The 72,089-nt window shown below is 36.2% G+C and overlaps 1 protein-coding gene across 1 annotated transcript; it reads right to left on the bottom strand.

Moving 5' to 3' along the window:
• Window positions 1-29,333: 29,333 nt before the first annotated feature.
• Window positions 29,334-62,741, bottom strand: LOC149552744 (Signal recognition particle, SRP9/SRP14 subunit). The gene is made up of 4 exons (XM_089788289.1): window positions 62,585-62,741; window positions 62,433-62,501; window positions 29,787-29,880; window positions 29,334-29,578 (listed from the first exon to the last, which is right to left on the bottom strand). Exons 1-4 carry the CDS (start codon window positions 62,654-62,656, stop codon window positions 29,502-29,504), a joined length of 312 nt encoding a protein of 103 aa, XP_089644415.1. The 5' UTR covers window positions 62,657-62,741; the 3' UTR covers window positions 29,334-29,501.
• Between the last annotated feature and the right edge of the window lie 9,348 nt (window positions 62,742-72,089).

Raw genomic sequence — 72,089 nt, 5'->3', positions numbered from 1 at the left:
TATTATTATTATATTATAGTATAATAATAATTATAATAATATTATTATATTATAGTTAAATAATTATTATAATAATATTATTATTATATTATAGTATAATAATAATTATAATATTATTATTATATTATAATATAATAGTATGATATATTATTTAATATTATTATTATTATTTTATATCAATAATAATAATATTAAATAATATATCATACTATTATATGATTTTAATTATTAGTCGGATATCCGATATGATATCGGATATCTGATAAGGCTCGGCTTAACCTTCCAGGTTTGGTTCCTGGATAGGTAAAAAAAAGTCAGAGCGGATTTTGAAGCGCTTTTAGGCGTCTTCAAACTCTCTTTTTTTCACATCGCCACTTTTTGGCACACCATGATCCTGCACATACCCAGCATTGATAACAGAATACCAACATCATTTTGAGGGCACACCAAGTGTAACCGATTAATGAAGGCTTTTCCAGTATGAGTCCATAGGTATCATATTGAGAATTAATCACTAGACATTGAATACCAAGAGAATTAGGAAGAAATTTATTAAACAAAACCTAAAATATGAAATCCAATTGTTATAAATGAGTTTGAGATACAAATGTGATTTGTGGATTCCCAAAGGCCATTATCCTTTGAGTGAGGTAAGGGCGATGACCAAACATTTTCAGAGAATTCTAACCTCTCTTAATTGAGAAGCAAGATAAGCTAAAAATAAATTTCATAAGGAATATTACAAATATGATCATAATTAGGAGTTTAGTTGAGTTAGTTCCTATCTGGGGACATTACAAGAGTACTTTAGGCCTACTACTTTATGTAACACAATTTATAAGGCAATTTCCAAGGTAATGGCTAATGAATTAAAAGATGTTTTGGAATCAGACATATCCACAAAGCAAAGCAGGTTTTCTCCTAGAAGGTATATTTATGAAGGTTGGGATTTCTCCTAGAAGCTCTATTTATGAAGGTGTCATAATTGCACATGAGATGCTTCACACACTTTTGAGTCTCTACGGAAGAGAAGGTGATGGTTAAGCTAGGCATAATGAGAACTTATGATGAGGTGGATAGAGACTTTCTACTATTGGTTGTAAAGAAGTTTGACTTTGATGGTTCATGGATTGAGTGGGCCAAAAGCTACATTAAGACCTCATGTTTCTTAGTTTTGGTCAATGGCAGTGCATAATTTTTTTTTGAGAGGAGAGGGGTATTTTCTGGGTATGTCATTTTCCCCCCTTCTTATTCATCATCATGGTGGAGGTCTTGGGGAGACTCATAGTTGCAGGAAAGTGTTCAGGCCAATATATTGACTAGAATAAATCTAAGACTTGTTTCTTCAACTCTCGAAGACAAAAACCATAGTTATGGGACTCAGACTCACCTCTGACTTGAAAAGTCAAAATTGGGCTCAAACTTGGACTCAGTGACCCAACTCAACCAGGACTCGAAAAGGACTCAAAAAATCAAAAACCCCATAAAATTCAAAACAAATATGAATTTAAAGATTATTTCATGCATCTTTTAGTCAATTCACATTGAATACACAATAATTGAGATGAATCTAGAAGATACTTAACACATACACAATTTTACACAAATCGCATTAGTATAAAATCGAATTTCTTATGGAAAAAATTGAATAACATAATATAAAGTTAGACATAGTGTCACTATCAAATGTCTACAATATATGAAATTCATGGAATCAAAAGTTCAAAACATATATCAAAATATCAGCTAGAGTGTAGAAGATTAAGCCTCATAGTAGCCTATGCCCTCCTACGAATACACCTGAGATAAGTCATGGAAGACTCTCGAGCCATCCTCTCTCCCTGTGTTTGAGGCTAAACCTCATCCTCATCCTCATACTCATCCTCATCCACACCCACATAATCTTCATCATCAGACTTGAATCCATCACTCCTAGCCTTAGTGTCCTGTACTCGATCTCCTTACATTGTAGCCTCCTTTACTGCCATTGCTATTGCATCTGCCTCCTAGCCCACTTGATCAACCCACTCCATATCTTCATCAGTGAATATGGGATCAACAATCTATGTGTTCTACTCTACATGTGGATCAATAGTCTCGAATAGAATTAGTGATATATCAATGCCCTGGATCTGTCTGTTGAGAAGGAGAAGGTTGTAGTGAACAAAGACAATATCATTCAATTTTTGCACAAAAAATGGAAGTGCAAATAAGTTTGTAGAAGCCTCCTCTAAATTCTTCCTTTAGCTCCTCTTAGTACTTAAGTGCAAGCTACAAAGTTACACAAACAATTAGCAATCAATATGGGAGAACCAACCAGTTTGCTAATTTCTCTCTCAACACCCCAATACTCTTCTCTAACTCTTTTCTCTCTATCACAAGCATTAGAAAAGGATGGAATGACCTTTTTAGGTAAAATAGATGTTATACAAAGCACAAACAATTCTCTTAACCCTTTATTTTATTATTTTTTGAAATTTATGAGTCACAGTGCCAAAGAGAGTCCAAAGCTTAGGACTCCGCAAGTCAGGAGAGTCCTTGGACTCAACAAGTCCATGGTGACTCTGCCAAGACTCTATTGAGTCTGATGCTAGAGGAAATCTACCTTGTTTTGATGGACTCTAGCTTAGACTCAACGAGTCCTACTCTGACTCGCAAAGTCCCAGAACTATGACAAAAACAAAGAGAAATTTGTAGAATTTTAAACATAAAAGTAAGTTCTCTACCAAGTGAGTATTTGGGGATCTTTTTGTTTAAAGGAGAAAATAAGGTTGATATGTGGAAGGATCTTGTAGAGATATGTTTGAAAAGAATGGAGGGATGGAGTGGGTGATGGTTGACCTCAACAGGTTGATATGATTAAGGTTGTAGTTTCAGAAATTCCTATTTTCTCCATGATGCATTTGAAAATCCCAAAGAAGATTTTGAAGGCAATTATTATGAGGATAGGATCCCCCTACTAGCATGGGCAAAATATTGCAAAGGATCAAAGTGGTTAAAATGACCCAAATTCCTATCCTTCGATTGAACTTTATTATACAAAAATGAGAAAATTGTGTGTTCATAAGCAATGGAATTAACTGTTATAACAAATTCATTGTTTCTTGGCAATATCATAACTAACAAATGATAAAGAGAATGTGAAAACTAACTATTGCAAACATGATATAGATGATCATTAACTACCTGATACACTTAAATATTTTCAAATTTAACCAAAGGAGAGGAATAGTACGACAAAAATGTTAGATTAGGTGAAAAACTAATCTCCCAAGAACACTTGCATGCATAAACCTGTCACATGGATGAAGCAAAGAACAGAGGCAAGGAAAAATCAAGGAGGCCAAAAAGCCAGATCCATCTTATGGACATGCAAAAAGCAATATCTCATATAATCCAATAATTGAATGAATAAAATACAAAGAGGTGAATCCTTATAAAGGAATTGCGAAACCCGAAAAGGGTAACCTAAAGCCTAAAAAAGCTAGGGTTGCACAATATAATTAATAAAATATTAATTATATGCACCTACAAGATAGCTTAAGAAAACTAGAGTAATAGGAAACTTAATTAATTAAATCAAAGTGATTTAATTAATAAGTGTGAACAAATAATTACTCTAACACCCCCCCCTTAAGCGAAGCTTGGGAGGAAGCTAACCTAGCACAGCTATGAAAGAGAATTGGGTCCCGGCAACAAGGCCTGATCAGGTACCCAATCACAACAAAATCTCTATAAAGAGGAGAAATAGAGAAAACCACATGGGAAAAAACCCTACTCCAAAAAGAGATAGCAAAGAATGTTCCAGAAGAAGGAACAAAGAGATCAGAAGAGAATCATTGAAGCATGAAGAACCGCAAAACTCTGTCAAAATGCTGATCTGTAGAACCTCCATGGAAATAGAAGGCACGAACCATCAACCAAAGGAACCTCCATGGAAATAGAAAGCACGAACCATCAACCAAAGAAGCATAGAACAGCAATATAACCTCCCCTTAAGGAAGGTGAGGTGACAGGCAGCTGAAAAGATGGGCCAAAAATCTCCTACAACACAGGAGCCAAACACATTGAGAGTGAGCTACAAACACAAATAAAGGCATGTGTCATCGACGCTGCATGAGAAAATAGAGAAAGAGGGCCTATAAGCGGCAAACAACTATCCCCCCCCCCCCCCATGGCACTTTATAAAATAGTGCGAGTACAACGAATCACAATGATGAAAAGGATCCTGAAACGCAAGAGTGGCACTTTATCTCAGTGTGTTGCATAAAGATGCTTACAATGAATATCAACAATGATCATAAAAAACATAAGGCTGAAATAATAGAAGGTAGAGCCCAAAACGAAGCAACTAAAGCAACAAAATTGATCTTCGAACCTGAAACAAACAGAATATCCACCAAAATGCTAAAATGCAAAAGACTGAATAGGATGTGCCTGGAAAAAAATCTGGAACAACAACCAGAATCACTAGAAAGAGCAAAAAAAGAGCTTTCCAGCGATATAAAGAAGTCCAAAATTGGAGATCGGAAGCTCAAGATACGCCTCCCGGAGTGCAAAATAGAACATCTAGCTTTGACTACCAAAATAGGCAATCAAACTGCATCAAAACCCAAAAAATCCTATACCAGAATCTCCGTCATGGAACCAGCTTTCCAACACATTTTTCGGATTGAAAAAATAAGTATGTATGCTCAAGTTACGGAGAAAAAACCTCCAGGGCATCTGGATGCAAGAAAAAATTGTTTTTTTAATAAAAAAACAAAAACCTCCAAAAAAAATGCGCCACCCCCGCTCTGCTGGCAGAGCGGCACACTGGCGGAGGGTGGGCGAAGGTTGCAGGCCATGCTTTTGTAGTGGCGGAGCCACGGTGGAGGGCGGGCGGGCGGTCGGAAGGCGTCGCCAGCGGGTCACCAAGAGCCGCTGCGGTCAGCAAGACCGCCGGCGGTTGCTGCCAACCGCTAGCAGTCTTGGTGACCGTTGGCAGTTTTTTAAAACTGTTGTGATAAACAAAGCTAATTCTTAATATATTTTTTTAAAATTTTTGATTTTTTCACCTCGAAATGCGTGCAGGGGGTCGTACTGGCCTGTTGGGAAAAAAAATTTACGTCCCAAACCAACGTTGTCCAAAATGGACAAATTTCATATGAATTCTAACTGCAAACGACCTTTCGGATCCAATGGAAGCATTCGTTTGAGCCCAAAGTGCCCCAAAAAAAAAAAATTGTCTGTATAGCCTCCCACTGCTCCGAAAAATGCAACTTTTGAAACGCTTCAACAAACCACAAACAGCGAGTAGCAAGCTAGCTCTGATACCATGTTAGAATCTGAAAAGATTAATAACCCAGAAAACTAGTGCAAAGAGTAAATATCTAAACTATGAATGCAAATGATACAAAATCAAAATAGCATCATAGAGTTAGTCTCCAAGAGAGTAATGCAAATGCTGGAAGCAAAATAGCATTAAGAGGATGCAAAAATAAGAGATACAAATACAAGCCAGGTAGCATGCTTATATAGGCTAGGAAGAGGGAGGAGGTGGCAACACCAACCAATGAGGAGCAACCATCTATCAGACTAAAGATAGCAAAGTATCTTCCCAAGCTAGCTAATGGATGCTCACATGTAGGAAGGTGACACCTCACAACCATTCACCTAATAAGACATGTTTTATTAACCTAAGCGAGATTATTAAAAGTGTACGAAAAACCTAGTCTCCCAAGAACACCTGCATGCATAAACCTGTCACATAGATGAAGCAAAGAACAGAGGCAAGGAAAAATCAAGGAGGCCAAAAAGCCAGATCCATCTTATGGACATGCAAAGAGCAATATCTCATATAATCCAATAAGTGAATGAATAAAATACAAAGAGGTGAATCCTTATAAAGGATTCATGAAACCCGAAAAGGGTAACCTAAAGCCTAAAAAAGCTAGGGTTGCACAATATAATTAATAGAATATTAATTATATGCACCTACAAGATAGCTTAAGAAAACTAGAGTAATAGGCAACTTAATTAATTAAATCAAAGTGATTTAATTAATAAGTGCGAACAAATAATTACTCTAACAAATAAAAATAATTAAACATCTAATTTAGGTACACCTGGAAAGGAATAACATACTTGTTATCCATATCACGGTAAGGTTGACTCTTTATGTGTCTTGTGCAAGTCTTGGCATTGATGAAGAGGAAAAGCATTGAGAGAGGTTTAACCTCCCAACCATGGACCTAGTGTATCCCCTCTCAATATCTACTAAGAATGGCCCTACCTAGTGCAGGAAAGAGCACGGGAACACCATCAGGTCTTGCGACTTGAGAATTCTAGTGTTAGCATCAACCACTCAATCGGCTAGACCCTGGATTCCCTCCTAACAATCTATTTGTCCAACTGGTGGTTATTCTGACCTCTAGTGATAACTGCAACATCAATTGCCACTGAACCTTCCATGGCCAAATATTTGCATGGACATTGTATGCCCGATCAACCATGGCCTAACTTGACAAACAAGACATCCATCATCGAACCACCGTGAGTGACTAAGTTATATTCTCTAGACACAACTTTACTTTCTTTCTTGGTTATTCTTACTCGCATAATTCTCAAAATCTACAAGACATTCCCACACAGTCCCATGACTTCATGTTTTACACCTTTCATCTCAGTGCACCTTGGTTGTCTTTGATGATTCATTGAATTACCATTTATATTTAATGTATTCATAGATTATTGGTAGTACAAACAATTTTCCCATTCCTTAAGAGGTTATTGCATGTGAATTTGATGTTATTCTCTGATTCAAAATAGGATTTACAAGTTGAAGGACACATTGTCAAGAGATAAGCATCTCAGTCTCAAAGACAGAGATTTTGGTGCCCTTGTATTTGTGGCTTTCCCGACTAATTATTATTTTAAGAGTTATAATCTAGCCATTAATCAATAGAACGGGCTTTGACTCTCACAAGGTCACTTGAATTTAATGGTAGGGACTGGTTATACAATTATATAACATGTTTATGTGAAATCTTTCAAGAAATTTGGCATGTATAAACTCCAAAAATATTTGCAAGCTCAATTTTTCATGAAACAAGACATGTATAAATTCAAAGTACATGTAGACTTGATATCTTTTATGAGCCAAGCATAATATCGGTAAGAAAATTTCAACCAGTAAAGATGCAACCTGATGACTATGAGAAGTTGAAAATATATTATAGATACTCCAACCATGATTTGTTGTAGTGTTGGGTCACCCAAAAAGAAATGTCAATGAATTTTTCCTAAAAATCTTGATGATTACAATCATTGATAACAAGGTGACTATTGCAAAAGATAATGCAGTAGATACAAGAGTAGACACTAGGAATGCAAACTTAGAATGGTTGTGATCCTTCTATCTTATAGAAAGAGGCTTGGTCATTTGAGCGCATCAACCAAAAAAGACATATACATGCATGGAAAGAAGGCGCAAGGCAATGCACAGGAGTTACAATCTTGGATTCAAAACGCAAGACCAAAAACAATGAATAGAAGAATATAGTTGATGACTTTAAAATAATTCATTGATATTAAGTGGAATTAACTTATTCCATGTATCTCACAATAATGATATCAATCTTGTTTACACATATTTGTATTTGTTGCACACACATACATATACGTGATATTCCCAAATATTAATATTTTTTATGCATTGTATTTTAAACAATGATATCTATCTTATTTATACATATTTGTATATGTTGCACAAACATAAACATACATGTGATATTCCCAAACATATAAATTTTTATGCATATGTTTTATTTTAAATATATGTATACATGCATATATGTCATACTTGAATTTATGCATACATATGTGTGTCTAATATGTACAAATGTATGATTAAACTTTCAGGCTCTCTACACATTTGAATTTTATGTCGGAAGCTTTATCAAGAGGGGAGCCCCCACCTATTGAGGAACCCCCACCTCTTCCGGTTGTAGGCCCTATGTCCCAAGCTACGGTCTTTGAGGTGGATGAAAGCTTTGGTGTTGATTTGTCGATCCTTCTTTTCCTCCCTAAATCCTACTAGAAAGATGCACTTGTTGGTCCCCCAAAAGAAGGTTTAGAGGCTCTTGCAATAGACATTTCTTCCCACCAAGATTATACTGAAATTACTCTCCCTAACAAAGAACGATGGTTGGTCTCAATGTGGCTTTAGTGGGGCACTTTTTCAACTTCTGTCCCTCTATTGACATGGTCCATAAGTGGGTTTCTCTCAACTAGAAACTTAAAGGAGGTGTCTCTTCGTTGGCTATGCCAGGGGGACTATTGTTATTCAAGTTCACAACACTAGAAGATCTCTCTTCTATTCTCTCAGGATCTTGGTTTTATGGCAAGCATTCTTCCTAGCTAAGTGGAAACAAGTTTGATCCTTCTAAATTGACCCAGAAGGTCCTTGTCCAAGTCTATCTCCCTAATCTCCTTCTAGAATTTTAGGATGAATGGGTGTTTAGATGGATAGGTGACTCCTTTGGGAACTTCATCTTTGTTGATCTAGTCACTCTAGTGAAGTTGAGGCTTGTCTATTCTAGATTTTGCATAAATGTTTCCATCAACTCTGCCCTACCCAACATCATTAAACTCAATTTGAAGCTGGGTTGTTGATCTCAAATCATGCAGTATGAAGGGGCCTCCCTTTTTTTCCAAAATTGCAACACTAAGGGGCATACTTGCATTGATTGCAAGCATCTAAATACCAAAAAAGGAAAATTAAAAGACAAGATGGAAGTTGACTCGGAACCCACCCCAAAAGTGGATGATGTAGATGTCCAACCCATGTTTCTCTACCAAAAGCCAAGTCTTCCTTTGCCTCTATAACTACTCCATCATTGGAGAACTTTTTGGAGGAAAGGGAAATCCCCATTGCTTCCATAGAAGGAGATATGCTTACGACTACAACTAGCCTAGAAGTGAGTATCTTGGGAAGACACCTATCAGTTTTGCAACTAGAGAAGAATACTATTTTGAAAGGGGTTGTCAAATGACAAGGAAGAATGTTAGACCTAGAAGAAGAAGAAGACCAAAAGAGAGAAGATGGATGTAGGTAACAACACTAAGGTGGGAAGACCCTTTGAAAGGGCATCGTAACATAAGCAAGTTTCTTGTGAGATTGTTGTAGGGAGGCAACTCACCTTAGACCTTAATACCAAAGGTAAGAAATGATTTTTATATCTTGGAATATTAGGGGTTTGAACAACACCCTCAAGAAGTTTGTTGTTAAAAATTATATCACTAACCATAAAGTTGACATTATGCTTTTGCAAGAAGTTAAAATGGCATTGGACAACTTCTTCGCCCTTATGGTTAAGTTTAGGCCCAATGCCCTATTTTATTACTTGAAGGCTCATGCGGCTTTTGGGTAATTGCCGCTATCTGGAACCCATACTCTATTAGGGGGGATTTTCTTGTCCCCTCTCAACATTTTTTGGTTGTTACTTTCACCACCCTAGTGGTGCAATGGAAAAGTTTCAATTTGTATGTCTTGAACACTAGACAAGGTAGATTGGTGTTGTGGGGAGAACTTTCTACTGGTTTCCATGACTTCCCATCTAACCATATCATGATATCTAGAGATTTCAACTCCCCCTTGTTCACCTCAGAAAAATTATGTGGCTTGACGGACTACTCTAACAACATGGGAGACCTTGCCCTCTTTCTTGCTTCAAATGGGCTTTTTGACATGGAACTCAGTGACTCCCCCTTTACCTGGTCCAACAACCGTAAAGGAAAACACCATATTCAAGTTACGCTGGATAGATTCCTCACTTCCTCAGCTTGGGATCTTGGTCATACCTCCACTCTCTCCTTGTTACCTAGAACAACCTCATATCACAACCCCCTCTTCTTGAACTGGAAACCTGTTAAACCCTCATGCTTCCCCCTTAGATTCAAAATTGCTTGGACAACCCACCATGATTTCAAGGACATCATTAAGGGGTGTTGGTCTTCCTTGGTCCAAGGTTCTTCTATGTTTAGAACTGTTCACAAGTTGGAAATTATAAGAAACAGAGTAAAAGGTTGGAACAGAACCAATTTTGGTAATATCTTCAATAAGAAGAAAGAGTTGGTTGATAAACTTAAAAAACTACAGAAATATATTGAGGAAGGGGACACTTCCATCAATGTGCATTTGGAGGATGAAAGAGCAAAGAAAGACTAGAAAGACACCTCTATTAAGATTGAGATCTTCTAGAAGCAGCAGTCTTGAATCAAATGGCTGAAGGAGGGGGGCCGTAATTCAACTTTCTTTTAAAGATCAGCATGCAAAAACAAGAAGGGGAACACTATCCAAGGCTCGAGGGACCCTCATGGTAACTAGTTTAATGACTCGGCTGGTCTGAAGAGCATTGCTTCTGGCTACTTTCATCATCTCTTTGATAGAAATGATATTAACACAGACCAGTTGTAGTACCAACTCCTAGCTAACCTACCTAGGACTATCTCTATTATGGATAAAAATGTGCTCCTCTCTAAGGTTTTTGATGATGAGGTTAAGAAGGAAATCTTCTCTATGAATGCCTACAAGGCTTCGAGCTCAGATGGTTTCCCCTGACCATTTTTCATATATATTAGGATATCGTAGGGATTGATGTTTGCAGGGCTGCTAGGGACTTTGTCAGATATGGAAATTTTCTTAGAGTGATTAATAATACCTACAATGTGCTTTCCATGGGTGATTTCCATCCTATTAGCCTCTTCAATACCCTCTACAAAACTTTTTCCAAGATTTTGGTTAATCGAATCAAACCCTTCTTTGAAAAAAACCGGTAGCCATAACCAAAAAGGGTTTGTCCCTGGTAGGTAGATTATTGATGCCTCTATTACCTCTCATGAGGTCATCCACTCTATGGACTGGAGAAAATGCCCTAGCATGGCACTCAAACTTGATACCTCCAAAGCATATGAAAAGCTCATCTGGGTGTTTCTCTATAAAGTGTTGGCTACCATTGGCTTCCATCATAAATTCATAAATATCATCAAAGAATGTGTGGAGATGGTTAGATATTCAATCATCGTGAATAGTATACCAAGTCAGAAGTTCAAACCTACCAAAGGTATTTGGTAGGGGGGTGCCCTTTCCACTTACCTTTTCATCTTGGTCGCTAAAATCCTAGGCTGGAACATGACTCATGTTGTCAATATTGGTGTTGTCAAAGGGTTTAAACTTGCATCCACCCTCTCCCATGAGGTCATTCAACAATCTATTGATGACACCTTCTTTGGGGCTTCATCGATTTTAGAGATGAGAGAGTGGAAAACTCTTCTAAGTAACTATGCTACTACCTTAGTCAGTACATTAATTATCAAAAAAGAAAGATTTTTTTCTTTAATACTGATGTCAAACTTCATGATAAAATTACTAGTATGTCGGATTTTAAGGCAGCTACTCTCCCTTCAACGTATCTAGGTCTCCCTCTCATAGTCAAGGAGGTTAAAGGCAAATTTTGGAATTCCATCCTTGAAAGAACCCAAAAGAAGCTTGCAAGTTGGAAAGGGAACTTGCTCAGCAATGCTGGCAAGCTTCAGCTAGTTGTTGTTGCTCTCCAAGGCACCCTAGTCTATTTCCTCTCTATCTTCAAAATATCGGGAGATATGGCTAACAAATTGGAGAAAATATAGAGAGACTTTTTGTAGTCAGGGGGAGAAGAATGAAAGATATTATTGTTGGTTAATTGGGACCAGGTGTGTATGCCTAAGAGTGAGGGGGGTTGGGTTTGCATAAGATCTGTAACTTGAATTGTGCTCTCCTAGCTAAGGTTGCCTGGAATCTACTTAACAAGAAAGCTAGCTAGCACAAAATCATAGAGGCCAAGTACCTGGACTAGGGAAACTTGCAAACTTTTTGAGGATAGTGGCCACCCCCAAGACTCTAAAATTTGGAATGGCATCATGAAATGTCAGAATATCCTAGAGAAGGGTATACATTTGAAAATTGGTAACAGCTAGGACACCATATTTTGGGAGGAGGCTTGGCTCCTAAATACTGCTCTAATGAACAGCAGGTTTTCCTCTATTTGAAATAACCTCCTTCAAATTGGGTTGTTGATTGGTAGCTACATTTCCAATGAGAAGTGGATAGGCTTGGAAGCTTTGGTGGGGGATAACTATGGCATGAAATTGATTGTGGTTGATCTTGGTTCTCTCATGCTTGGCTATAGGATCCCCCTCATAGCTAACCCAAACAAGGTTCTTTGGAGGCTTAATCAAAATGAGGACTTCTCTGCCAAATCGACCTATAATCTTCTTATCAATGGTTGTACCAATTCTATTGTTTAGGTTAAGGTGTGGAGACATCAACATCTACCCAAAGTCAATTTTTTCAAGTGGCTTGCCTTTAAGGGGAAAATTCTCACCCTTGACAATCTGGCCAAAACAAGGTTTAGCATGGCCAATAATTGTTGCTTAAGTTCTAAAGTTGAAGAGAGTATTAACCACCTTTTTATCCAATGTAAATTTTCCAGAGCCATCTTGGACCTTGCCCAAGATAGCCTAAATATTGTTTAGACTTTCAACTCTACTATCCAACAATTCTTCTTGGATTGGAATTCCCCCTTCCAAAATCCCAACCTCCACCTACTTTGGTAGTGAATCCCACTGCACATCTACTGGTGCATTTGAAAAGAAAGAAATGACAAGACTTTCAAGGACATTGCTCTTCAACCAGATATAGTTTTTTCAATGGGCCTCTCTCTCTGTAGAGAACATTTCCTCACTTCCCATAGGAAAACCCCTTGCTTTCCCCAGGGGTGAAGGACATCCAAGTTGTGATGAGATGGGGAATTGACAATAGCTTCTCCAATTTTGATAACTCCAAAGCCAAGGCTAGAATGGAGACTAAGTGGACCCCCCATCTTCATAGTGCCTAAAGCTTGATTTTGATGGTGTTGGCATCGGTGGTTTGCAAGCTGTAGGTGGTGTCTTGAGAAATTATGAGGGGCATTTGATGGTGGCCTTTGCGGTCCCTCTAAGAGATCATACTATCAACTAGATGGAGGGTATGGCCCTCTTTTGGGGCCTAAGTGTTGCCAAAGAGCTAGGGTACACTAGATTGGTTATCGATGGGGACTCCAAATCATTATTGATGTTGTTCAGAATGATATAAAGGAAGGCTGGAAGGTAGTTCCAATCCTTGATAACATTCGTAGCCTCCTACAAAAGTTCCATGTTGTCTTGATCCAGCACATCTATAGGGAAGGCAACTTTGTAGCGGACTTTATTTTTGTAATTGGTCTCCCATTGGACAACCTCACTATTTAGCATCAAGCCATACAACTACCCCAACCAACCCAACTTCTCATTAATCAGGAAATGGGAGTCCATTCAAACAATATCCATGATTGCTAATTGCTTTGGTCCCCTGGTTGCAACTATGGTCATTAGAGAGTTTTCTAGCTTTGTCGCCAACTTTTTGATTTTTCAAATTTGTCCATGTTGGATTCTAAATGGCTCCTTAGGGATGACTATGTCTAGCTGCCAGATCCAACTCATCTACTACTACAGATTGTATAGTCTCTTTGCTAATTGTCATTGGAAAATAATAGATTATTTTCTAGGTCCCACTACTTACCTCAAAATCATGCGTAAAGGTGGGTCTTTGATTATTCGTGACCATGTAGTTGATACTTTGGGTTTCTAGGGAAACTATCCATTCTACTTGGCACTTTGAAGATTGCTTGTACAATATTACCTTCATTTTTAGAAACTTTGGTATTATGATAAGACATATTGGGCACCATCATTTGTGCGACTATGGGCTTTGCATAAAGCTAGTTAATTTTTAAGGGTTACAACGGACTATCATTGATTATATTTAATGTTGATGTCATGTTAGCCATTATTACACTTATTGCCTTTTATTCACTCTTGTAAAGGCAAGGTCTTTATTTTCTCTAATCATATTCTTCGTGGCCATTCCTATATTTGGGTTTTTTTTTGAGTTCTTTGTGTGCTTTCTCAAGGTTTGGTCTCCTGCTTCTCTTGAGGATTTGTGTTCTGTGAACATGGGATGGGATATGCATCATATTGAACCTAATAGAATTGAAGAGGAATTCAGGAGCAACCCATTGTCATGTATATATACAAGGATGGTGGAATTTTTCCTTTTATTGAAAGTATGATGGGTTACAAAGAAATTTTTTCAAACCCATTTGTCAAGTCTTGGAACGACAAAAAGTCACAGTGAGAGGGCTCACTTTTGAAGTTAATGAAGAGGTCCTAGCCTAGGCTATTGGCCTAGATACCACTGGGCGTAAGTGGAAGAAGACCAGCAGGTCTCCAGATGTAGTGGATCTTGACTAATTCTTAAAGAATCTTAGTGAGACACCTATCAAGAAGCATGGTGGCTATAGCTCAAAGCACCTCCCAGACATCTAGCCTAAAATCTGCAAAATCATCATCTTGAGTACTTTACTCTCGAAAGTGTGTATGGGGTTTATTACTACCATCACCTCCCTTTCTTCAACCACATTCACAATAAAGATCTCATTTGCATCTTATTTTTCTTTCTACACTTTCTAGAAAATAATGTGCTAGAATTGCTTGAAGCCTATAGCCTTGGTAAAAAAACATGTTATCCTTCACCAGGGCCTTATTTTCCATCTATTTCAATCTTATCATGCCCTCTGCCCCCTCCCAGCCCTAATTTTCTCCTCATTCCTAACCAACCCAATACCACCCCCTTGACCTCTGGTAAGGCCAAATATTCCAGCCCAATCTCCTTGGCAAAATGTTTGGAAACCCTGAGTGCTAAAAGAAAAAGGGAAGAACTTGAAAACATCACTGGTAGTTTGGGAAGAAAAACCAAAAAGTTTTCCCTCAACATTGTTGAGAGTGATGATGAGAATGTTTACCATACTAGATGCTTGTCTAGAATTCTTAAAGAGAAAGGGAAGCAAGCCATTTGAAACATGATTATTGATGAGTCCTCTGAGGAAACTATTGTTAAAGAAACCCCTGATGTTGACTCTAACTCTTCTAAGGACACTAAAACCTTGAATAAGGACCTATCTTGCATTGTTCCCTCTTCTCCCATCCAGTCTCAGTACCCCACTTTCCCCTAGATTGTCACCCTCAATTCCCCCCAGCCCCTCCCTCTATTGTTGTTTTTGTAGGTGTTGATATTGCTAGTAGTCACTCTAGTGGGGTGCTTGGCTCACTCAAGACCCAAGTGGATCAACTCAACAAAATAGTGGATCAGCTTAAAGATGAGATTGTTGACCTTAAGAGAAGGTTCAAGGACATCGGCAAGTTCTCCCTAAAGATCATGCATGCTACCACTACCACCTTATGTGCTCTACAGGGAAAGATTCCTAGTGTTGACACTACCCAAGAAAAAGAGGCGAAGGAGCTCTTCTAGTTCCTGAAAGAAGAATGGGTTGATATTATGATGTCCAAGAGGCTTGGGGTAGCTAGGTTTCTATGCCAGTCCTCTATTTCTAGTATAACACTTGGAGCTTCATTACTTTTATCTTTATAATGATGTTTTAAAACTCTAGCCTTGTGTGGCTTAATAGTTTACTTTGCTTTACTATGATGAACTCTCATAGTTTTTTTCTTTTTTGTTGTTTAGAGGTTAATGGTGCTACTCTATTGCTTGACTCCTTTCTTAAGTTTGTTTTTTTATAGAGGCAAGTTTTGTGGGGCTCCTTTTGTTTCTACTATTCATCCTTTGTTAATGTGCTTCCCTAGCGCTACTTGTACCATGGGCCAGAACCCTCTTCCTGCTACTTTTATCAAAAACATGCACAAATGTGTGTAAGTACCATGGTACAATTATAGTAGAACATGTCTAACATTACAATAAAGGACTTGAGGTTGACTCGGTTCTCCAAGGTAAAATTTTTTTTTAACTCGCTTTACTACATATGTGAATGTTTATATATCTCATTATGCTTGTTGACCTAGTTAGCTCATGGTGGTCACTTGACATGTGTCTAGTTTGTCCTAGCCTGCATTCCTTGACCATTGCAGTTTAGATCCATACCTATTAACTATAGTACCAAGATGGTGCTCTCATATCCAATTTCTCTATCAATGCTTCCCCCTATCACCACCCTACCTACAAGAAGAATTGGCATAGTGAAAGCATACTTCCACATCGATCAACTATAATTATTCATTATAGCAATTAACCAATTTAATTGCAATAGGAGGCAATTTAACTAACTTTTTCCTTTTCACTTGAATATAATGATCAAAAAGTATTTCCATTCATATGAACCTCAAAAATGAGTAATTGATTTAACTGACTGCTTGAAATATCAACATTTTAAATGAATGTTTTCGAAAACAACAAAATAAGTGATATAGCAATGGTGCAGGTTTTAGGGATTGGCAACTAATGAATGAAGCTCTAGGTGCAAAACTAGTTTGGGCTAATGTATATGTGTCTGGTGTAGTTTTGGGTGAGGATCCTAAAAGAAAATTACTTAGACTCAAATGAGGATTAGACAATTTTCACTATAAGGAATCCCCCAAAAGGATCAGTTGTTTGGAATTTCATTTTGTCATGAATACATGTCAAAAATCACATCACATGGTTAGTTGGTAATGGACATTCAACAAGCTTTTGGAATGGTTACCCGCTCTTTCAAAGAATGAGGATCTACAAGAAATGAGATTGATATGTCTAGAAAGGTAGGGAGCAAGAGTAGCAGTTTGTGTGCAAATAGAACAAGGAGTCTTGGGAAGGGAGTGGGTGTGGAAGGATTTTGATATGGAGGGATTGACCCAACAGCAAGAGGAGAATTTGAAGAATATTTTCATTCAAGGAAAGGTATTTTTAACAAAGGAGGTCTTAAATCCCAATTTTTTTATCTTTTAAAATAATCTTATAGTCATTGTAATGGTTAGTTAAAAATCTTAGATTTCATGATCTTGTGAAATGGAAGTTATGGTTAATTGTTTTGATTCATGTGAAAATGACTTGTTAGTGGTTCATTGCTATTTCAACTAAAAATGAATGCTTATTTTTTAAGATAAATGTTAGTGGCAGTGGCAATAAGTCAATGTGACACTTATGAGTTATTGTTGTTTTTAGCTATTCTGGTTTAAAATGGAGAAATATGTTATTATCGTGGAAATATTCATTTGGATGTAGGAGTAGAAAAAGAGGAGAAGCATTGCTAAACAAGATTTAAGGAATGGGGCACCAAAACAAAAAGGTCCATTAACAGATTGTCAGGTATGAGCTTTAACCACCTTGATAAGGATTTAATGGCTAGGAAACATGGAATGTATCTTGGACAATCATGAGCTACCCAATCAGTTTGTAATGCAAGAAAACATTTAAACAAGTATTGGAAAGGCAGATTTTACCTTCTTTTAATTTTGTTGTGGCATTTAGTTTTCATCATAATATAAACCTATATATTGACACCATGGTATTTTAACACCTATAATTGCACCTACATGTATGGCCATATATACATACGTGTGTGTGTGTGTATAAAATACTATACTAAAAAGAGAAAAAGAGAACCACATGATTTTAAATTACACATGCACATGTATATATACATAGGCATGGGTGTACGTACAAGTATGGGTGACATTACACAACATGATACCAATATATATGTAATTTGCATATATATGTATATCAACTTTGAGTTATATGTCTCTTATAAGTTCCATGATGTTGAGATATCACTATTGCCATATCGACCATAATCCTCTTTGAAATTCATTTCAAGATTCTTGGGTAGTTACAAATGATCAATGGATAATCATGATATACCATTTCCTATCTTGTAACAGAGGGAGCATGTGGTGTATATGTGAGCCTCTGCTACTAAGGAGTCTATCTCACTCTCACACTCCTCAGCTTTTTCATAAGCATAAGGTCTCTGAAATTGGAATAGAGAATTACCATATGGCATTGTTACATCATCATTCTTGTTGTTTATACGGTATTGTTATACCATCTTTCATGTTGCTCATATGACAGTGTTATACCATCATTCCTGTTCATACAACATTGTTATATCATCATTCATGTTGCTTATATGGCATTGGTATACAATCATTCTTGTCGTTTATACAACATTGTTGTACCATCATTCATGTTGCTCATACAGCATTGTTATACCAGCATTCTTGTTTCTCATACAGCACCTCAACTATAGATTGATCAGCGATTGCTCATAGTTCAGAAAGAAAAGCTTGCAACTGAAGCTCTTGGTCATGTGTTGTGATCACCAGCATGAATAGCTATTCTCTTGTCATGCTACCATCTGTCATGTTACATAGTTACATGCATTCTATCTTTTTTCTGACATACCATTGCTAATGAATGATCAATACCAAAGTCTTGCTTCCACAATTCGTGGATTAGAAAAATGGCATATCAGAAGCCCTTGAATAATGACTGAGAGAGCATGGAAGCTATTCTATTTTCCTTTTTCTATTTTGTGTATATCGGGTGATGGATGTCTTACAGAATGTATAGTCCCAATCACCTATCATTCTTTCACTTATACTTTTTGCTTAGTAATTAAAGCCAAATGTGTACTATGTACAACATATACATATATAAAGCTTGTCCTAATATTACTCATGAGATATGACTTATACAATGGTATAGTCTATATACCCTAGAAGAACCAGACTTGAATAAGGAATTTTGATTACTTGTATACATTGAAAACTCCCAACACACACCCTAGACCAGGAAGGTCAAGTACGAATGGATGAGGAGGAAAAGTACCCCTACAAGAGTAATTAAAAGGTCAGAATGAGAAGAAATAAATAATTTAAAAATTGTATATGCTTGGTCAGCTCATGATTGTCCAAATGAATATATGTTCCAGTTGTCAAGTTGAGGGGTGGGTGATCGGGCTTATACACTACCCATCTAAATCCTTGGCCAAGGTAGGTTAGAGGCATGCTTGACACATTTGATCACTAGAGGATATCCACTACCTTGTCTAATGCTTAGCCAACACTCTAACACCGAAATGCTCAGATGGCAGAACCATGGTGCCTCAAGCCTAACCCCGGGGTAGGGAGGGCCTTTCTCATAAGAGATTGTGTGAGGATAAGTTAAGGTTTGTGTTTGTGAGTGTTGCCCCACTTTTCACCCTGTGACCATTTTGCAGAAGTGGAAAATTTTGTGTCTCAGTCAAGCCTAGGTATGTCTGAGTCTAGTTTTAAGTCCCCTTAGGTGAAAAGAGTCTTCATCGGGTTTTTCATCTTTTCCTTCCCCCACATTTCATAGTCGAGTGGTTTTCCTTTATGTTGTGAGTCTTACGGGTAGTTTAGTACCTAACTCGATGGAGATTCTTGCAACATGCAAAAATTATTCACAAAGCTAAGCTTGCTCGCGGTTTATCATATTTGCAATGAAAAGAAGAAGCTTGCAAAAAATTGAGCTTCACCTTCTCCTCGATGGGTTTGCAACCCATGAAGGCGATTTTTTGCGTAGAGCAATAAATGATGCTCACTGATCCATGTAAGAAGATAATGAGATATCTTATGGTAAAATCATGTTTTCACTACAATATACTAACTTGGGAAACATTCAGGATTCATCACAACGCTCAGAATCATCTCAAGCGAAAAACTCAAAACCGCCTTCTCCTTGAGGGATTTTCAACCCATGAAGTCTATTTTTCGCCAAAGGCAATTGTAAAGGAAAGGAACAAGGAAGTGGGCCCCTTTCGAAAATCCTTATAAACTTCTCCTAACCCAAAGGAAGTATTAACTCAAAGGATAAAGTTTGAAAGAAAGCTTGGGTAGAGAAATGAAAATCGTCTTCTCCTCGGTGGATTTTCAACCCATGAGGACGATTTTCTGCATTCAAAAGAAAATCAACTTTGTAAGCGGACTGGACCCACAAATTGTACAACAAACATCTTAAGATGATAATGGAAACAATCTAACCATTGAGGAAAAGGTATACTAAGCAGAATTTGACTAGGTGGATATTTCCTTACGGGGTAGTTCATAATTTTTCGAAACTTAAAGGGAAACAGGAAAGTAAGTGTGAAAGAATGGAAAGTTACCATTAGGCCAATGAAAACAGTGAAAAGACACCGAAATATCCATTAGATCTCTCACATTTACTATTTCAACGGATTTATCCTTTAATTCATTTGTGTGGCATGAATCTTGAACATCAATGGGTGAATAGAGACTCCTATATAGATGGAAACATAACAGTTATTCAAACTACCGCTTTTTCTTGAACTGTTATTCTATTTAATTGCACAACTTTTCAAATAACCTCTAATTGTGAATTCAATATCCGATTCTTCTTCTAGATTTGAAATTTCAATTCAATTCATTACCAGATAGAATGGCAACCAGGTTTGCGGGTTTTGATGGATTAAATGGAATCAAGTCCACATTGCAGAATTTCATAGATACTTCACTTCGTTTTACTGATATGCAAGACTTCCAAAAGAGGCTAAAATTGGAGCCGATTCATCCTGTAACTAAGAAGCTCAGGGGATGTGGATTAGTGGAAGTAGTTGGTTTCCCAGTGGCAGTCCAAGCTCCGGAATTGATTTATGAATGCATAGATCATTATAATCTAAATACCAGACAAATCATGTTACCAGATGATACAGTATTGATCTCCATTAATAGGCAAAATGTGGTGAATTTTCTCCGAGTTCCAGAACGGGAGGAGTTTTTGGATTTGACAGTGAGAGGAGCAGTCTCTAAGTTCTCTGCAAAGAAGATGGTTCCCATAGAGCGCCAAGAGTAAGGTTCCCAAAACTCTATTTGGTACTAATCTCAAACCCAAGATTGTAGATATTCTGGTTCTCCTAAACAGATTGAAAGGTGAGGTAGAAGCTCTAAATTTTGTCGAACAATATTTCTTTCTGGTACAAGTTATTTGTTCAGATACGCAATATATTGACTGGGCCCATGAGGTAAGTGAAAATCTTTCCAATGCTCTCAGCACTACTAAGTTCTACAACACTTTTTATATGTCTTCCTTTCTGATTTACATGCTAGCATCTCTACAGTTATGGTTGGGCCTACCAAGGATAGAAATTTTTCCCAATGATGTGATGTGTTATGAGTTCTATCCATGTTTGCAATTTCAAAATAGTTATGCGAAGTATGTCAAAGTTAATGATGCATTCACTATGAGAATTTGCAAGGAGCTCCATTGATTCCCAGAGAGGAGATTCAGCTCAGAAGTAATGACGGCTATTAGCCAGTTTGAAAGTTATTTTATCCAGTTCTCATCTTTCTCGTGTTTGTGCCTTGCAACTTTTGATGGATTCCCCTTGAAACTACCCAAATATCCAAGTGACATGATCATGCTAATAGAGATCATGAGGCAGGCAATCCAAGTGAACATGTTGAACGGGAGCTTGAAGAAGAAGGGATATGAGTTCCCTATGAAAGTAGCAGCTTTCAGTTGCGAGTCACGATCTGATGTAAAGGATATGCTTAAAGTGTTCGAAATGCAGTACAAATTGGAGATGTATGAGGTCCTGATACCTATGTTTGATCCGAACGGATATGCTAACGAGGTGTTATAGATTGGGAAAGTGATCAAACACATTACCACTGTTGAGGATTATTGGGCGGATTGTAGAGATGAATTTGAAAGTCAAGGTTGTGCTTTCGCCAGGCTCACAGTGGAGCAAATAAAAACATACTATATCAATTTTGATGTTGAAGGATTGGAGGATGATGGGCAACATATGTATAGTAATACATATCTGACTAAGTTAAGAAACACTCCTATCAGTTCAAAGCCTTACGAGGATGCTAAGGAAGACTTGGATATCATGATGGTATGAATCATCAAAAGAATTGGAAAGTGGGTTGAATGGACTACTGCAAGGAGGAGTAGAAGTAAAAGCACGTCAACTCAAGCTTCTCCAGCAGTTGCAGCTCCTTCCTCCTCTCAAGGTGGCACAACAAGTGTAACCTTGGCCATTACTCAAGGACCAACTAAACCATTAAGGGGAGGCGACCAACCTCCAAACAAGAACATTCCCATGGCTAAGACTTGTCATGATGGCTCCCTCCTAGTTATTGGAACCCAAACCGAGGCCAAGAAGAAGAAGACGGAGGAGCCAAAAGATAGTACTGTCACCCCAATTTCCTCTCCTCATGCCACCCCAGTTTCTTCTCCTCATGTCACTACAGTTCCCTCACTTCATCATAGTCTAGTTCCGCAAGTAAGTGCTACACTTTTGCAACCAAGTAGCTCCCTAGTATAGAAAGTAGATTTGGGAGATGGAAAGAGTAACAGTAGTGAATCTACTGAATCAGATGAGGCAACTAAGAAAACTTCAAAGATGGAGAAAGGCCAGAGCTCTTCCAAGCTCATTTCTCACGCCCCAAAGAATCTCTTCTCTTCGATTGCGATGGCAGTCACTCCAGTCAGGAAGAAGTTGTTTACCATAGACTCACTTGGGATGACCTACAAGGTGATAGGCATAGATTCCTGGTTGGAGGACACTTTGGAGAAGAAGAGGAAGAGGAAGGATGAAGGTGCTCCAAACAAGGATGCCTTATCTCTTGCAATTCACTCTAGGTCTTCTTTGAGTAAGGTCAAGAAGCAAAAGACCTTGTCTATCGTTGGACAAGATCCTGAAACTAGGCACCTAACAGTGGAGATTTTGAAGCCCACCAAGGATGGACAAATGGAAGATATGACCACAGATGATTTCACTTTGCACTTGATAGATCTTGGAGAGGTCAGGCACGACACCAAGGTTGGGTTATGGAAATCAACCAATGAAGTAATTGAAGGACAACTAGAAAGCCTCAAGTTGTCAAAGGTTAGGATGAAGGCGAAGATAGAGGAATTGAATAGATTTATTAGACAATTGGTCACTCCACTAGTAAGTATCTCTGAAATGTCAATAACAAGTAATCCTACTGCTATCGAGGTTTAAGCCCTTATCTCTCAGCTTCAGGAAGATAGGCACTTTGGTCAAATTGGTAAGGACTAGACTGGGAAGCTCAAATTGGAGGGAGTCTTCATTATAAAACAAATTGGCAATGTTAGCTTGAGCTTAGAAACAGAGAAGGACAACATCTCAACAAATAGAAATACTTTGGCCAGAGAAAGAGTGAAAAGTGATGATTGTATCTCTCTTCTGAAGATGATTATTCAAATGAAGGAAAAGGAAGTTGTCGAAGCAAAGATCTTGCCAAAGGGAGATGAACCTCTATTCGAATGGCTTCAGAGCATGCAGTTGAAATCAGAAATAATCCTGTTAGCAGAGAAAAGAATTAACAAAATAGAGGCGAAGGTAAAGAAGGATCAAGACAGAAGTTTTGAGCTCATGAGGGGACTGCATACAGATTCACAGACTAGTGGCCAAGGGAAAGGACTCATTGGAATAACTGTCATGCAGGTGAATTTCTCCAAATTCATAGATAGTCTGACAGATATATCCTCCAATAATCAAAACTGAGTTGTGGAACTCCAGATTCTTAACGGATGCATACATGTGGCCACAGAGGAACTATAAGATCGATTGAATGTTGTGAAGGAGTTAGCCAAGGAGCATTCTAAGTGGCTCTTGAGATACACCAACATACACGTGCCCAGGCATGAAGAGCTAAAAATAATCTTTATTTTTTCAGCATATGCTGAAAAAATAATCTTTATCAGCATATGAGCAATGGTATGTTACAGTGTGGTGTGCAGCATCTTTGGGGAATTATTCAGTAAAGGTGGGTTATACAATCCTAGATCTCCAAGGAGTAGTTGGGTTTGAAGCAAAACATCTATTGGCATAATTATTGTCTACATAAAGCAAGGACTTTTGTGTGGCTGGTTGTAAAGGGCGGGATTCTAACAAATGAGTGAAGAAAGCGATGTGTAATGTGTGGGAAGCATAAGGAGATAGTGGATCACTTGTTGGTAGGATATAAGATAGCAAGGTAGCAAGGCAGGTATGGGCGGAACTTCAAAGGAACCTTTGGTTAGTAAGGCCCACTATAAAATTCAAAAAGCATTTTAAGGGTGGAGGAGGCATGGGGAAAAGTCTGCATTATTTAACATCTAGGAGATTATCCCTTCCGTAGTGTTATGGGAGATATAGAAAAAAAAGAGACCATTGGATCTTTCAAAAGAAAATAGAGCCAATTATTAGATTAAAGTGGAGGATTGACCTATCTATAGAAGACGTAATTAGTGCAACAACCTATAAAAGTCATCAAAATTTTTGAATTTTTTTCACAAATGAGGATGGTAATACTCAAAGGATGTGGCTGACCATAAGAATCCAATCAAGCCACGAGGGGTTTTCTAAAAAGAATTGCAATAGGAAGAGAGAGGAAGTGAAGTGGGAGGCATTGGATGTTGGGTGGGGGAAGTTTAATTTTCATTGGGTTGCACAAGGTAACATGGAGCCCTCGAGCGCAGGGGTAATTGCTCATGATGATGAAGGCAATGTGGTGGCTACCTTGGGAAAGAAGCTCAAGGAGGGGACAAATAATGTGATTATTTAATTATCATAAACGCATTCCAAAATAAGGCTATAGAGGCTTAGCATCTGCAAAATTACATATGATTGATATGTAGAGATTTAGAGAAATTTGATAACTTTTAAATTAGTCATATAAAGCAAGAGGGTAATATGAAGGCAGATGTTTTGTCAAAATGGGCACTAGGTTTTGGGAAGGCAAGTGAATTTAAATTTGAATCATATGACTGTTTGGGCCCTCTCACCAATTAATATTATTAATATTCTTTTAACAAAGTGGTGGCGGGTAGGCATAATGAAATATAGGTGTTGATGAAGTGGTTTTGTAAATGATGGGTAGGACAGTTTAATAGGTCCCCTTTTAATAAAAGGGTAGCGGAGGATCTAACATAAATTGTCCTATGTCCAAGTTATTATTGTGATGATGGCAGAAATGAGTAAGGGTGGCAGGTTTTTGGGGGATTGTAAGATTTGTTTTGAGATGGATGGGTGCATGTCAAAAAAGTTGTTTTGGGAATGATGGAAATAGATGGTGTGTAAGGCACAAATGAGTTTAGTCTTTTGAAGAGCTGCAAGTTTTTTATGGATTGGGTTGTTGGTGAGCCAAGTCGAAGTGCTGGTGTGGTTTCTTTTGTTGAAAGACGGAAGCCACCTTTACTTTTAGACCTTTGAAGCAGCAAATAGCTTTATTTGGCCCTGTGGAGGATCATAGGCCTAAATTACTTTTAAGATGTCCATCCAAAAGTGTTATTAAAGCTCTGCAGAGAACTTTGGGGTGTTAACATTGCTGCACAAATAATGGCATGGGATCTGGATATTGGTGAGGAAACCATGGAAGTGAGTTGGGTGATTACTTCTCTCTCCGGAAAATTTAATTGTGGGGTTGTATTCTTTACTTGAATATGCTCACCCAAGGTGCGACTTTGATTATAGTGAATGCTTTGAGGATGAGGAGGAAGGTCTAGAGGTGGGCAGAGTCCTTTTGTACAATGGTCAAAGCCGGTGAATCAAGAGGCCTATAGAAGGAAATATTACAGGAGAGTGGTTTAAATTGAAGGATGAAATTAAAGCTTTACACAATCTAGGGGAAAGAGTGTTCCTTGTTTTTCTTCTGGGGTGCTGAGATGACATCCAGAACACCGAAGGCAAGGTAGAGTGATGGTGTGTGTGGACTACCCAGAAGGATGGTTTTCTTTTCACTGCTAAACTTTTTTGAAGAATGTTTTGGAAGCATTTTTTGAAAGAGTGAGGGATGGATGCCATTGGAGCTGAACAGCCTAAAGTGTTGAAGATGGCATTTTGTAGTTTCTATAGTTCCCCGAATGAAGCCGCTGAGTGAACCTCTAGCCAGATGGGCAAGTGAAGAGCAATGAAGGTCCAGTTAAGATGTTGGACTTTTTGCAGATGAATTTATGGGTCTATTGATCTGTGTTACTCAAATTATTAAATGTAAATCTTATGAATGTATTGATGTGTGGTATATGTAAGAGTCTGGGGTGTTTGGGATAGTGCTGAAGTTGATGCCTAAAGCTTATGGCATTTTTATTATTATGTAAACTTTATATATCTTAATAAAATAATATTATTACTGATCAAAAAAAATTGATAAGTTCTGCATTGAGTATAATTTAAAAAGCCATAGACATGTTAAATGAAATTGGATTGTTGTAGGAGCCAGCGTTCAAGTGTTTTTTGTAATTTCAAGGTACCGATAGCAATTACATTTTCATGCTGAGAAGCTCCACAAATGTTTCATATGAGTTCATTTAACTTCCTTGCAGTCGAGATCCTACTAACTGAGCATTAACATAAAATAAGGCATTTCCCTCTGTTTTGATTTTGGTTGTTTTGGCTGGCTACAAAGACATTGAATGCAAAGGAGTTGAATTCTGATATATCAAGTGTGAACTAATGTAAGTCTATAATTTGCTATGATTTTGTTCTGCTGGTCATTTGAATTAAAGCCTCGTATCAGATTTTTGAGGTAATGTGCTAGGTGTTGAAAAAGATTAAAAATTAAGAAAGACCTTTTTTTAAAATCTACTAGTCATAGGAAAACTGCAATACTTTTTCTTTCTTAATGAAACTTCAAAATTCATTTTTTTAAGAAAGAAGAGGGAAGAGTGGAATATTAACCAAAAATTGGTGTTTTAAGAGAAAATTGTTGCAGAAAAATAGTGGCATAATTACCAGTTTTATTTTCCTCTTGTTTTGATGTCTTCCAATATTTGGGACCTCCGATGATAGCAATCCATAATAATCTACATTTCCCAAGATTGTGGCTTGTTTAGGACAGGAGGTACTCTCTACAAAATGAAGACGTTAATGTAATTTTGTAAGTTGCTAGTTTGAAGTCCACCAAGTGTTTTTTTCTGTTTTGAAGCAAGCAAGTTGTGTCAATGGAGAAATTAAAATATTTTTGAAGTTTGTTTTATAGAGATGATTAATTTTGAGTTCAAAGTATTGTAAGGGTGCCGACATAATATAGCTATTTATATAATGTAATTGTTGTTCAAACCATCTATGTTATATCCCCTTTCTATATAGTCTTTCTCCATGATGCAGTTATTTTTCATTTTAAACAGGCGGTGGGAAGAAAATACATTAAAAGAATTACACAAGCAGCCAAGTACAGCAATTCCAAATGCAGAGATTCCTCTATCCAATTCCCCACCTTCCAATATACCATAAATAGTAAATACTTCCCAGATATATGGGTGATGGATTGCTTTTGCTGGATACTGTAGACAGTTCTCAGTCGTGCACTATTTTTTGCAATTTGGTCACAAAATGCAAGTCGAGGATCTCACTACTATTGGCAGTTTATATATGTAAATTTGCAGGGAATGCCATGTATGTAGATAAGGAACTATTGGTTTTCTAACTTTGAATTCTTTTAATTTGTGCCATTATATGATCCTAGAGTTATAATAAAAAGGTGATGACATTTTCCTTACCATGGGGAGTTTCAGCTTATCATGCAGATGACAATGAAGGTCAGAAAATGTGAATTTTCTGCTACCTCCAAAGGATTTCAAAGATGATAACAATGATCTTCGATCCCCATGGTATAAACAAATGCAGGTAGTTTCAAAATATTTTCAACTCGTACTAAATAGTTAGAGGACGTAAACATTTCATTGCAAGAGAGTTCAGGTGTTGTGATGCATAAATCAGTAAACTTGCACAGAATAAACATCTCCAACAAGGGAATTGGGTATAAATAAGGAATCTTCTAAAAGGGAGAAGCTAAACAAAAGTAAGGGTAATCTTGTATTTTAATTTTTTCTCATTAAAAACTCGTTGTACAATAAGTCCCAGGGATGACACAGTAGGTACCGGATCAAGGTGAAGCAGTAGAAGCTATTGGAGGGAAAAATAAAAGAATTTAGGCTTATTAGTGACCAGAAGTAGCTTAATCTAGGAGATTCAATATTGAATTATAAAATATAAACAAGTCCCCTCCACTTTAGGTAATTGATTTTCCAGTGGAAAAAATTTGGAGGATATTGAGTCCTCTAGTATCAGTCCGACTATTTCAATTGAGGCTCAACACTGGTCAAACATTTGATACTGAAACAAGCTAGTATACCTTTTGCTCCATGTTGACTTTGCTCATAAGACCTTACTAGCTATTTAGTTTCAGATGAGTCAAAGTCGATATGACAATAACCATAGTTTGCAAACTCTGTGAGTACTCTCCGAGTTGCCAAGTACTCTGTTTTCTTTTGGTCTGCAAGTTTTAACAATTTTAAGCAGTGAGTTTTTAAAGACGTAGTTAAAACGTGGTTAAAAACACACATGCAGGTAAAACACTAGTTAAAATGTATTTTTCACATTTTTTTGGCTATACAAACATGCATTTTCTCTTTTGAGATATCAATTTTAATTTAGTACATTATGTAATTGGATTTTGCACAAAATGTGTTATTTTAAGAATCTTCATTTTTTAAGCGCTCCTGTTGCCAAGTTTCTGTCAAGTATTTGCAGAGTCGAAAATTTTGGGATTCCTGACTACTCTCCAAGTCAAAGACTGCAAACTATGACGATAACATCCTATAACATCTACTAACTATCTTTTCTGCCTTCAAATATTATGGCCGAGATGTTTAAGATACACTTATCTAAGCAGGTATTTAGTTTTATAGCATCTTGGGTTGCTTCTTGAATTCAGTTTCCTTTGAACTTGACAGCAGAATGCCAGCACGCTTTAAAATTGGCATGGCATCCTGGTAAGTGTGGTAAGATTTGGTTTCAATGAATTTCAACTGGGGCACTATCAGAAGCATACCAATGATTTACAGTCCACACAAAACTAAGAAAAATGAGCTTTTAATTTTTTGCATGTCTGAGGTAATCCTCCTGTGATGATGTAAAACTCTAGCATCAATACTGTTGTTTGCCCTACAATAACCTAGTAACCTTCTCCTGGAGGACTCTTTAGCAACCAAACTTTGAAGTAGGGTATTCTAATATGTGTATCTTCACATTTTAGCCATAAGCCCTTGCTAGCATAATATCAGAATTATAAATAAAAATACTCGATATTTCAAAGTATGATTAAGTTTAAAGCTTTTACTGGATATTTCAAAAATTAAAAATGCCTTCTATGCCAGAGTAATTTAGTTCCTGATGCCTATGATGCTTTCTTATCCAGGATTATAACAAGCATTCTATTGATATATTACCTGTATAGGATTTGTTAGATCTTCCATCTGAGTTCCCTGTATATTTTCTACTTCATTTACCAATGTTTTCACAATATATACGATCATGAAAAAATTAGAGCTAGGGAATTCTAGATTCATGTAGATACAGTACTATTTAGAAGAAGAAAACTAAAGCCAATACAAAACTGGAACTTGCAAATTCTATCATAAGGACTGCAAAATCCTGGATTTCCCATTCTCAGACATCATCAAACATTAAATCATATGTTGCATTGTGCCAGCTCTGTTTTAAATGCAATTACAATTAGCCTTAATCAAAGACAAAATTAGACTCAGCAAAGCAAAGTGCGTTTTACAAATAGAGCACTCATTGTCTCCTTCCTCTGCCCTTTTTGGTCATTTGAGAAGCCGCTTGTTCTTTTGCTAACTCTTCCGTTGGATCAACTGGAGAATACAACATAAATATACATTAAAACCCAGAATGCAAATCTAGCATTACCCTTGAAACAAAAATTTACAAGACACTATATTGTTAAGACTTAAGACCAATATGACTCCAACGCTATCTTTGATTAAGATTTAAAATTAGTAATAAAGAAGATTAAGAGATTAAACAAGACAAAAATATGTGAGTATGACATTAGGACTATACCATCAGGGCCACGAGCCATCAATGTAAAGAAAACATTATTGAGCTTCTCCATTTTCTTTGCATCTTGTGCCTGATCTGTCTTGAATTTTAGACACTGTACAGTTTGCAAGTTTGCAAGTTTTATATCAAATTATATACAAAATAATTAAAGAACTTAATGAATGCAAATATAAGTATCAACCGTTGGAACCTTCCAACTATAACATTTAATTCAAACATACATTCCTTCATATTATTCTTGGGTATTTTCACCCATTCTGTATGTATATAATGTTACTTTTTATCCATACATAGAGGACAGTTGAATTTCTTTGTACAGTCATTGTATACATTTTTCAAATGTTCCCTGCATTGTCCACTAAGATTTGGGCGTGGTTAGTTCGTTTTGGGAAAAAAATTCCAGAAATCCATATCACACTCTTCAGTGACTTGGCAGCATTGATATTATTGTAGTGGTTATATGATAGTTTTCTCCTTAGCTTTATCTTCCTATTTAAAATGTACAACGTTTTTACATGACAGATTTAATTCAATTCTGAATAATGAATGCTACGTGATTTGTGCTGGACCTAGAGGTTGTAGGGAGGACAAATCACAAAATAATTAACAGAGGCATATACTTAACTAATCAGTTAGCTAAATTGAACATGCAAAGGGAATGAATTATTCTTCTACTTCAATTTTTAAAATCTAAAATCAAATCTTTAGATTCATAAACAGATATTGAAATGTATTCCCAATGGTTCAGATTTGGGCTCATAACAAACTAGCTAGCGAAACTCCTACAATCTGCATGGAAGTGGGTAGTAATTCAAACATTATAGATTATAAGTTGTAAATTATTGAAGTGTCTATCGCAAAATTGTTCATTAAGCTAAAAAGCTTATTGGTGTATATTCTTATGAGCATTTGGATGGGGACTAATCATAAGCCTGCCAATCTTGGATCTTAAGATATGGAGGGGAAATTAACACGGCCTCACATCACCATGTTATATTTACTTGTGGAGAATACAATAGTGTCAAAAAATCAAGAATATTATTACAAGCCTGAAATAGAACAGCATATTTTAGAATACAAAATGTCAGAATTCATAATGACACCTGCACAACATCTCATGGCCCCTTAGACATAAATATATCACAGCCATGATGACCCTGTCAGAAATGTTGTCATGGATGTTAAAGGTATACAGACTATTTAATGTTGTCAATAATGTCAAGGGTATATGGACAATTAGAAGTTATCATTGATGTCAAAGGTGAGAAGACATAGTCAATTGATGTCAATGTACGAGCAAAATTGTTTGATTGATTGCCAATGATGTCAAAGAGTTCATAGAGGAAAGATTGACAGATCAAATAGTTGCCATCACTTCATTCCCACCACTAGAAAATGGAATGAAACCTTGTAAGGAGAAAGTTGGGGACAAGCTGCCATATCATTGAATCCTGTAATATGCTAGAGCATAAGAGGAAGCTGAGGAGAAGCAACAAAGGAAATAATATTTCATCCCCTGCAAAGAGAGGCTCAAGGAGACCTCAGAGTGGCTTGGCAAAATCCATTGGTCCACATCCTTCTTTGCCAATGCCACCACCTTCAAAACCACAAATCGTTGCATGAAAAAGACGCCCATTAGATACATCCTTCAAAATGAAATTAGAGAGGTTGCTGATCAAAGTGCTGCTCGTTGCATTTATGCCAATGGGCTTCCATTCAACCGATGGAGAATACCTTTTGCTATACACCTCTTGAATATATTAGTCCTAGGTATGAAAAGGTGCGAACCGGCTTATTCATCAATGTTATAATATGTTCCCTAAAGGGACGATGCTCTTAAAGGTAATGGATTGTGACAGGCAAGTCAAAGATGCAAGTTTCATTGCTGATATTCTCATGCAATCAATTGAGATGGCAGGGGCTACAAATGTTTTACAAGTCATAATGGACAAGGCTAAAAATTGTAGGGCATATGGGGCTATAGGGCCACATTGTTAGTCCTAAGGGATCAGATTACTGAGAGAGGGGGTGAATCAGTAACCAACTGATTATGCAACTTTTCAAACACTCAAACCCTTATCACAGCATAAGCTTAATAACAGCAAATGAAAGAAACCACATCCACAAAATAATGCAACAACTGACACAGATATTTTGGTCTTGTGGAAACCCAACTTGGGTGAAAACCATGATGGGAATTAGTACCCACAAATTGTGCACTCCTCTAAAGTACACCCTATTAGGAGCTTAACCCTGTTAGGAGTTACAAAGACACTGTTATGTGTCACCTAGTCAAGGGATTTACCTCAAGCTATGTTAAGAGTAGCCTTGTTAAAGGACTTAGAACACTAATTAAAGTGCCACCCTATTAAAGGATTTCAATAAAGGACCTAATAGGATCCACTTGATTAAGCGATTTTACTACTGCAACTATTAGGAAATAGCAGGTAGAATGATTTGCTGATTAGCACCTCCTTTTCTTGATACACTTCACTTCATTCCACACTAACCTCTAGCTTGATCACACCTACACACTTCAATTGCACCATGATCAACACACCAAACTTTTTGCCTTCACCAATTTTATAACATTCTATGAAACCCTAAACATTTCACCTCCTTAGACTTGCCCTAGAAATGTTTGCTTTTGATCTTTAAATATGCATCAATCACACACCGCGCACACAATGAATTTCCTATACCACGTCGTCCCATAATTAATCTTACATTTAAATTCATGAAGAACTGTCAAACACATTTTGACCAAACAGCTCCTAGAATCATCATGGGATGCTTGCATCGAGCTTTGGAATGTCAAATCATTACACACAATCATTTACACACATCACCACATCATGTCCACCTCGACCAAATTCACTAACTCATCCATACCAGTCATCGATCTTTGATCTGACGTCGGATACTTGAGAAAACAAATTGTTTATCGGAAACTATAAACACCTACTCACCGGTCATCCAAATGAGTTGCAATCGTAACCATAATATCTACAATGCATGTTATTCTTACTCATTGATCGATCTACTTAACTCTTCATCGATTTGATCAAATGATCAAATCACTTACTATCTGTCACTAACTATTCTAGCAGTTTCACTATTCACTTTCCACTGCTTATAACTTACTCAGTCTTTCACATTAAGAGTAGCAGTCATACATTTGATTAGTTGAGACGCCCCTAAGTTTCCCATAAGAATATCGACCAATCACACTCACTGCAACACCCCATTCATCAAATTCATACTCTAAAACTTGTAAAGAACACTTGGTCAATACTTAACATCAATGACAACACAATAACCGATCATCATTTAACCAAATTTGTAGCATGATAGCTCCAATCATCTCTTATCATCACTACATTAGTTATGCCAACACACATATAATTACATTTTTTGGACACCCTATACAATTCACTAACTCAATTTAATCATTCAAATGATTGGCACTCAAATTAATAAGTCAACAAAATTTACACGAAGGCTAAGGAGATACATATGCTTGTGACTAATCATTACATGATACACGCCATATTTAGACCTTCTCTTCATTGGAGTTGTTGAAGGCAATTTAAGTTTGTTTTTGTATTGTATTTTTTTATTTTTATTTTTTTATTTCAAAAAAAAATTATAATTGAACTTGATAGATGACATTATGCCTTATGCCATGTTAGGTTGTCAAAACACGATTTGAATCTCCAACAATTGTCTTAAGACAACTTGTGAAGGTGTGAGAGGCCTCGAGTGCTAGGTCATTAACACTTTGTGGAGTACATGGAGGCACTCAAACACAAAAAGAACCTAGAACACAAAAGCATTGGTTCTTGATGATGAATGTAGGTCGCCCAAGATATGTTTTGGGGCTCACCAAGCTCGTCATGAGCATATTAGGTATGTTGACATTGATCGGGCGATAATTTTGATGAACATAAAAAACAATAATAGTAAGCAAGGAACATATAGATACATTTTCAAAGTTGAGGGAAAAATTGTTATTGACCACTGGAACAAGATGACCACCCCCTTGAATCTCTTGGCATAGGTTTTGCCACCGAGGTTTTATAGTCATGAGATGATTTTAAAACCAAGGAAGGTGGCACTATATAGAGATGCAAAGGTTCCTACTAGTTACAAGACTGCATTTACAAAGTGATACAAAAGCATCGTGGGTGTAAGAGAAATCTTGCATCACCCAAAAATATTTTCTTTTCACTCTTTTCTATTACATTGAGTATTTGTATTCATGATTTATATGAACATTGTTTTATGTCTTATATTATTGATAAGAATAATATATACATAATATATTATATATGTAATATAATATATATAATATATATTATACATTATATAATAATATACTACATATATGGTTAATATATTACTATTACATATATGCTTAAATGTGAGTTATACATATAGTTAACTAAAGATGATTAACTATAGAAACATATCTCTTCATCTCTTCATGTCTCTTGAAGAGACATGTCTCCTCTTCTCATATTTATATGAGATCCAAATCTGCATTTGGAAATCATCAATCACATTGGCAATGTTACTACATTTGCAGAAACGATCCTAGAACATCAACATGATGTCAGAGCCGGACTGCAAATGTAAAATAAGGATTAAGCAGAAGGACAAACACGATAGTTTCTATATCAGGCTTAGATGGAGGGACGATCAGAGGCAATTCATGAAGGAATCAACAACTGGCATTGAATAGGGAGATGTGACTCCTCATAGGAATATGGAACAATATGGAAGAAACATGGAAACATTATAGTCAATTCCAGTCAGCAACCTGTACGATTAAATCACAGACAATGATGACAACAGGATTATCTACATATGACAACCAATCTGCACAATAGAAGTTTACGTCAGTCATTGCAATAAACGAAAGGAAATGTGGAGATTCAATTTATATAGCTTTACAAAGACTACAGTTTGGTAGTGAGTCACTACTGCTGCAAGGACATGTGATTAATATCATTTAGAGGATTCAGTGTTTCTATAAAATAAAATTTCCTTGACTGTTAACAAGGATCATCGAACCATTATTTGGCCCTCCCATAAAATATATGGAAGAAAGATAATGCCTATGCAACCAAAAGAAAACCCTACATTGCCATCAAAGGCAATAAAGAATTATGAAACTACCGTGTCATAAATTATGCTACATGGATATAACTACAGTTAATGGAGAAAGGACAATCATGGCCTGGTCTGTACAAGTCAGCTTGCACGTCATAAGCATTTGAATAGATTGACCGTCATCTGCTGCGGATTACGTGGAAAGAGCATATTTATCGAATATAAAAGAGATCAAACCCATATTTTTGACCAAAGTATCAAATTGTCAATAATAGGGAGTACATTACAATAAGCAAAATTGCGATCAGGAATGTTTGGATAAGGAAGAATGATAACAATAGCAATTTAAATTCAATTTGTGCCACTAGACACATTATAAATGACCCATATTCTGCATTGCTGAGAGAAGCATTAATAAATCATAAATGAATTATGATTATTAGAGGAACAAAGTATGATAATAATGATGGAGATTGATAAAGTATATTTAAAGGAATGTATAAACCCATACCTGAGTACAACGAGGCAAAATAGTATCGTGATACAGGGAGAAGAATCGGAATACCTAACAGCTAATAATACATCTAATAGTGGCGTGGAAGCCAAAATGCATCGAAAGGGGATAGGAGATCAGATGGATCAGAGATTCACATATTCCCTGCACACCAAGCGGTGAGTGGTGACTAGAAATAAGACATTTACTGCATATTTACTGCACACTTTGACTCATGATCATTAGATATGATAGTGCAGGGTCACGTCAGCAATTGCAGGCTGCCACTAAGGCTTGGGTAAGAGAGGTACACACTTTCCTTATTCATTAATTTTGATTAGTAAGGTATATTTAAGAAATGGAAAATGTTATGTAATATAGTTAAGTAAGAATTATATTAGTAATTTTATAATAACTATATAATGAGATGATCAAATAAGGTGAAGTAAATATTTGATAGATTATTAAATATGTATATAATAGTGATATGGGAATAATATAGATTAGAATGTGTATATTATTCAAAGTCAAGGATTATTGTTTGGTATTATTTTAAGGTAATGTTATATTATGTTTATCTTCGATATTCATTTAATGATATTTTATTATCAAGTTGAATACAAATATAAATGATTTTATTTATTGAAATAAAATCAGAATATTTGTGATAATCAATTCTTTATATGAAAAATGTATATAAATAAAGCTACTCATTATGAAAAATGACATCAATCATGAAATTTATAAGAGTATATGGACAATACATACATCCTAAGTTACAGCTAGGAAATATTATGTTCCATAGGAAAATAATAATATGTTGAAAAATATTGATTAAAGTAAATCTACAGAAAATGGAATATACGTATATATGGTTAATGTATATATACTTAAATTAGATATTTTTTTATTGAAATAATTTGGATCGTTCTTAGATTAATGTCTAATAGAATGAAATATCAAATAAAAGAATTATTGATGTGAGTATTTTATTTATCTAATCTTTGTAATATCTCGCTTACTTGTTTTTCTATATGAGCATTTGCCTTGATCTTTTCCTTCGAGAATGTTCTTGTAGGAAAAGGAGGATTAATATCAAATTCAAGATAGTCTAACACTTTGTTAAAGGGAAGTCTATTTTAGAAGCGTAGAAGATTTTTGTTCAGAGGGATTTTGACACATCTGTCAGAGGGAGCAGATAGAGGATATGGTTTCATCAAACCGTCAGTGATATCGATCATATTGATTCAGAGGGAGTAAACCAATATTGTGATGGAATCTTCAATGATCGATAAATTGTAACAGTCAAGAGAACTGAATTCATGCAACTATGTAAATGGGCCTACCCCTTGCGTACATCATAAGAAAGTTGTCACTTTAATTAAACTATCTACGAGTCTCTCTTTGATAAATGAAACTTGACGTATCAATTGTAGAGTCATTCAAGTGGCACAATCATACTCAATCAAGATATTGGTGTGTTGTGGATGAGTTTGTGTTCACTTCTACTATTAAGCCTAATGAATGTTTGGAGCTTCAATGGATGAAAAAAGCAAGTTGGAACTTAGAAAGGAGCTATCATAATTGATACAAAGTTGTTCAACAATATAAGAATGAGTGGAAATTTTACATTGTGGGGGGAATAATAGTCAATATTTCATTTCCACTAGAACCTTATTTAGAGGGGAGATGTTCCATTCTCAAATAATCTAAAAAGACAATTTATGAATCTTCATGTGCAGATAAGTAGTACTCTTATCTTTTACATTTATCTACTCATTGTAGTCTCTCTTATTTTTAGTTCTATACACACTATAAGGGTTATTGGTCTTGATCTTTTCCTTTATGTTTGAGAATGTTCTTACAGGAAAAGAAAGTTGATACTTTACACATGCTCCCAAATATTGTGCAGGCTCTTGAAGCAAGTATCTTTAATGATTGAGATTATGAATTTCTTCTACATTAAGAGAGAGTATGACACTTCTTCAAAGGAAACACAAAAGCTTAGAAGATTGATACTCAGAGGGAGTCTAGAAATACATGTGGGCGACTACATGATGTGATGGGCCTACTCCTATGTATATAATGAGGAAGTGATGAATTATCATTTGAAAATCAGACAATTGATTCAGAGTGAGTTTGACAAGCATCCTTGGGTGAAGAGAATTTCTGAGGAAATAACTAGAGGACCATGACTTCCCAAGATCGATGTTCAAAAAGAGAAATTTTGAGATGCAATACTTGTGAATGATATCTTCTCTATGAGAAGAAGTTCTAAGTGAAATTCCTTGAAATGCATTCTTCTCTGTGAGAGAGAATTGAGGTGAAAACCTTTGTACCACCCTTTGACTGGGTTCATGGTGGTTACCATTTCACATATGCTATGTAATGAAAGATGACGATCTTTCGTTGACGTATATAAACAAAAGGTAACCATTATAAGATGACGATCTTATAAATGGTAGGCCTGTTATCACGGTTCTTTGGAGATTTTGTTGGACACCATGATAATGAACAAACGGAAGGTAATCTTTGTAAGATGACGATCTTGCGAAGGATAGGCCTATTATTATGACAATTTTTGTTATGTATACGCCGGAAGTCATTGATAACGAAAGCATTATGATTACTCTAGATGTTGTTTTGGACAATTAGAGATCATAATATATGTTATGATAGTGTTCATAACATTGTGATTGTAGTTATTTGACAAGTCACTATTTCAAAGTGTTAAAGTCAAATAATATGTTGTGTATAGATATCCTTGATATTGATATCTCATAAATGTTTTTGTCATATCTCCCTTGCTAAGACTGAGTGTTGAAGTATTGCATCAATCGGAGTGATATACTCATTACATTGAGTATTTGTATTCATGATTTATATGAACATTGTTTTATGTCTTATATTTTTTATAAGAATTTTATATATATATATATATAATATTATATATATATATAATATTATATATTTAATATTATATATATATATATAATATTATATATTTAATATTATATATATTATATATATTATATATATTACATATATGGTTAATATCATACTTTAAAATACCGGTGATTAATCGCAAAAAACGCGGTATTTCGCGAAACAGCAAGGCGGGCGATATAAACGCCATAAATACCGGCCCTGAAATTTCCAAAAAAACGCAGCGATTTTTAGTCAAAAAAATCGCCATTACTCGCGGATTTTGGGGTGAAAAAACATTGAATAGCGTTGATTTTTTTGGGTCAAATCTACATTCAAAATTTCCATTCACGTTTTAGGGATGGAGATAGAGGGTGGCGAATATAGGGTGTCTGTTCGTGGTGTCATCCGATGAAAGAGCAGGCCTACAACGCTGCCATTGCAGATGTCATTTGCGCTCTGGAGGAGAAGAGCAATTCCATGAACCCTAAAGTGCGTGAGATTGGCAAGACGGAAACCCTTCTGCTTAAAGAACGCCTGATAAGCATGCAAAGCTGTCAAAACCCTAACCCCTCTGGTGAGCGTGTGAAGTTTAATGTGCTCGAATGACGAATCTCTGCACTCCGCCTTCCAGTTACGATTCGTTTTTTCCAGACTATGTTGATGTTCATTGTTTTTTTTTAAATCTTATGTAAATTTTATTATAACTTTATGTAAATCTAGATATAATTTCATCAATTAATTTTGTTAAAAATTTTATTTATTTATTTTGAGAAAAGATAAAAATTTACAATACAGTAATATTAAAAAAATTTAATTTAAAAGAGTTAAATTTAATTTAATTTTTATTAAGTTTTAAATACAGTAAATTTAATGTATTTATTTAAAATTAAAATAGTAAATAGTACTACAGTAAATTTAAAATATTTACAATTTTAAAGACGAAAGTAATTTAAGTTTATTGTATTTTAAATTTAAAACTTACATTAATATTGTTTTATTTTCATTTTTAAGAACTGATAATTTGTAGTTGGCTAGTAGCTATATATTTTATAGATAATATTTAGATAATAGATTTATATTATAATATATAATAGATTTATAATAAATTGATAATAGATTTTAGCCTTTAGTAGATTTATAATAATTGCTAAGAATATTTTACGAATTTGTATATTTTCAAATGTTTGATAAAAGTGCCGATTTATTGCCGATTTTTTCGCCGAGTTTTTGCCGATTCCAAGTTTTTCCAAAATTTTGGGCCAACCGAGATATTGCCGATACCGAGTTTTTAAACTATGGTTAATATATTAATATTACATATATGCTTAAAGGTGAGTTATACATATAGTTAACTAAAGATGATTAACTATAGGTACATGTCTCTTCATGTCCCTTGAAGAGACATGTCTCATCTTCTCATATTTATATGAGATCCAAATCTGCATTTGGAAATCATCAATCACATTGGCAATGTTACTACATTTGCAGAAACGATCCTAGAATATCAACAGATAGGGTGGTTACCATTGTTAGGAACTTGCTATTTTTAGTAAATTTGTCATACGAGCTTGGAATGTTCTCATTTTCTACATGAAGGTTCATTTTAGAGTTATAAACCTACCATAAAAATCTCATTACTCCAGCTTAAGTATCGGGGAAGTTATTGAGGATTTTCGGTGGAAAAAATTGTATTAAAAACTTTAGGCTCACCGTTAAATGCCTTAGAGTGCCCAGATGAGGTCCAAAAACTCGATGGAAGGGCGCTTGCGTCATTCCGAGCCCGTAGATTAAGAGCTGGTGTTTCCAAAAACTGGTGATAATAGCCAATCGGAGCAATGGTTCAAGAGTTATGGCCTTCCAAAGTTGGGCTACCCGAAATTTTTAAAATAATTGTCAAAGATGTATTTGGCCGACTCTATATGTATTGTTAGGGTCTGTTGGCCCTAGATATTAAGTTTCAATGTCTAGAACCTTCCCAAGCGGCATAAAATTGCCTATTTAAGAAAGGTCCAAACATTGTCTAGGACAGCTTTGGGTTGTAGTTTGCAGTTTAGTCTTGCAGATTACTTTAATGAAGGCGCCCATGTGGGTTAGCATAAAACACATCTCTTTGGGAAGATGTCTGGATCACAGCTCCACCAATTCTTATATAGCTAATATGGAAGGAAAGGAACATAAAAGTCTTCAAGCAAGTCAAGAATTCAATTAAGATAATGATCAGATTGATTAAAGACAGCATAGTGGAAGTGGCAAATGTGAAAGTCAGAATCAAATTCGTTACGAAATTTTCAGAATGGGATGAAAAAGGGAAAGGATCTCAAAAGAAAGACAACAATAGAAAGTTACAAAAATCGGAAAAAGGGAGAAGTTAGATGGATAGCCCCCAAAGAGGTCATTTGAAATTGAACTTAGATGGGGCAATCCCAGCTTAGCAAGTGAAGGATGTATCATAAGAGATGAGAAAAGTGAATGCACTTGGAACTATTTGAAGCAGTTAGGGGTCTCAACAAACAAGAAGGCGGAAATGGAGGCTCTTGTCATGGGTCTGAAGCTGTGCAAATTGAAGAATTTAACAAATAATATAGACAGAGAAGGGAACCACAACTTTGCATCCAAGCCATAACCAAAAGATCAACACTACCTGGAAATAAAAGAACTTGGTAACAAAAGCTTGGGAAATCATAGAAGAGCTGGGAGATTTCCTAATTCGGCATGCTATCGAGAAGCCAATATGTCAGCAGATGCTCTTGCAAATCATAAGGTAAGTCAAGATCAGATTAAGATCAAGAGAACAGACACATCCATTTGACAAGGGTTGATAGGAGCAATCATGAAAGATAGGAGAGAGTTGACAACATTTTAAGTCAGAGTACCTAACTTGACTGCACAAATAATAAACAGAGGACAAGGTGATTGAACATGAATACTGACTATTTCAATCAAGAACAATGTCCAAGGAAGGAATTAAACAGAAGATCTAACAAAAGATGGGTTCAAATCAAGAACTGCAGTCAGAAGGAAGATCAAAAGCAAGACTTGCAGCAGCTATGACAGAGTAAAAGGGGCACAATTCATCTTTAAAACATGAAATACAGTCCAAATGTATAAAGCACAGTATTTAAGGATTATGAAATGAACCAGTTTAGTAATAAAGCAGTCAGGTGTGTTGAAGCATTGGAATGGGAAAGCAATATTAAATTCATTGTGATTTTATTTGGACAGTGATAGCTGCTATACACTGGGGTAGAAATGCTCCCTTTTGGTATTTCAATACAACTTAAGGGAATCTATCTGCTTTTCCTTCTGGCATAGTTCAAAACATTTTTATGCATTTTACTGTTTAGAACCCGAAATAGGGTATTGGGGTTGCATCCCCTAGTGGATTCTGAGGCAGGGTCCTGGGCATGTGAACTGTTATAATGTGGGATTTGGGTTGGAAGGGGTCAAGGAGTGAAACTCTGCCACCAGGCCCCAATTAAGGCCTTTGTGGCCATGAGCACCTTCATGAGGCATGTAATTTTATAATCTTATAACTTTTAAATTTAAGCAACCAATGATAAATCCTTTCAATCACTCAACAATCAATTCACACTCCTCATATCCTAACTGTGAAGACAAAATGACAAAAAGAACACAAAAAATAAGGGCTTTTATGAAGGGTGTACGATTTTTTCTGGTTTCCAAAGCTGTCGAGACAACGCATAAGTTCCAAGCAAGACTTGCTAAGAAATTCATGAGTTTCTCTACAGAGATGGGTGCAAAAGTGTCTTCTGAGATACATGCCAGGCATAAAACTCGCAACTTCTTGCTGGTCAGGTGAGAACTCACCAAGTTTGAAAAATATAATGCAAAGTTCAAAAACGAATCTATATGACAGGACTGGCACTTCACAAATAAATATTAAATATTCATTTATGCTGTCCTAATTGTTTACTATGCACTGTATAAAACGGCAATACTATTCTTTATAAAATCAGATCACGTTCCAATCCAAATATTAACAAGGTGGTACGAAGACGGGCATATTCGGCACCTGAATAAATATATGAAAAATATTGGTTAGACCAATTTATTATCTACCTTCATCTGTAGCCTTCAATTCTAGCTGCCTTTGGAACTGAGAACCTACACCTGATTCTTTCAACCAACCAAACAGTAAACTCAATCAAAGTTAAAAACATCATTACCCATGCAATTAAATAATTAATTGTGTCCCTGCTTTCTGGGTTAGTGAAAGCTGTCCTTTGAGGGTTCTAGCAAAATGGTAACACTCTTAGCAGGATTCCTTTAGGCATAATTCCACAGGGTGCCTGAAGGAAGCAAAGGATAGGCAGGTATGGTTGGCTTATTAGAATAGAGAAGGGAAATTTTGGTATTTCCAAATGACAGGTATCAAATGGGACAATATTCAAACAATAGATTTTTTTGCAGGGCCTGCAGATAGCTATTAGATGAGGTATAGATAAGCTAGAAGTCAAAGAAGGTTCCATGTTCAACTTTGAGGGCGTGTAAAATGAGAAATCAACTAGCTAGAGACCTATAAAAACTCTGAATGAGGCTCAATGACCTTGGCAGGTTTCCTAGTTGATCAAAATGTCAGTTTATGTTAAAAACATCGAGGTATTTGTATAATTGAATATGTCCAGCAATTCAATGATCAGGGGGACTTTGTATATTGTGTGCAGGTTCTTGACAGATGCAGAGCCCCACACTCACTCCTTAGGTTTCAACATTATCCTCAATCCCAGAATAAATGTCTCTTTGGGAACCAGGTACAGTGGCGAACTATGTTATGATGCAGGTGCATGCTGCCTGCCAGTGCCAGAATACATAGCATCGAAACAGGGTATGGACATCTAGAAAATGGCAGGGTGTGCATGGGAGTGGTGATTAAAATAGAAAATTGTTAACAGCTATTTCAGGGAGATGTTGAATCTTGTGGAATCCTCATTTATGCTCATTACCTTCAAAATTTATTGACAGAAGAATTTGCAACAATGGAAAGGAGTGGCGTGAGGAATGCACAAAGGAGGCATTACAAAAAGGGGGGCACCACAGCTTAGCTAACACTTTATATTTCTTTAAAAAGGGGCAGAGGATGTGGGCAGAATTGGCCCAAAATAGATGTAAGTGAACAGTGTCCCATGTCGATAAAAGAGGATGCCGTGTGGAAGAAGAGAGAGATACAGAAATTGAAGGGGAAGGACCACATACACCAGTAAAGGAAATAGTCATGGCTGTGTAATAGGGGAAGGGGTTTGGTTGTGGTTGCAGTGGAGATAGCTGTTGGAAGCATGAATGCTAATGATACTTCTATGGGGGAGTATTGTAGAAACATAATTAGATCATTATCATGATGATACGTTACATTCATGACTGTGTTTGTCATTGATTTCAACATAACAGTTTTCTGTGGTATCTAACAGAAGAACAATGGTAAAGATCAAGTTGGTACGGACAGATCATCGAGTATTTTCACTAAGCAAGGTTAAAGGGGGATATTACTAAGTGTCTAGTATATGCAGCTAATCTCGGGAGCATAAGATATTAAGTCTGGAAGAAGTTATGCAAGTTTTGGTGAAGACTGTTCTGAGATAGAGTTTACAGAAGCATGTTATGGTAAACTTGTTATATCTCTTAGCAGAGTTGTTATTCTAAGAAGCAAGGTTAACGGCGTGTAGAAGACATGTTGGAGATGACGTAGGTAAGCTCGCTCATCATAATATTACATGTACGGAAAGTTATTCGAGTTACAAGGCGACAAATTAATGTTATCGCTAACTATAATGTGTTCTTAATGAGGTTCTATAATAATTAATTGAGAAGGTGTAATAGCTGACTCAGGGAATTGTTTTTGGATTCGGTATAAAGGAAGGACATTTTCCTTTGTTATGTATGAATATATGAACAATTGCAAGAAGCACGAAGAGCGGAACAAAAGAGAAACAAGTTGATATGCAAGGATAAGCAAAGCAAAGTGAAGTTGGTAAGAACTTAGTTGTTGAGGTTTTATTTTGAGATCCGAGGTTTGATATTTGGATCCGAGGTTTGTGACCTGGTCTACAAGGTCTGACAATGACTGGTCTAGTTGACAGGACAGAGGAAAGAGGTTAAAGCACAATACGAACAAGTATTCTACAAAGAATAGTTGAGAGATCAGTTGGACAGTGAAGTTCAGTGATCTTGCTCCAGAAGCTATTTAGACAGTGGGTCCTTCTTCCTTCTATAACTCCTAACAGAGTTGGAATCTCCTAATAGAGATTCAAAGTCTCCTAACAAGGACCCTTATGTACTGAATATGTTTATAGACTCCTAACAAGGTCCATCCTCTAACAAGGAATATATATATATATATATCTTTGTGGGCATCATTCCCATCAGGGTTTTCCCTCTAATGAAAGGTTTCCCTAGTTAACAAATCTAGTGTAATTGTGTGTGTGCATCTTGTTATAGTTGTTGTTTACTTTCATTAGATGGTTAAGATTAATCAAGGTTGATAAATGTTTTGATTGGATACCTGATTCAGCACCCCCCCCCCAAAATTATCTTGGTGGACTATTATTTCTAACAATTGGTATCAGAGCATCATGTCCTTGAAGATAAAATTTAACAACTTTGATAGATCCATGGTGAACATATTCAAAGAGGATAGTTTGAAGTTTGATGGAAGAAATTATGACAACTGGAAGGAAAAGATGAAGACACATCTGCTATATATGGGTCCAAGATATTCAATCTCCACAAAATCAGAAAAGACAGTTATTGCTAAAAGTGCTTTGGAAACTTGTACCAAGGATGAGAGAGAACTTTTCATGTGCGACATGAGAGCTAGAGAAGCACTATTGTCTGCACTTCCTGAAATTGAGTACAACCAGGTAAAAACACTTGATACTTCTCATAAAATTTGGAAAGTTTTGGAAAACAGTTTTGAAAGTGATGAACATTCTAAGAAATTGAAGCTACAAAGTTGGATTTGTGCATTTCAAGATGCTAAAAAGATGGAAGATTAATCTATAAGAACATATGTAGGCAGAATATTAGAAATTACTGCAGGTATCAGATCTCAAAGAGGAACCAAGGAAGATGATGAGGTGATCTAGAAGATATTGAAGAGCTTAACGCAACCATTTAAGCAAGCAAATCAAACGATACAATTGTTGATCTCTTGTACCAAAGATTTCACCAAGGAAACATTACTTGGAAGACTTGAAGAAGTTGAGAATGAGCTTAAACAGTCTGGAGAATTGTCCAAAATAGAGACAACATTCAGTGCCCTAAACATTCAACCCAATCTATCAAAGAGCACAAGTGAGATTTTGCTAGCAGTAGCAGATCTGATGAGGATAGAAAGATAGGAGTGGCCCTTCTGGTAAGAAGAGAAAAATATGGTAAGAAAATCTTTAAATGTTGGACTTGTAATGAGTTTGGTCATTATGCATCTAAGTGTCCTAAAAAGGAGAAAAAGTACAAAGGAAAGTTCAAACCCAGAAGAGATAGAGATTGTTTGTATATCAATGAAGAAGATGATTCTAATGAACAAGCAATAAGTGCTAGTGATGATGAAATAGGATTTGTAGTTATTAAAAAAGAAAGTTCAAAGAAATGGCTTTGGTATCACGGGTTGAAAAGAAATATGATTGGATAATTGACAGTGCTTGTTCACATCATATGACTGGTGATATGAACAAGTTTGTTGACTTCAAAAGTTATGATGAAGGCATTGTCAGAGTTCGAAACAATGCAATTTTCCATGTGAAAGATATTGGATCTATAACTCTTGATGGTAAGACTAACACTGAGGATGTATATTTTGTTGATGGTTTGAAACACAAACTTTTGAGTGTTGGGCAACTAGTGGATAAAGGTTATCAGTTGCAATTCACAGAGAAGACATGCATGATCAAAAACAAAGATGGAAAGGTAATTGGAACAGAAACTAGATCTAGAGGTAATGTGTTTCAATTGAATCCCACTGAAATGACATGTTTGGTTGCAAAGGTAGACGATAGTTGGTTATGGCATTAGAGATTTTGTCATATAAACTTTGACAGCATTGTAAAAACTAGTAGTATGTTTGTAATTAAAAATTTGCCTAAGATTGAAAAGCTACTAACACAACTTGCAAGGAGTGTGTATTAGCAAAGCATACCAGAACTTCTTTTCCCAGCAAGAAGTTTACTACTACAACAAAGTTGGAGATTGTACACACAAACCCTAGTGGTCCTACGAAGACTAAAGGATTCTATGGTGAAAGGTACTTCATGATTATTGTTGATGACTTTTCTAGAATGATGTTGTTTGCATTTCTTAAAGAAAAATCTTAGGCATTTGACAAGTTCAAGATATTCAAGAATAGATTTGAGAATGAATTAGGTATGAAGATTAAATTTTTAAGATCAAATAGAGGAGGAGAGTTTACTTCAAATGAGTTTAATATTTTTTGTGAAGCTAATGGAATCAAAAGACAATTTTCAACTCCTACAACCCCTGAACAAAATGGCATTGCAGAAAGAAGAAACAAGTCAGCAACAAAAGTAGCAAGAGCTATGTTAGCTGAGAATGATGTATCCAAGATTTTTTCAAGAGAAGCTATGAATACAGCAGTCTACACTATGAACAGAGTGCAAGTTAGGAAAGACACAAACAAGACCCCTTATGAACTATGATTTGGTCACTCACCTACAGTTAAGTATTTTAGAATTTTTGGCAGCAAATGTTATATCAAAAGAGATGATGATGTTGGTAAATTTGATGCTAGAAATGATGAAGGTATGTTTCTTGGTTATTCATTGAAAAGCAGAACTTATAGATGTTATAATTTGAGAACTAAGACTATTGTTGAAAGTGCAAATGTGAGAGTTGATGAGAAATTCAAGATACAAGAAAGAATAGTTGACTACAATTCTGATGATGAGAATGTTGTTGTTACTAAACCAAGGAATGATGAAGTATTCTTTGAGACTAACAATGATTTGTAGAATGAAGGAGAGCTAAGGCAGGAACAAAGTTCGAAACCTAGAACAGAGCTAAAAGTTGAGATAACAACTACTTCTAGTTAGAATATGACAAAAAATCATCCACCAAAGTAGATGATCGGTAGCAGAGATAAAGGTGTGATGACAAAAAACAGAATCAATGAAGAACTATGTCTGATATCTCAAGTAGAACCAAAGAATGCAGATGACTATTGGAAGCAAGCTATGAAAGAAGAATTGGATCAGATAGTGAAGAATGAGACATGGAAATTGGTCCCTAGACTAGTAGACAAGAATGTGATAGGAACAAAATGGGTATTCAGGAACAAGATGAACGAACAAGGTGAAGTTGTAAAGGAACAAAGCAAGATTGGTATGTAAAAGTTACTCATAGCAAGAAGGAATAGACTATGACAAAACCTATTATCCTGTGGCAAGAATTGAAGCAGTAAGGTTATTCTTAGCCTATGCAGCACATAAGAAATTGAAAGTTTTTCAAATGAATGTCAAGTCAGCATTTCTGAATGGAGAACTTGAAGAAGAGGTATACATAGAACAACCTGAAGGTTTTCCTTTAATAGATGACAAAGGCATGGTATGCAGATTGAAGAAAGCATTGTATGGCTTAAAACAAGCACCCAGAACTTGGTATGCAAGGTTGGACAAGCATTTGACAAAACTTGGATTTAGCAAAGGTATGGCAGACGGTAATCTATATTGAAAAGAAATAGATGATGGATTGATGATTTTGGTAATATTTGTTGATGATATCATATTTGGAGGAGATAATGATGAAAGTGACAAGTTTGCATAAGAAATAAAGAAGGAATTTGAAATGAGTGTGATAGAAGAGATGAAATACTTCCTAGGATTACAGATTGTGCAGAATAAAGAAGGAATCTTTATTTCTTAGATTAAGTATTTGAAAGCTCTATTGAAAAGGTTTGGTTTGGAAATATGTAACCAGTTGGAACACCTATGATAACTGGACATAAGATATCTACAAAGGATGACACACCTACTATTGAGCAGAAGAAGTACAGATCTATGATAGAAGGATTGCAATATAATGTAGGTACGGCTCTGATACTACTGACGAAGGGCTACACCACCCTTACCAACTCACAACCAAGAATGCAACAATATGAAGACAATTTTATCATACTTGAAAATCCAATAGTAATTACAATAACATTTCTACAAGATCTCTCAAGATCCAATCCAAACCTAAGCTAGTCTAGATCCACACTCTGGTAGAAACCTCCGAGATCTCAACTTGTGCTTGCAAGCCTCCAAGAAATCTCCTTGTTTCTAAACCGCAGTCACTAGCTCTTCTCACAAACCTAATCCAATATCCAAGTGTAAACTGCCTCACATTCGGCGCTCTGTCTACACACTCACAACTCTATCACAATCCTGCTGTAAACTGCCTCACATTCAGCGCTCTGTTCACAGACTCAGGAAAACTCACTCTTCACTTCCTCCTCTTTCACACTTTGAAACTTTCCAAGCTTTCCAAGCTTCTACTTCCCAAGCTACTCCTTCTCAAGCTTCCCCTTCTCGAGCTTCTACTCCTCGAGCTTCTCCTTGAGCTTCCACTTGAGCTTCTATTTCTTGAGCTCCTTCTTGAGCTTCTACTCCTCAAGCTCCTCCTTGAGCTTCTACCTCTCAAGCTACTCCTTGAGCTTGATTAGAAATACTCATATGCCTTGCTTAAATAGGCACTTACCAACCAATGCATGACTTATCCACAACCCTCTAGAATTCCTCCACAACCTTCTACAACTTCCATAACCTTCTACAATATTCATAACTTTCTAGAATTCTACCCACGCACCTCGATAAATGGAATGACAACCATTTATTTTTTTATTTTTTTCTATTATGCCACCTATGCACCTCGAAAATAGAAATCACCTTTTCCTTTCTTTTCTCCTTTTTCCCTTTTTTTTTTTTTTTATTATTTCTCCTCTAATTTTCGTCACTTTCTCTCTCCTCCACAAAAAAAAATTTTTTTTTTTTTTTTTTCAATTTTTTTTTTTTTTCCATGCAAGATGCTCCTGCATCACAATATCTGACTCACACAAGGCCAGATATAGCAAATGCAGTTGGAATTGTCGCAAGATTTCAAGTTGATCCCAAAGAAGCACATTATGTAGCAGTTAAAAGGATATTTAAATATCTGAAAGGAACACCAAAGGTTGGATTGTGGTATGACAGATCTAATGATTTCACTTTATATCTTTATACTAATGTTGATTGGGTAGGCAGTATGGATGACAGAACGAGCACCAATTGTGGAGCTTTCTTTCTTGGAGGAAGATTGGTTTCTTGGTTAAGCAAGAAGTAAGATTGTACCTCACAAAGTATAACACAGGCAGAATATGTTGCAACAGCAAACAATTGTAATTAAGTTGTTTGGATGAAACAGATGCTAAAGGATATAAGGAAAGAATTTAGTGAACCTGTTGTCACACATTGTGATAACACAAGCACAGTAAATATGTCTTAAGAATCCAATGTTGCATTCTAAGAGAAAGCACATGTTCAGAGAAAAAGTTGGAGAAAAAGAAATCAGATTGGAGTATGTAAGCACCAAATAGCAAATTGTAGATATTTTTACTAAGCCTCTTCCCAAAGAAACTTTCGAGTATTTGCGAGGTATGCTAGGGGTTATGCCCCTACCTACATTAGAGTGGATGATGCAAGAGTGCATCAATCCAATGACACAGAGCACTATTGTTTGTCTAGACTGAATGTTGATGCTTCCTATATGGGGGAGTATCTGTGATGGACAGAGTCATCTAGGACTCTCGATGGATGTTGTTTTGAACAGTGTCTTTGGACACTTGAGCAAGTCAGAGACAGTTGTTGCATAGATAGATGGTTGTTGAAACCTTTGACATTGAAACCTTTGACATTGATGTCAATGGAGAAGAGATTATAGCATGAAAACAGTTTGATATAAATTACATTGAGGTATATCAATAGAGGAGAATGATTGATGAAGAGGATTTGAAAAGAAAAGATAACAGTCTTTAACTATTGGTATTCTTGGAACTAGATGTTTTTCCTCTATGTTGCCATCAATGCCGAAGGGGGAGATAGTTGGAAGCATGAATGCTAATGATACTTCTATGGAGGAGTATTGTAGAAACATGATTAAATCATTATCATGATGATATATTACATTCATGACTGTGTTTGTCATTGATGTCAACATAGCAGTTTTATGCGATATCTAATTGAAGAACAGCGGTAAAGATCAAGTTGGTACAGATAGATCATTGAGCATTTTCACTAAGCGAGGTTAAAGGGAGATACTACTAAGTGTCTAGTATATGCAGCTAACCTCGGGAGCATAAGATATTTAGTCTGGAAGAAGTTATGCAAGTTTTGAGATAGAGTTTACAAAAGCATGTTCTGGTAAACTTGTTATATCTCTTAGCAGAGTTGTTATTCTGAGAAGCAAGGTTAAAGGCGTGTAGAAGACATGTTGGACATGATGTAGCTAAGCTCGCTCATCATAATATTACACGTACGGAAACTTATTCAAATTACAAGGCAACAGATTAATGTTATCGCTAAGTATAACATGTTCTTAATGAGGTCCTATAATAATTAATCGAGGTGGTGTAATAGCCGACTCAAGGAATTGCTTTATGGATTCAACATAAAGGAATGACATTTTCTTTTGTTATGTATAATTGTATGAACAATTGCAAGAAGCATGAAGAGCGGAATAAAAGAGAAACAAGCTGATATGCGAGGATAAGCAGAGCAAAGTGAAGTTGGTGAGAACCTTGTTGCCAAGATTTTATTCTGAGATCCGAGGTTTGATATTTGGATCTAAGGTTCGTAAGCGCTGGTCTACAAGGTCCGGCAATGATTCGTCCGTTGACAAGACAGAGGAAAGAGGTTAGAGCACAGTACGAACAAGTATTCTACAAGGAATAGCTGAGAGACCATTTGGACAATGAAGTTCAGTGGTCTTGCCCCAGAAGCTGTTTGGACAATGCATCCTTCTACCTTCTACAACTCCTAACAAGTTTGAAATCTCCTAACAGGGACTCTTATGTACTGAATGTGCTTATAGACTCCTAACAGGGTCCATCCTCTAACAAGGAATATATATATATATATCTTTGTGGGCATCATTCCCACTGTGGTTTCCCCTATGATCAAAGGTTTCCCTAGTTAACAAATCTGGTGTAATTGTGTATGTGCATCTTGTTATGGTTGTTGTTTACTTTGATTGGATGGTTAAGATTAATTAAGGTTGAAAAATGTTTTAATTTGATAACTGATTCACCCTCCCGCCCCTCCCCCCCACTCAATTATCTTGGTGGACTATTCTTTTATACAGTAGCATAAGAGAGGAACCTTGTGTGAGGCTAAGCTACATAGTGAGATTACATAGCAGTCGCCAAGTAGTGAATAAAGTTGTTTTTGTTTGGGCTGAAATCAGAGTGTCTTTTTAGAGCATTGACAACTGTGTTTGTGTTTTTGTATTTTGGGAGCAAGAGTAGGGTTTGTCCCATGCGTCAGCAGTATCTCAGCAGGAGTTTGTGAGAGCAATTTGCACCATGGTTGTAGGGTGGATTTCACGTGCAGATGAATCCGCAAGTTGTAAGAAGAAATTTTCAGGGAATTTGAGGAGCTGAGGTTCCTGTGGTTGTAAACAAATTGCCAAAGGAGGCAATTTACAATAATACTTGTGACAGTAGATAGAGGAGAAAGACTTTAAAGATTTGTTTTGATTAGAAAAGAGAAGAAAACACAGGCTTAAAGTGTTAGAATATTTTTAGTATCTTAGGTTCTTTCCATATTTAACTCATTCCTCTAGAACCTTAGTTAATGTTATTTAGGCTTTCATTATTAGTTATCTTAATTTGGTCTATTTTTAGACATTGTCTTTATTTAGACAACTTTTCTTTTTAGTTCACATTTTTTATAGCATCTATAAAATCTATTTATTTGTGTGTATTGTTAATACAATACATACATTCCATTTATCAGAGCAATAGATATTTTAGGCAAAAAAAATATTAGTAGAGAAATTTGAAATTACTTTTTCAAATATTTGCAGTCTGTCCTAAACTGGTCTAAGTTTACTGCAAATCAATGGGCAACGGTTTCTATTTTCCACAGGTCTGAACAAAAAATACCTGCTAGAATCGCACTCAAAGCCCTGGTAAAAAAATTGCATGTCATTTTCTGTCAGCTATTTGCACTTTTTGTGGTTTTTCATCGTCTGCAAATTGCTATTTTTGCTTGTGTCCATTTCACTTTTTTTTCATGTCATAAAATTCCATCATTTTTGTCTTTGTTTACTGCTAAAAAATGTGATTTTTACAATGCAAAATTCGCGCAACCTGTGGTTTTATTTTTTATCAGGGTTTTCACTGTTTTGAACCCGTGATTTTATTTTTCATTTTTCTGCCGAAAATCATGCAACGCAATTTCTAATTGCATTATCATCCTTTATTCATGATTTTTTTTGCAAACGATCGCCACAAAAACAAGGTGTGAAAAATTACATCTCAGATCATTTTTTAAGTGTCCAAATATTTTTGGTCGCCTCTGGTTTTTTTGAAACCCTATATCTAGTAGTTTTTATACCCTAAAACCTGGTTCGGGTTTTTCATTTTATCCAAAAAATCTGAAAGATTTTTTTTTCAGCTTTGTCCAATCTGATTTCCTCCAGGTTTCAGCCTTTTCCAGCGTTTTCAGGTTTAGTTCAATATCTACCTTAATCTTCGTGTCTTCACAAGGTTGACTGGCAACCTGCATTTCAGTGATAGCATCTTTGACCAACATTATGTTGGAGGAAAATCAGCAGTTCAATGGCTGCAATTACAACATCTAGAAGCAGCGCACGATGATGATATTTGAATATTGTTCTCTTGATTAGATAGTTCTCGGTAGAGAGGCATGCCCTACTCAAGCTCTGTCAAATCAGGTTAAATGGGATGGATACAATCAAGAAGCTATCATGCTGACCAAAATTTCAGTTAAAGATGATCAACTACCTCAAGTGCCTTTAGACAAAACAGCTAAAGAAATCTGAGAAATCTTGAAGAATCTTCAAGAATGTCCAACAAGAGTTGAGCTTTCTTTTTGAAGAATATAATGTTTCTATCATGATGGATGAGAAGACATTTATTCAGGTTCATCTTACGAAAATCAAGGACATACGCGACTAGCTAGTGGCTCTTGGCCGCAAGATAGAGGAAGAAAATATGGTAGTGATCATGCTGAAAAGCCTGCCCCGATCCTACGAGCATTTCATAGAGACGTTTAATCACTTATATAAATGTTTCTCTTACATTTTCTGATTTCTGTCACAAGCTCTTACGGAAAGATAGATGGAAGCAACAATTTGGAAGTCATGCAAGTTCCTCCGTTCCTCCTCTTCTAAACAAGTGGCCTTCATAGCCGAAACCTCAAATGGGAATTAAGGTAAACCTCAATCCACCTAGCACAAAGGGTCGGGCAAATCTCAAGCCTATTCCAAGAAGGAGAGTGTTCACTGCAATTATCGTCACAGTTTTGGTCACATGAAGAAAGATTGCAAGAAACAGTTTGTAGACGCATAGTCTTCATAGGGAGGGTTTTAGTAAAAGACCCAAGCTGCTAAGCATTTTGATTAGGAGCCTACATCCTATGCATTCGTGGCCACATGCCCGTCAAATCATGACACATCCTCAGCCTAGTACATTGACTCAGGTGTTCTTGTCATTTCACACATCGTCCAGATTGGTTCACAGAGTTTACACCTTTCTCTGATTCAGTGGTCTTTGGAGAAGGCGAGGAGTATACAGTTGTCGATATATAGATTTCACCTTGTGGGACAGATTTGACAATTCATCAATGTGCACTTTGTTCCAGGTATGAAGCTCAATCAATTGTCAATCAGTCAAATTATGCTTCATTCTCCTCAGCTGGATGTCGCCCACAGTTAGCAATAATGTGATATTGTTGATAGGGAGACCCACACTACAATTGTAGATGGCCTTGAGGATCATGATCTCTATAGACTTGTTCGTACAGGGGATTCTCTAGAGCAAGCCATGGCAGCAAAAAGTTCTTCCATCAGCAATCTTTCCCATTAGCAATATGGGCATCTCAATATCCACAATCTCTCCTAGTTGGCATGAAATAGTCTAGTTGTTGGATTACTTGAAATTCAGACATAATTATGGAGTTCGTGGAGCATGTTGGGTTGGGAAGCAGCATCAGACCTCAATTTTAGATGGTGACATTTGGAGGGCATCCAAGCTCTTGCAATTGGTCCATGCAAATATTAGTGGGCCCATGACCACCCCATCAATCACAGGATGCAGGTATTTTCTCCTGTTTGTTGATGATTTCAGTGGAAAAATGTGGGCATATTTTCTTCAGAATAAATCAAGAGAGTTCGGCATGATTTCAGAAGTTCAAGGCCTTAGTGGAAAAAGAGTTCAGTTGTCAAATTATCACTCTTTTCTCTAACAATGGTGGAGAATTTTGTTCATCTAAGTTCTCCAACTTCTATGCATCTCGTGGGATTAAACATCAGCTTACCACACCTTATACCACACAAAAGAATACTGTTGTTGAGCGCAGGAATCGTACAATCACTGAGATGGTTCAATCGATGTTGGTGCATCACAATGTTCCAAAGAAATTCTGGGCAGACACAGTATTTACGGAAGTTCATCTTCTTTATCAGTCTCCCACAGAAGTCATTGAGAAGATGACTCTAGAGGAAGCTTGGTTTGCACAGAAGCCCAAAATTGGTTGTCTAAAGGTTTTTGTCTCTACAACACATATTTGGACTCCAAATGCCAAGCGCACCAAACTGGATTCCAAGACTCAAAATTTGATGTTTGCAAGATACAATAGTACAGAGGCTTATCGGTTGATTGATGTTGATAGTAGATACTAATCGTCCCATATTCAGTTGAGATGTGTTGTTTGATAAAGTTCAAGGTCAATTTCAGCCTTCTCCAGTTTCTACCCTTAAGGATCAACCTTCACAAGCTCCAAATATTTTTTTTCTTATTCCATTTGGTTGTCCCAATGGGAGGGATTCTCAGTCGACTTTGTGCCACCAACCCCTTCACAGGATATTCAGATCCACATCCAGTAATTCCAGGTCATGTTGTTATTACTGCAATAGACATTGGTTATTCTACTCTTTGACCTAAGTGGTGGGCCAAGACCATTGGTGATCTTCATGATGATGAGCTTGTTGAGGGTAAATCTACCAAGAAAAAGAGCAGGCAGTGTACCATAGTCATTTCATTTTTACTGCAATAGATGTTGGTTCTTCTAGTCTTTGACCTAAGTGATGGGCCAAGTCCATTGGTCATCTTCATGATGATGAGCTCATTGAGGGTAGATCTACCAAGAAAAAGAGCAAACTTTGTACCATAGTCATTTTTTCTCTTATGGCGAATATTAACAGTGTTTTTTAGCCCTAGACATATTCAGAGGCTAAGGCTATACTAGAGTGGGAAAAGGTTGTGGCAGCTGAACATCAGAGCCTCCAGAGAAACAACATTTGAGTGTTGACTGATCTACCAGCAGGGAAGAAACTCATTGGCAGAAAATGGGTCTATAAGGTCAGCTAAGGCTGATGGAACACTTGATAAGTACAAGGCATGGTTAGTAGCTAAAGGGTTTGCACATGAGAGCATCAGTTATAATGAAATATTTGCTCCCACTGCCAAAATGAGTACCATTAGTCTTGTCCTCTCCCCTTCTACTCAATCAGAGTGCTGCATCCATTTCCACTGCCAAAATGAGTACCATTAGTCTTGTCCTATCCCTTTCTACTCAATCAGAGTGCTGCATCCATTAGATGGATGTCAATAGTGTTTTTCTCAAAGGTGAATTGCAAAAAGTTTACATGACCCTGCCTCCACGTTTGCAGGTTGCAGGTAAAGCACATCAGGTTTGCAAATTGGGAAAAGCTCTCTATGGCCTCAAACAAGCACCCCGTGCATGGTACATGAAGATTGATAAGTATTTGTTTGATCAAGAGTTTCAATGCAGTCATTCTGATTATAATATGTTTGTCAAGCATGCTTGTGGTGAAACTCTTATTCTTGTAATCTATGTTGATGATTTGATCATTACTTGCAGTGCAACACATTTGCTAGAGCAAGCCAAACAGAATTTTTGCCAAACATTTGACATGACAGATTTACAACTTCTCCATTCTTATCTCGGTGTAGAAGTTTAGCAGACAGATATTTCCATCTTCATTTCTCACTCAAAGCATGCTAAAGTTTTGTTGGACAAGTTATGCATACAAAATTGCAAACCCGCATCTACATCTATGGAGAAGGGGATCAAACTTTCAGCCAAATCCAATTCAGCAGTGGAAATTGATCCAGCATTCAGGCAACTGCTGGGTGGCCTTATCCATCTCACTGCCACTAGAGCTGACACCAGCAATGTTGTGATTTACATTTCTTGCCTCATGACAGCCCCTAAGGCTGAACATTGGCTTGCCATGAAGCGTGTGTTGTGATATGTGAAGGGCACTCCTCATTTTGGCATTTTGTATGGCTAAACTTAAAGTCAAGATCCTCAGCTCATTGGTTATACAGACTCTGATTGGGGAGGTTTTGTTGATGATCGGAAGTCTACTTCTAGTTATGGTTTCAGTTTGGGCACAGGTGCAGTAACATGGACCAGCAAGAAGCAATGAGCAGTATCACTCTCCTCTATCAAAGCTGAATTTCCAGGAATAGTTAAGGCAACTTGTGAGACAGTTTGATTTAGATGAATGCTTGTGGACTTGCACATGCCTCCAGCCAAAGCCACTCCCTTGTTCTGTGATAATCAAGGAGATCTAAAATTAGCTAAGAATCCAGTCTTCCATGAACGGACAATGCATGTAGACCTTCACTATCACTACATCTGTCAGCTAGTCAAAGGTGGATCCATGATGTTGCAATATGTACACACTGAGGACAACACTAAGTCTCTCAATCCAAAAAAGTTTGACAAGTTTGGGGGGCAACTTGGTGTAGTTGATAAAATGACCATTAAGGGAAGGTATTAGCATATTATTAGTATCTTAGGTTCTTGCTATATTTAGTTCGTTCTTCTAGAACCTTAGTTAATGGTCATTTGGGCTTCTTTACTGGTTATCTTAGTTTGGTCTATTTTTAGAAGTCTTTATTTAGACAACTTTGCCTTTTAGTTCATGCTTTTTATAGCATTTGTAAACTCTACTTATTTGTGTGTATTGTTAGTACAACTCATTCCGTTTTTAATAATTTCATGGAGTCCAATTATTTTTCTAACAAAGACTTATCTTTGAGTGAAGTTGTCTATGTAGGTGAACAGGATGATCTACTTTTACAGATTGAAGCAAAGTGGGATAAACTCACTGCAAGCAGAGCCAAAGTTAGTAGAAAGTGACAAGATAACATCTGATTTTATTGAATGTTATGACAATGTTGATTTGCTTGGGAATAGTAAAGATGAAGACTGCTTGGTTAGATAACTTCAATATTTGTTAGAGAATGTCGAAATGGAAAGAGAATGAGATGATTTGCTAATGTAGATTGCCGCAGTGGAGGTAGAGTCGAATGCAGTGGTTGCAGGCTAAAGAAGTGATGTGGTTACAAGTATTGTCAAAGGCATGAGAGAAGCGAATGAAGTTGAAGGTGTAACAAAGATTGATCAGGGACCTGATGAAGGCGACTTGTAGCAATAGAATGAGAAAGAAAACGACTTACCTGAGAAAGTTGCAGTTGCAGCATAAGGTGATGAAGACATTGCAACAGAAGAGGTAAAGTTTTATGAATCGTAATAAAGAACTCGAGATGTATTTGTGTGCTTAAGTGGGTAAGCAAGAGGATTGTCCAGAGACACAGAAGAAAACATATTTTTTAAATAAGTATGCAGGAGTCGTGAAAAAATGTACAGGTGAAACTTAGTGGAGGTGGTTGGTTTGCGGTGTATCGAAATTCAATAAAGAGGGGAAGAATGGACAGGACATTTGTTGGAGGAGGTCAACTGATAGTGGGTTGGATACCACAAAGGAGAAGAAAGGAGGAGAGGCACTGGCAGAAGAGGACAACACATGGTGGATGTCAATCCATGAGAGGAGAGAAGAGTGGTAAGCAGAGTTGCGAGAGGGTGATAGTTGTTCCAACAAGATGCTAGAAGAAGAGGAAAAAGAAATAGTTTCATGTGCAATTGTCATAGTGATGGAATTCATTGCATATCATCTGCAATATTAAAGTGTGATTCTATCACTCAACTCCACTTTTGTGAGCCTATGCTAACAAACTTTCTACCAGCTGCATCTGATGCAGGAGCATCCTGCCTGTCTATGCCAAAATGGGAGCATCAAAACAGGGCATGGACATCTACAGAATGACAAGGTGCACGTGGGAGTGGTTATTAAGATAGAAAGTTTGTAACAGGTATTTTAGGGAGACGTTGGAACTCGTGACATCCTCATTTATGCTCATGAAATTGAAAGAATGATTGACGGAACTCAAGATGATGGAGAGGAGTGACATGACGAACACACAGATAGAGGGCAGCGTTACTAAAAGGTGGCACTGCGTCTTAGTTATCAGTTCATATTTCTTAAATAGAGGGGCAGAGGATGTGGGTAGGATCTGCCCAAAATAGATGGAAGTGGGTAATGTCCCATTGGATTAAAAGAGGATGCAGTGTGGCAGAAGAGATAAGAGTGGAAATTGAAGGGGGACGAACCCCATATGCCAGCAAAGGAAATAATCATGGCTGCTTAATAAGGGAAAGGTCTTGATTGTGGTTGTGATGGAGGTAGTATGCGAAAGGCAACCCAAGAGAGGAGCCTCATGTGAGGCTAAGCTACATGGTGAGGCTAAATAGCTATGGCCAAGGATTAAATAAAGTCTTTGATGTTTATGTTGAAACCACAGTATTCTTTTCGAGCAGAGAATCTCTGCATTGACAACTGTGTTAGTTTTTGAGTCTTGTGTTTTGGGAGCAAATGTAAGGTTGTACCACGCCTCATTTTGTCATATTAACAGTGCTATATCTTGGCACTTTATAATTTACAGTTATGTCTGGCACTCAGAACCTATTAACACTTTATTATTTCAAGCTTATTATAATTAAGCTTGACTGTTCTGGTTTTGTGTGGGCATCTTGCCCATAGCTTTCTTTCCATCGCATAAGTCTTCTGAAGATTCGATGCTTTAAAGAAAGTGTCTAAAATCAATCCTGTAATTTCATATAACTGAGCTACTGCCAACCATCTTGAAGCATAATTTGAAGGAATGAAAAATATAATCGTTACAAAAGAAAAGAAAACAAAACTGTTAATTCCCATTTCACACTGAAAGCAGGAAACACTTGCTGTCAATTCATTAGATGAAAACTTGTAATAACCCCAACAGGTTATAATTTCTTCAAACACCAAAATCCTTTATACTTCAGTTGTTTGACATTTCGTCAAACACTTTGCAAGCAAGCTTTGATACCACTGTAATGGCCCTCCTCAAATCTGCTCTCAAAAAAAATGTTGATGAAAGCTCAAGGAATTTCATCAAACAATTCACATGCAAGGGACGTATGACTGATATAGTATTTCAGCTGGCTTTAAATTACTTTTTTTTCAATTTGCATCAATGAGATTCTTATGCTAGAAGACTCCAAATGGACTACACAATGGCCTAACATGAGTGTGCTACTAATTTTGACAATATTCAGTGCATATATATGATCTAAGCATAAGAAATGAACACCTACAGCGAACTGGCATTTTTACAAACAGTTGGTATGCAAACTAACTAGCTGATAAATAATGATATTGTATTGCTTAAATGACACCAGCAACTATTATCTTATTAATTTGCAATGAAATTTCTAATACAATGCTCATGAAATATAGCCAAGACTTTTGGCATTTACATGGATTTCAAAATGATAATGCTGGTATAATGCACACTTACAGCTGAAACTTATAACACCCTAAAAAGCAATATTAACAAAGGAACTTGGTTGTAGATGGCTGTAATAATTTCTTTCACTGCTGCCCCTTTCTGCTTTGCTTTTTTCGAACTGCTTTTCCGGCCTGCTTTTTCGGTTCTGCTTTTTCGAACTACTTTTTCGTACCCGCTTTTTCAACCTGCTTTTTCGGTTCCGTTTTTTCGGACTGCTTTTTCATATCTGCTTTTTCGGATTGCTGCTATGTTGAATCTCAAGACCATATTTTTCAATGGCGTCAAGATTTTCAGCTTGAAGGGATTTCGTCATTCAAACTATTGAGACATAACCTCCAAAAAATTTCCCAATTTCTTTGATATTTCCAAGCATGCTAAAATAGAAGCTCTTCCATTTCTTTTATAGTGTTCTCACAAGAGCTCCATCTTTCATTTTCTCAATGTGGGATAAAAGATAACTCCATTTATGTAACTTATGTCTCCAATGTGTTATAAAATAAAAGGGACTCTTTTAATTTAAATATTTCCCACATACTATAGTCTATGCATTAATAAAGTTAAATATTTAAATTTAACTTTATAAAATAGTTTTATCAGTGCATAACAAATATTATCAATGATAAACAAGTCTTCTTGTCGATTTTGAACAATTACCATCGACATACCACTGCCACAGGGTGTCCGACCATATCCAAGATAACTTACTATAAATAGTAAGTATGCCCAAAGTTGCCTCAAAACCCCTCAGAAAGACCTGCAACTGAAATTATCTAGGCCAAATGGCCTCTAAGCCTCTTTAATGTCCTGGCTAGCCTACGGGACCGTGGGGAAATAGGCTAACGACAACATCATGCTATGAAGGCTAAAAAGGGGACATTACAAAACTTTGATACACAAAATTGATGACATTCTCCATGTACCATCAAAGCATGGAGTTAAGACAAAAGAGTAGAGAAAAGCCAAACCTCTCCATGAGAAATTAATTGGCCGAATTAACATGTTGTTCAGAGATGATACTGTACCAGAATGACTATTGAGGCCATTGCTTTTAAAGTTCGGTCAGATGACAAGGAAAGAGACCTGGCATCCAGTTTCTTGGAAGATTGTATACTGTCTGATTTGGAGTTTGCAAGAACAAGGCAAAATGCAATGTCCCCGTTAAAAGTCTAGCTTATAAAATGGAAAGGCTCTCAATCTTCCGAGGCAAACACTTTTTTCTTTTTTTCATTATTCATCATTGCTAAATTACATAGGTTAGGAAATACCAGGATAAGTAACCCAATCTCTAGGCACTGTTTTGCTCTTGCAGTCCCCTATCATATCATAATGAAGATTAAGGTGAACCTATTCCACCGAATAATAACTATAAATTTGAAAAATCCTAAATAATATACTATATTAGTTAAGTCGCCTTACATTACCCTCACAATGCATACCCTGTTAATAAAGGCCCCACTTCTTAATGGTTGGAATAAGGATCCACATGGATTTCCGAAATCCCAAAAATTTATTTAGCGGTGTTATATTTCTCACTGAAGATAGCTCTTCGGTTTAAGGTGCAAGTTCAGTATTTTGTTTTAAGCTTTTCTCCCCTGGCAGTTTTATAGTCTTCCTCTTCGATTCTAAAATATTCTTAGGTTAGCAATTATGTTGTCTCACGAACTCATGTGCATCACATGCGTCTTTCCACGTTTCTTCCCATTATATTCAGCGCTTTTGCTGGTAACTGATTAAATCTGACTGGTATGTGGGTTACGTGCTTCTTAATTATCTTATGTCAATCATTATCAGTTATTACCAAGCAATGTGGTTGAAGAAACTGTCTACAAGCATATTGGCCGTTATATCATTGCAGTTTCTTTGGATGTTGAATGGGTGGAGATTGCAGCTGTAAACATTTTCCTCTGTCAAATTGATTAAAGAGACTATCGATTATCCTGATCAGATCATTCTGTGCACTTTTAGGGTACCCAAAATTAATGTCCTCCCGAAATGGGTTTAGACCCAGTAAAATTTAATGGCATTTACATGAATTGGACACTAACCGGAACAAGCCAGTTTTTACCATTTACATTTCTCAAAACCATTGCACAAAATTTCCGCCAAAGTTATGGAGATTAATAAGAAGCAATTGCAAATCTAAACACACAAAATCGATCACAGTTACGCAGGCTTAGAAACAAACCACTTTATTGTTAGTAACCTTGAGAACCAATTTTCCATCGCAATGCCTGTATTTCATCACATATCTTGTCTGCATAGTAAGAATCAAGGAAAATGAGCATTGAAAATATATAAGCCAACTAAAATGTCATAGAGAGAGAATGTAGAGGATACAGATACTGGATCGGAACGAAATAGCAGAACAGCTCGCTCTGCGAAATCGTCCCACGAATCAACGTAAACCATTGTAATGAAAAAGTTGCCTTCTTGTCTATTGAGGCGAACGATACTGAATTGGAAGTATATTGTCAGCTCCCAGGGTTTTATATCTACCAAAGGCGTATATATATATGATGAATGAAAAAATATTTTTATTAGATAAATTGGAATTATATTATACAATTTTGTAGATAAAAATAAAATAAAAATTTACTGACGAGTGTATCTATATATTTTTTTTGGCCTCGTCTTTTAAAAAAATATAACATATCTCTATTTAATTAATTTTGGAAACCTACATGTGGAGTTCTAGAAGAAAAGAAAAATCAATTGAAGTAGTATGAGTATAGAGAGTTACTATTTTTATTTAGAGTTGTTATTTTCATATATTTATAAATTTAATTTTAGAGTTATTTTTTTAATTTGACTTAATACTAATGAATTATATTTAACTAATTAAAATTAGGAATCATATGCATTCATAAATATTAGAATTTCTTGTTAGGATTAGACAGACAGAAATAACAATTACATACAAATACAATCAATGATGGAAAAGAATAAAGTATACAAAAGAGAACAAAAGACAATAATTTAATTTGGTTCACCCAATCTTTGGGCTACATCCACCAAACAGCTAGTCCAATATTCTTATTATCTGTTGATTTTGACCTTATTACAATCTACAATCTGTTGCAACTTAGTACCATTGCAAGAAGCTATTAAATCATCATTCGTTATAAAATCTCTAACCCTAAGTCATTTTATACAAGCATTTTTGCTTACAAAATTAGGGCTAGAATATGTTGTCCAATAGAAAAAAAATAACTCTCAATGTTTTTAACAATAGTAAATTCATCAGACCCCAGGACCTTGCAAGGGGCACTACCCCTTGACCCCATATAGGGAAGACCACTCTAAATGAAGTGAGAAAAAATAATCTTCAAATCTGAATAGGCTCCACATAACAACATTTCCTACATTTGTTCAAATAAGTTATTAAACTATTAATTAATATCAATAATATTGATAAGATAAATGTTATAATATTATGAATGATGGTGTACATATCTTTGATGAATGTCAACCTTTGTGATCGCTTCATGTTATTTTCTTGAATTGCCTTTTAATTTCCTTTAAATTCGTTTCTACCCTCTTTGAATTAGTCCAACATATGCTTGGTTTTCAATTGAAAATCTCTCCTTTTGGGATGCCAACAACAACAAAAGAAATCAAAAACTTTATTCCATAAAAGTCAGATTAATAATAACCTAGTTCTTTTCATCACAACCATAAATACTGAACTAATTCTAGAATCTTATATTGTTATGACTAATAAAATGCATGTTGTATTGCATGAATTTGTTAACCAAAAAAAAAGGAATCAAGCATATAATGTGATAGTCAATTTCCTTGTATTTTCAAAATTTTGAAATTTGGCTCAATTTTGTTTTCCATGTATCTAGTGTTGATGGGGTTTAAAATAAAATGATTCAAATCTGTAACCCTATGTTTTGTTTAGATTTCTAAAGTCTCGTAAGTATTTTAAATATTTTTTGACTCGAGGTGTTGAATGTTATTAATCCTAGTCATGATCATGACTTTGTATGTTATTTTGATTATCCTTCCTTCAATATTTTGAAATCACTATATAGCATTGGTTGTAGTATCTCAATTCTCATTTCCTTACCTTTTGAAATTGTCTTGATCTTATGATGTAAAGGGGCAGTGTAACTTCCCAAGTTTTATTTTCTACATGATACAAGTGAATCTGAAGTTACAACCAAGGGTTAGCAGAAGTTTACAGTAGTTAAAGTCTAAAAGAAATGGAATGCTCTGAAGTTGTGAGATAGGTTAAGTTAACTATTTTGTAACTTCTCATCTGTCAAAAGCATGTAGCATGAAGTGGTTCCAAAGTTGCAATGTGAGTATCTAGTGGTGTGTGTGACTTCTCAATAGTTTGTGGCTTGACAGGAAGTGATGTTATGATGGGAGGAAGATTCATGTAACATGACTTCATAGTAGTCTATTCTTAGAATATGTTGAACGGTCTCAAGTTTATGATAGGTCTACGTAACTTCGAAGGAGGAATTCGGGACAAGATGTTTTGCCATGTAGACAAATCATATTAAGGAACTCGTGTAGATCAATGGTTAGATTTTAGCATTCGTCGAATCATGTTGGTCTTAGCATCTTGCTTACCTCATGTGCACACAATGTTAACTAAAACATTAAAATCTCATGTAATGAAGCTACAGTGGATTTATTAAAGGACTAAGCAGAACATTTCACAGTTGGTAAAATATTTTGGGTTAACGATTACGAAGTAGCGAAAGAGAATGAAGTTGTTAAAAGTGACTTCAGAGCTGGTAAACAAAGTAAGGAGAAAAGGATTACAAAGCTACAAAAACCTTCTTACATAGCTCTACAAGGATTAAAATGTTAACCACTAAGAAGGCTATGAGGTCATGAAGGTGTTAAGTATAATGCTAGTGTAACTTCGCAGCGATTAAAGGTTTATGCTAAGAAAGAGTTATGAAGTTGCATTAAAAGGTTTGTGTAACTTTGTGACATCAAAGATGAATTTTGTGTACTAAGTCCCAACCTTGTGATAGGATCAAAATATTGAAGGTGTAGCTTCATAAGGGTTCCAAAGGATAGTCTACTAATAGTTATGAAGTGGAGATGAGATTAGTATAACTGGTGTGCATAACTTCAGAATCATCTTGACTATAATTTTTTAGAAGACATAGGTTTTAAAATAAGCACATAAGGACTGAGTGAGGTCTCAACAAATAAAATGTTGCCACACTAGAAAAAGAAAGTAAACAACTGCTATTCAAAACATCAACAAATATAAATAAAAGAGACACTTTTTTGGGGGAAAAACTTCATGTATGTAAGAAGTTAATGTAGTAGGTGATGTGTATAGCTATTAAAGGCAATTCACTTCTAAGAGTAGTATACTATTGCAGAGCTATCAAGTGTTAAAAATTGCATAGCGGAGAGATTTCAAGATTGTGTGAATCACATAATAGAATTACAACATCCTTTTAGACTAAAATGGTTAAACAAGGTTCACCTGAGGTTGAAGAATTTCTAACAAAGGTTGTACAAACAAGAGTGAGAAAACCTAATGTGTATGTAGAGGAATGGATAAAGTTATTCCCAAGGTCTTCAAACTTACAAGTTGTGAATGCTCACGAGTGGAGGGGTTCTTATTATTTCTCTAGAGATGTTTCCTTGACACTAATCAAAACGAGTTATTCATGTATTTATATAATAATAGATTCAAGGGACCTCCAACTTCAAAATCTTGGGATAAAAATCTGGCAAAGCTAATTGTCCTTGAGGTTTTTGTTGATGTTGACCTAATAAAGACATTGACAAATGATTTAATCATGCGACACAAACTTTCCATAAAAAGGATAGGAGTGTACTTTGTGCATTGGATAAGGCTACATTTCTTGAAGCTTTTAACCTCTAAGGAGCTTTGAGTGCGGATATCAATCTTGAAGATTGTGAGGCCTTATTTGATAGGTAGAAAAAATTTTACACTGATAAGGTCATGTTGTGGCATATCCCTAAAAAGAGGAAAAAGGCTAGTGAAATACCAAACAATGTGGATAAAGTGTCGAGTCTTGAATATTTTTGTGGGTATTGTTAGAAAGGCAGGGGTTGCTATTGCACCAAAAGATCAACCTGTCAATACCCAATACAACAATAGTCTTATAGAAACATAGGAGGTCATTAAGCCATGTCATGAATCCTGCAAGGGACATCAACCCAATACCAGCAATCCCCCTCCCAGTGTCACTCATCGCAGCCTACAAGATTTAACCGTGTGACCAAGATTTGATACCAATTGGTAGAATGGGGTTGGTGTTGCACAAAAATATTGACTTATCAATACCTTAACAACCAATAGTCTTATAGAATGACATGAGGTTGTTAAGCCATGCTATGAATCCTATGAGGGACGTTGGCCCACTACCACCAAGTATATCAAGAACATTGTCTATGATCTACACAAGGTTCTGGGCATGGAAATATCTTTATTAGTAACCCTTGATATTTATGTAATTGCCACAAATGTGTAAGATTTATAAACAAATAGAGAATATGATAATGTGGGGCACATAATAAATGTAATGCACAATGAAATTATGGCCACAAAGAACAATGATTTAAGAAACTTCAAGTTTCACCATTACTTTATACTCATGTATTTGATCCTATATAAGAACATTGGCTACATGGGTCTGGATTCAATTGACAAAATTGAAGACATTAGTAGAATTAGATGTAGTTAGAGGTGCAATTTGGCTAATTAAAAGGGAAATTATTGTGTGGAAAGCTATTGGAGGGATAAATCCCTACATCATAGAGGTAGTTAGAACAGTTTGTAAGGAAACTTGCAAACTAAAATATTATTGTTTCCACATAACCCATAATAGATCTGAAATAAATAAGTACTTAACATCCATATGCAAGAGAATAGACAACATACCCACAAAAATGTTACCCAAAATATACCCTAGGAAGCCCTCATTAAGGGGAAAAAACCCAACCTCCAAAAGCATCCATCATCATGTATTATTCAACAAAATATCATTGCAATATAACCATGAAAGCCTTCAAAGGTAAAACCACAACCAAGAAATTCATATGAACAAGCATGAATCCACACATTTAATTTCATTCTTTCAACCTTTACAAATGCTTTCTTGGCTAATCCGTCTTGCCTATCTTGCTCGACTTTCCTTTCTTTCTTTTTTGTCTTTTCTTCTATAACTACCCTTGTCATTGATTATCTAATAGAAAGCTCTCACAATACCACCAAGTGGTATTACATAAATCATGTGCTAAAACAATGTGCTACCAAACCCATTGACCCCACATTTAATATTGGGCATTAGATATTTTTTCCCAATATTAAATAATTACATCAAATATTATCACAATGTTACAATACGACTTGTCAAGTATATTCTATGGGAATCTTTACAAATTGCACGTCCATCTAGGTGCTCCTAGGTGTACCATTACATAATAATATAATATAATATAAAAATATTATGCAATGTGTGCAACACCCATTATCTCAATAATCTCCCACTTGTCATATAAATTGCATAAGGTCAACTAGTAGCCACATAAATGAACAAGGAAATAATCCTTCCTAGCACATCCACCATGATGGATCAAAGTACACCATGTGCTCCATCTTAGTATCCACAATAAAATCAAAGTATCCAGCATCTCAAACATGAATGATCCCACCTCCTATTATGCCACTGTCACTGAACATACATGGAAGCTAGCCAAAGAGAAAACCACCCAACATGTCACATAAGAAGCATGAAACCTTGTACCAACTAAAATTTTAAGCACAAGCACTTGATACAAATGTAATCACATGTATTTATAGCTATCAAAATCCATAGCTAAAATAACACCCACAACAAGTGCCAACACATCCAGCTATCCATACCTCCAAAGGTATACCAAGTGAATCTCACATCATCAACATATCCAATCTATAACCTACAATCACAAGCCTCAAGAGCAATACGTGCTACATATTCACCAAAGGAAAATATGTGCCCCTCAAGTTGTTCCCCAACCTCAATAAAAAAATTACTCCCCAACTTCTTGACTTGGAACGACACTAACTAACTAGACACCTTGGACTTACCTAGAACCATAGGGGACCCACCTTCCAAATGGACCCCCTTATCCTAGAATGCAAAGAGCGGTCCTCATTTTTTAATTGAAAATGGGGCGTGTGTTGTGAAACCACAATAGGACAAATCATAGAGTTATGGTGTGTGATCAAGTTTGAAATAGCACAATGGATAAGGCATTGGTTATGATATCATTGTCAAACAATTATTGATTCATTTCATAGTCCTAAAACAAAATTAAAATCATCTTTATTTCTTTAAAGTTGTAGATCTAAAATGTTAACCCTTACTTCACTTATGGATAGATAAAGAGTGTGATTAGCTCTTGCAATTTGTGTTATCTTGCATAAGTATAGAAGAAATTGGGGTTGTTATTTGCTTAATCAAGGATTAGAATAGAAGTTATTGTCACATGATGAATGGTTCTATTCATAGGCATAAATGCCTAAATCTTTTAGAGTTTAGAGTGTAGAACGTTGAGTTGCTTTATTTGCTGGTCCTTATTCCTAGTTGGATATGATGATTAAGGGGATTAGCTATTCCCTAGGTGCATTTTATATTTAATAAGATAGTGTTGGAAATAATTGAATAAGAATGATGGAACTGGCAAAGAATGTTTTCAATCATTGTTTTGTCATTGATGTCAAAGTTGCTACTTGCAAAAATGACAATTGTTTTATTGATCCAAATACTATCAATTGGTTGATTGACAAGGAGGCGGCAATCAATAAGATGTAACTAGAGTACTTAGAGAAAGGTTGAAGTTATGATGTTTTAATGAAGTGCAAGGATCAACTAAGCCATTGATGAAATAGTGTATTGTTGACATATTCTAAGACACATATAATAGACACATTAAAGCATATCAAAGATGCAAGGGTTTAGCTATGTTATTTGTGATAGCCTAACTAAGTTCATAAAAGAATGTCGAGCAAGCCTAGTTAGTGCCAAACAGATTCTTAGTTGAAGCTGAGCAGAAAACAAGTGTCGAGTAAAGATATAGATGTCGAGCAAGAAAGAGGTGCCGAGTAAAGATATAGATGCCGAGCAAGAAACAGGTGCCGAGTAAAGATATAGATGCCGAGCAAGAAACAAGTGTCGAGTAAAGATATAGATGCCAAGCAAGAAACAGGTGTTGAGTAAAGATATAGATGCCGAGCAAGAAACAAGTGTCGAGTAACACAGAACAAGCCGAGTATCAGTAAACCAATAATGTCGAGTTGCTGCATTATTTTGAAATCAAAGATTTGCTAGATCTGAGCCAACAAGGTGGTTACCTAGAAGTTTGTAAACTAGATAGAAGATAAGAGTGATGAGCTGGTGGCACAGAACACCATGTAAAATGGTTTTTAGCAAATACAACTGGATGCTAGACAAGGTTTCTAGATGAAGAAGAAATATAGGGTAGATACATTGTATCCTACCTAATCCATTGAAACCCTAAACTTGGAGAGGGAGAATTGAGTGGGAAAGATATTTCAGATTTCTATTTAAGAAGTCATAAGGTCGCGAAGCAGAAGTGTGGTGGTAGTGAGAAAGTATGAAAGCATGAGCTGCTAAAGAAAAGTGCTAAGGAGAAAGAGAGCAAAGAATACTCTATTTCACTGGATGACCACAAATATGATTGCATTGGTATGATGAGTAAAGAAGACTCAAGGAAACAAAGCTTGAGAGGAAGACAAGCTAACAGAACTGAAGTGATTAAAAGCCAAGCAAAGGATTGAACTGAAGTGTGATCTGTAATTTGCAAGATATGTTGTAAGTTGTATCAGATCAAAATAATTATTGTTACTTTCTAGCAATTGTAACAGTTAAGATAAATCCTAAGGACTTAGGTTGGTTTAATAGCCATATTGTAAATCCTTTAACAGGGTGACATTCCAAGTGAATGTTACAAAGTCCTTTAACCAGGCCCATTCCTAACAGTTTGGTGAAATCCTCTAACAAGGTCGCATTTAACAATGTGTTGTAGCCTTCAACAGGGTAGGCTTCTCATAGGGTAGACCATCAGAAGTGGTTAAAATCAATTGCACAGTTATTTTGTGGGTATGATCCCCACTCCAGTTTTACCTTCTTATTCTTGGAGGATTTCTGGATTATCAAATTCTTAGTGTTATGGTGTGATGCATGTCTACTGTTCTTAGTTGTTTCAATATTTAAATTGCATGCATGATAAGTTCAGTTATGCACCATTAAGGATTTGTAGAGAAAAAGGGAAAAAGTTTTATTATGGCATTTGGACCTTGAATAACTGATTCACCCCCTCTCTCAATTATTCTAAAGAATTATAACAATTGGTATCAGAGCGTCGGCTGCTGATTTAGTTTAAAAGGACCAGAAGTAGAAAAGATCAAAATGCCTAAGAGAGAAGCTCCCAAGCTCAACAAAGACAACTTTGTTGCTTGACAAAGCTTGATGAAGCTACATCTTGGATCCATAGGAGATTATGCTCAAAATTCAATTAATACTGAGCATGTTGATCCAACTGGTGGCCCTACTACAGAAGATTTAAAAAACATACAGGAACACAATCAAACAATGCTAGAAATTGCTTTTGCACTCAACTACGCTGAATTTGATGATATCAAAGGATGTGACACTGCATTCAAAATGTGGAAAGCCCTGTTTGATATTTATGGAGGAGATCAGAATGTCCAAAGAGCAAAAAGAGAAAGTCTCAGAGGAAAGTTTGATGATATGAAAATGGAAGAAGGTGAGAATGTTGTTCAGTATGTTGCTAGAATAAAGGAAGTGGTAAGTGCAATAAGATGCTTGAATGGTCAATTAGATGATGATACTATTAATAGTAAGTTTTTAAGAACCTTGCTCCCTATCTATGCTATTAGAGTATCAGCTATACAAGAGCTAAGATGTGTGCCAGGAAACAATCTAAGTTTTGAAGGCATAGTAGGAAGACTCACTGCATTTGAGTTATCTAACTTTGACAACTACAAACCTGAGAATGTTGAATCTGCTTTCAAAGCCAAGCTATCATTAAAAGATGCTGATAAGGTGAAATCAAAGAAAGAAAGAAGAAAGATGAAATATGTATCCAGTGACAGTAGAACTGATGAGGAAGATGTGGAACAATTGGAAGCACTGCTAGCTAGAAGATTTCACAAAGGCAAAGGAAGATTCAAAGGTAAGATGCCTATCATTTGTTTTAACTGCAATGAAGTAGGAAATATTGCTGCAAGGTGTACACAGAAAAAAGAATACAAGGAAGGCAACAAGTACAAAAATAAAAGAGAAGATGACAAGAGAGATTACAAAGACAAAGGCAAGAAGTGTTATATTGCTGAAGAGGATTCTGATGATAATGATGATGAAGTTGTTTATGTGGCCATGAAGGACCGATCTGATGAAGAAGAGCCAACAACATTGGTAACATGCATGAACAATAATGATAAATGGATCATAGACAGTGGATGCTCACATCACATGATAGGAGACAAAAGTAAGTTTGTTAACTTTACTTAGTATGATGGAAATTGTGTTAGATGAGAAAATGATGCTCCATGTCAAGTCAAAGGAAAAGGTTCCATTAAGCTTACAGAACAAATTTTATGTGATAATGCATACTATGTTGAAGGACTAAACTACAATTTGCTAAGTGTCTGACAGTTAGGCAATGTAGGTTGCAAAGTAGAATTTGGAAATAAAACTGCAAAAATCTATGATACTGATGGTAGACTGATAGGAAAAGGAGATCAAACAAGAAGTAATATGTTTTATCTTGATCTGGAAAATATCTTTTGTCTTCTTGCAAAATT

The sequence above is a fragment of the Cupressus sempervirens genome, chromosome 6 (assembly GCF_028749045.1).
Source record: "Cupressus sempervirens isolate cs-2001-9-10 chromosome 6, ASM2874904v1, whole genome shotgun sequence".
Lineage (NCBI taxonomy): Eukaryota > Viridiplantae > Streptophyta > Pinopsida > Cupressales > Cupressaceae > Cupressus > Cupressus sempervirens.
This window is presented reverse-complemented; position numbering and strand designations above follow the sequence as displayed.

Coding starts and splice junctions, on each gene's coding strand:
- LOC149552744 (XM_089788289.1), bottom strand. CDS start 62,656: ATGGTTTACGTTGATTCGTGGGACGATTTCGCAGAGCGAGCTGTTCTG. Junction 62,502..62,584: donor TTCGTTCCGATCCAGTATCT/GTATCCTCTACA, acceptor CTTACTATGCAG/ACAAGATATGTGATGAAATA. Junction 29,579..29,786: donor GATGGCTCGTGGCCCTGATG/GTATAGTCCTAA, acceptor TGTATTCTCCAG/TTGATCCAACGGAAGAGTTA.